The 68949-nt window shown below is 50.3% G+C and overlaps 3 protein-coding genes across 7 annotated transcripts; all 3 read left to right on the plus strand.

Annotated features, from left to right (window-relative positions):
* The first annotated feature begins 15602 nt into the window (after window positions 1–15602).
* Window positions 15603–41025, plus strand: Ccnf (cyclin F). Of its 2 annotated transcripts, none has more exons than XM_075941664.1 (17): window positions 15603–15692; window positions 17363–17517; window positions 20377–20483; window positions 21891–21958; window positions 23164–23357; window positions 23777–23830; window positions 24512–24616; window positions 24882–24959; window positions 26798–26949; window positions 29280–29444; window positions 32220–32343; window positions 32579–32759; window positions 33317–33404; window positions 36855–36954; window positions 37045–37172; window positions 38496–38665; window positions 39163–41025. In XM_075941664.1, exons 1-17 carry the CDS (start codon window positions 15677–15679, stop codon window positions 39603–39605), a joined length of 2328 nt encoding a protein of 775 aa, XP_075797779.1. In that variant the 5' UTR covers window positions 15603–15676; the 3' UTR covers window positions 39606–41025. The 2 variants fall into 2 exon arrangements, with proteins under 2 accessions (XP_075797779.1, XP_075797780.1); XM_075941665.1 differs by having other exon boundaries at window positions 39169–39745.
* A 3596-nt stretch (window positions 41026–44621) lies between these two features.
* Tedc2 (tubulin epsilon and delta complex 2) lies at window positions 44622–51146 on the plus strand. Of its 4 annotated transcripts, none has more exons than XM_075941667.1 (11): window positions 44622–44724; window positions 44800–44898; window positions 45096–45154; window positions 45261–45669; window positions 46087–46140; window positions 46860–46953; window positions 47093–47204; window positions 47306–47407; window positions 47890–48080; window positions 48389–48491; window positions 50428–51146. In XM_075941667.1, exons 1-11 carry the CDS (start codon window positions 44675–44677, stop codon window positions 50481–50483), a joined length of 1329 nt encoding a protein of 442 aa, XP_075797782.1. In that variant the 5' UTR covers window positions 44622–44674; the 3' UTR covers window positions 50484–51146. The 4 variants fall into 4 exon arrangements, with proteins under 4 accessions (XP_075797782.1, XP_075797781.1, XP_075797783.1 ...); XM_075941666.1 differs by lacking the exon at window positions 50428–51146 and adding an exon at window positions 48888–50402; XM_075941668.1 differs by lacking the exon at window positions 50428–51146 and having other exon boundaries at window positions 48389–50402.
* A 5131-nt stretch (window positions 51147–56277) lies between these two features.
* Window positions 56278–59217, plus strand: Ntn3 (netrin 3). Its single transcript, XM_075941670.1, has 6 exons — window positions 56278–57731; window positions 57803–57991; window positions 58078–58227; window positions 58353–58403; window positions 58515–58589; window positions 58849–59217. Exons 1-6 carry the CDS (start codon window positions 56804–56806, stop codon window positions 59196–59198), a joined length of 1743 nt encoding a protein of 580 aa, XP_075797785.1. The 5' UTR covers window positions 56278–56803; the 3' UTR covers window positions 59199–59217.
* The last annotated feature ends 9732 nt before the right edge of the window (window positions 59218–68949 follow it).

Consider the following 68949-nt stretch of genomic DNA (forward strand, 5'->3'; position numbering starts at 1 on the left):
GCTTCAAGATAGGGTTTCTGTGTTGTAACAGTTGTGGCTGTCCTGGAACTAGCTCTATAGACCAGGCTGGCCTTGAATTAACGGAGATCCTCCTGCCTCTGCCTCCCAAGTACTGGGATTAAAGGTGTGTGCCACCACTACCCGACTCAAGGCAACCTCTTAACTGTTAAATTCTATAAAGCCCAAAACAAGTTATATAATTGCAGCATCCAATGGCACAGATTAGACATTCTCTTTCCAAACTGGGAAAATTGAGCTTAGCAAGGAACCACCAGGCTGAAGTGTAAACATGGAGATCACTGTGTAGACAAGGGTGGCCTCTAACTCAGAGATTTGCCTGCCTCTACTTTCAAAACTGAAAAGCCAGTACTATCAGCGGAATCCTGCTGTGGGCTCAAGCCTCAGCCACGCCCCCCTCAGACCACAGCTGTGATGGAGGAAGGTCATTGGTTAAAATAAAAGAAGCTGCTTGGCTCTATTGGTTAGGAGATAGGTGGGAGGAGTAAACAGAACAGAATGCCGGGAGGAAGAGGAAGTGAGGTCAGACTCCACAGCTCCGCTCTCCGGAGCAGACGCAGGAGAGACGCCATGCTACCTGCTCCAGGGAAGACGCACACCATGCCCCAGCTCCGACCCAGGATGGACTTAGGCTAGAATCTTCCCGGTAAGCGCACCTAGGGGCGCTACATAGATTATTAGAAATGGGCCAGAGCAGTGTTTAAAAGAATACAGTGTCCGTGTAATTATTTCGGGGCATAAGCTAGCCGGGCAGGGCAGGCGGCTGGGGTGTTTGGGGACGCAGCCCTGCCGCCGCTCCCATATTACTACAAATGGCGCCCAACGTGGGGCGCCAAAATGAAGGCGTAAGTCACAAACAATGCCACCCCAATTTGGGATTATGATTAATAGGGTGATATTTATTTAAAGGGGAAAAACTTACAGATCACTGTCCCAGGCAACAGCCCTCTACGCGACCAGGAGTCTAGTCGCCGACGGAGCAGGAAGTGAAGAGAGAGAGGAGAGGGAAGTGGCCGCTTTTTTAAAGGGAGAGAGACCACGCCCCAAGGGGCTGGTATCTCAGCGGCGATAGGTTGGAGGAGTGGGAGGACCTCCCGCAACACAGCTGGGTGAGCTTCCCGTGCTGGCCCTGGAGCACTTTCCTAGGCTTTCACTGTCGAGAAGCCAGGAACCCTTTCAATTCATTCACTTTCAAATAAATCTGGATCTTGACAAGATAGACGGGATTACCCAAAACAGCTCTGTTACTGCCTGCACAGTGCAGAGACTTCTTTTCAGCGGTGCTGACTTTACCAGTTACATTGCTTTCTCTGAACAGCCCAGATACTCGCCTGTCTTCCTAACAAATGTATTCATCACCCTTACATCCCTCACTCCAACTCTCAGGGTGTGGGAACCAGATTCCAGGTGAAACTATCACACAACCGGCCCCTGGTGGAGTCCATGTCCCCCTCTGAGACTCCGCGAACTGAGCTTCCACGGTCCAAAGATGCCATCCTTGCCCCCCAAGCTCCCACCGGAATGGCTCACTAAGCTCTACTCACAGCGTTCCGGAGCATCCCTGGCCCAAAGTTTCAAACTCTCCTACACTTCCCCACTTCCAAAGGTCAGGTTTATGACAGCAACGGCAGCGCCTCTTGTCTGTGAAAATGTTTTTAGTTGTTTACCTTGCACTGTAAAATATCTTGACAAAAGCATCTTCAGAGTTGACTCAGGTCACTGTCCACTACGGCGGAAAAGACTGGTCTCATGTCCACAATCAGGAAGCAGAGATCATGAGTATTTGGTTCCACGTTCTGCTCTTTTTAAACATCCCGAGACTTCCAAGGGAATGGTGCCTCCCACGTGGGTGGGTCTTCCCATCTCAGCCAAGATAAACAATGCTCCACAAGCTGACAAGTGAGATTAGCATCAACCTGCCAGGGTTGCAAGGCTAGCTCACAGCCCAGTAAACCAAAACCCCGGAACGTCCCAAGTTGCACTCACTGGGCGGAGTGGCACAAGTGCTCCAGAGCCCGGTGCATTTCAGAGGCAGTGGATGCCCCCGAGGTCCGTCTGATGGCCTGTGGGCTCATCGAGACCTGGCCATGGGAATGTAGGAAGCTGGCGGAGACCGCTGCGGGAAAGCAGGTGGGAGGGCCGAGAATCAGAGCCCCACATCTGAGTCCTCTGGACAAGTCACGCTGTCTGGAAGGAAGCGGTGGAAACTGTGGGAATGGTGCATGTATATTTATTTCCCAATTTCATCCCATCTCATAGTGATGTTAGAGTTACCTCTTCAGAGGGGAGGAATGTACAGTTACAGTGAAGGTCCATTAAGGGAATGCTATAACTTACTAGCCAAATGGTTGGAATCTCTTTCTGAGTGGAGACATGCCACTGCCTCCTCCCCTAAAAGTTCATTATAGCTAGCATGATGGCACATGCCTTTTTTTTTTTTTTTGAGACAGAGTTTTTCTATAACTTTGGAGCCTGTCCTGGAACTAGCTCTTGTAGACCAGGAGGGCTTGAACACACTGCGATCCACCTGCCTCTGCCTCCCGAGTGCTGGGATTTAAGGCCACCACTGCCTGGTGGCACATGCCAGCTCGTGAGAGGCGGAGACAAGCAAATCTCTGAGTTCGAAACCAACCTGATCTACAGAGTGAGTTCCAGGGTAGCCAGGGCTATGCAGAGAGACCTTGTCTCAATATAAAACAAAAGGAAAAGTTAATTCAGTTGAATAAGTTACCTGACCAAGGTGCAATCCTTCAGGAAGGCAGGTTCACCTAAAGCCATACCAAAGAGATGGGAGGTGTCTTCATTACTTTTCTATCGTCATGAAACACTATGACCAAGCCAACTTAGAAAAGGAAACATTTAACTGGGGCTTTGCTTCAAATTTCAGAGGGTAGCCGGGCGATGGTGGCGCACGCCTTTAATCCCAGCACTCGGGAGGCAGAGGTAGGCGGATCTCTGTGAGTTCGAGACCAGCCTGGTCTACAGAGCTAGTTCCAGGACAGGCTCCAAAGCCACAGAGAAACCCTGTCTCGAAAAACCAAAAAAAAAAAAAAAATTTCAGAGGGTAAACTGGGCGGTGGTGGCGCCTTTAATCCCAGCACTCAGGAGGCAGAGGCAGGCAGGTCTCAGTGAGTTTGAGCCCAGGTAGTGTGGTCTATAAAGTGAGTTCCAGGACAGCCAGGACTGATATACAGAAAAACCCTGTCTCAAAAAACAAAAGCAAAAAAAAAAACAAAAACAAAGAGAGTGAGCCCATGACCAAGATGATGAGGATCAAGTCAGTGAGCGGGTAGGCATGGGGCTGGAGCAGCAGCTGGAAGCCATGTCAGAACACAACCACAGGCAGAGAGAGAGAGAGCTGAGGAATGGTGTGGCTTTGAAACCTCTTCCAATAGAGCCACACCTCCTGAGACTTACCAGGTCTACCAGCTGGAGGCCAAGCTTCAACCATAGGAGACGATGGGGCCCTTTCCATTCAAACCCCCACAGGAGGAGTGATTCCTTTCATGAGATATTATACAGGAGTGATTCCTTTCATGAGATATTATACAGGAGTGATTCCTTTCATGAGATATTATACGTGTCTCTCTCAGAATCCCAGCCCTCTTGGAGGTGCTTACAGAACCACAGCTATGCAGCTTTGTTAGCTTGACCTTTCCTTTTCTCTCTCTCTTATAAGCATGCTCTCCCTAACACATTGAACCCCCTCACTTTGGCTCTAAAGCCCCACAACCCCACTCTTTGCCGCTTCCTGTGATGTGGCTTCCTGCTTGCCAAACTTCCATGAATAACTCTAAAGGCCATAGCTTTTTGTCTTCGTCTCCTCCATCTCCCTCCTCTGGGCAGCTTCTCATATGTATGGTTTGCCTGCTCTGCGGTTTTTCTTTTAAACTCTAATAAAATTGTGTGTGAGCTTCAAAAAGAAGAAGAAATGTTAAGGGTCAGGCTGCTGCTCCTCGCATACGCTGGACCTGCAGGAACAGAAGAGACCTCCGGAGGAGCGTGGCTCCCACGCGGCTCTCCCCAACACTACACTGAATGACCTCTGTAAGAACCAGAGGAATCCGAGAAGGCCATCTCTTGACCCCGTGCAGATATGCCAGAGATTCACTTCCTAAGTATACTTCTTATTTCTTACTTTCTATTATTTAATCTCCACTCTTGTATATATGTGTCATGATGGTTTTTCTTTACTGTGTATATTGCTCAGTTAGATTTTAAGATTGTTCAGTATGTTTCTCCACTCGGTATCTTCTAAGGCATTCTTTACTAAACATTTCCCCTCCCCTGACAGGGTCTCTTTACATAGCCCTGGCTGTTCTGGATCTTGTTATGTTGACCAGGCTGGCCTCCCACTCATGGGATCTGCCTGTCTCTGCCTCCTGAGTGTTTTACTGTGCTTTTCATCCCTATTTCATATACTTTCTTATTTCTATGTCTTTTCCTCTTCCAGCCTTTTCCTTTCATTGTTTTTACTTTTTAATTGTAATTTTCTATGGCTTTAACAGTCCCTAGAATCTGTGGATTCTAACAGCATCCCATACTCCCTATAACTTACTTCCTCGTTTTTTTGTTGTTGTTGTTTTTTGGTTTTGTTTTGGTTTTTTCCTTTTCAAAAATCAATCTAGCCTTTAATCAAAAGACTCAGGAGGCAATGGCAGGCAAATCTCTGTGAGTTCAAGGCCAGCCTAGTCTATAATAGCAAGTTCCAGGATAACACAGAGAAACTCTGTTTTGAAAAACAAAAATCAATCTAATATCTATCCCATCCTCACCCACCTAATATTATTAATTAAAATACCATTATACTCTGTACTATCCTTGGGTGTTTATCCTCCAGTCGTTATGGAAACCACATGGGCTATTGCTGTTAATTAGCTGGTGTACATGCACAGTGGGGGACTCCAGCTGTGATCGCTCTCAGACTCACCGTTCCACCCAGAGAATAATGTCCAGGCGATACAGGCACCCTGAGCTGCTGGACTGAGGAACTGATTGCTGAATTTCTACTCCTTCCAAGACCCTCTCAGCTGAAAGAATACAGCTGATTTTTTAAAAAAGCAACAAAATAACCCCTGATAAACACCAATGCAGTTGCATAATAAACATAAAAAAACAAAAACAAAAGCAACATGACTCATCCGAAACTGACTAATCCTACAGTAGCAGTGCCCAGTAAAGGGACTCTTTGAGCACACACTTCGAAAAGAAATGAAGGAAAATTAGACTCCCGTGGGTCCGGCGTGGTTCGGCACATAAAGGCATTTGTTGCGCAAGCCTGATGACCTGTGCTGAATCCATGGATCCCACATAGTAAAAAACACAGAACGGATTCTTGGAAGTTGCACTCTGGCTTCCACATGCTATGCTGCGCGCACACACACTTTAAGGAAAATAAGCTCCTGATTGGAAACACAAATTACTGAAATAAAGTGGAACAAGTTATCAAATGTGAATTCAATAAAAAGAAATACTGAAAAAAACTGAAATGCTGGAAGTAAAATAAAAAGCTCTGTGAAGAAAATTAAATAAATATTAGCTAGTCAGTTTTTTGTCAACTTTGTACAAGCTGGGGTCACCTGGGAAGAGGAACTTCAATTGAAAAACCATCAGATCTGCCTGGCATTTTCTGGATTAATGATTGTCGTGGTAGAGTCCAGCCTGCTGGGGGCCATGTCACTACCGGAGCAGGTAGCCGTGAATTGTGCAAGAAAGCTGGCTGAGCAGGGCAGTGGTGGGTGGCACACACCTTTAAGCCCAGCACTCAGGAAGCAGAGGCAGGTAGATTGCTGAATTTGACGCTGACCTGGTATACAGAGTGAGTTCTAGGACAGCCAATGCTACACAGAACCTTTTCTCAAAAAACAAAACAAAACAAAACATAAGGAACAGCAAAGAAAGAAAGCAGGCCAAGGAAGCTCTGGAGAACAAACCGAAAGGCAGCGTTCCACCACAGCCCCTGCTTCCGTTCCTCCCCTACTCCGTTCGTGCAGAACTGTAACCTGTAAGCCAAGCACACAACCCCTTCCCTTCACAAGCTGCTTTCGGTCACTGTCCTTATCACAGCAGCAGACAGCAAACTAAGACATGCTACCAGCCCCCAACAGCTCTGTGGGAAGTCTTAGATCCAACAAGGGCAAAGATTCAACTAAGACGGTATGAGTAGGAATTCCAAGACACACAAAACATTGTGAAAGGACTAGATAGAAGAAGGAGGAGAATCTTGTTCTCAGGGCACTGAAAACATGTTCAAAAGAATCATGACAAAATTTCTCAGAGTTAGAGGAAAGGACTCTAATACAGAAGAACTTCAGAACACCAAACAGTCAGGACTTCCCCCCCAAAAAAGAATCGCCATCATCATATTGAAACACTAAATATACCATACAAAGAAAGCTTATTGAAAGCAAGATAGAAATACCAAAACACATATAAAAGCAAGCCCATCGTGGATTCCATAGTTCACAGCAGACTCACTGCCATAGGTGCTGGAGTTGAGCCCCTGAAATAAGGCTCGGAGGAGGGTGGGGACCCAGAGAGCATGCACAGAGCTCCAGAGGGCCAGAGGGCCTCTTATAGTGAGTTCATGCAAAGATAATCATAATGCAAAAAAGAAAGGAAGTCATTAAACCATGTTTACTGAAGAGTCCAAGAATAAGAATGTAAAAATGTAGATTCCAGAAGTAAGAAAGTAGAAATAAAGAAATATAAAGTTGTAAGCCTAGGAGAATGAGAACAGGCTGTCAGCAGCTTTCTCAGCAGCTCAAGGATTAACTATTAACAGTGGGCTACTCTGCTTTACAACCCATAGCTATATTTGCGAGACTGAAGTGGCCCTCTGCAAATTTAGGGTGACACCACAATCTGAGGGTCAGCTTTTAGATAACATTCCGGCCATCCATGATTAACGATGGATATAAGCTGAGTTAACTTTAAGAAAATGGATATACATGACCTCTGGGTTATGCATTACCCCTGCTATGTGAAACTGGCAGCATCAAAGGGGAGAGCACAGGGCTTCAGTAAACATCACCTGGGAATACCAGGGAAGACAATAGATTAAGTACAAACCACTAGTTTAACTGAAAAACTCTTAATGGAAATTGCAAAGAAGAGCAGTTTGTATCTGTAAAAATTTGAGATTGTAAAAATTCCTTTGTTCAGACCTAATACTTGGTACTCCCTACTATAAAAAGGTGAGATTCGGTGGCCAAAATCAAAAACACTGATGACAACTTATGCTGGAGAGGTTGTGAGGAAAAGGGAACACATCTGCATTGCTGGTGGGAATGCAAGCTGGTACAACCCCTTTGGATGTCAGTGTGGTGATTTCTCAGAAAATTAGGAAACAACCTTCCTCAATACCCAGCAATATCACTTTTGGGTATATATTCAAAGGGTGCTCAATCGTGCCACAAGGACATGTGCTCAGCTATGTTCATAACAGCTTTGTTTGTCATAGCCAAAACCTGGAAACAACCTAAATGCTCCTTGAATGAAGAATGGATAAGGAAAATGTGGTACATTTGCACAATGGAGTACTACACAGCAGAAAAAATAACGACAGCTTGAATTTTGCAGGAAAATGGATGGAACTAAAAAACATCATTTTGAGTGAGGTAACCCAGACCCAGAAAGACAATTATCACATGTACTCACTCATAGGTGGTTTTTAAACATAAAGCAAAGAAAGCCAGCCTACAAACCACAATCCCAGAGAACTTAGACAACAATGCAGACACTAAGAGAGACTTACATAGATCTAATCTACATGGGAAGTAGAAAGTAGAAAAAGACAAGATCTCCTGAGTAAATTGGAAGCATGGGGACCTTGGGGAGGATTGAAGAGGGGAGGGGAGAGACAGGGAGGGGAACAGCGAAAAATGTAGAGCTCAATAAATACCAATAAAAAATGTAAAAAAAAAGAAAAAGAAATCCTAAGACAGCACTCATACATAAAATGTAAATAAATAAACTTTAAAAAAAAAAGGTGATATTCGGAAGCTGTGCTTTGCCACAACCTTACAAATCCATCTCTGGCTGTGGTCTCAGCTAGCTGATAAGCTTTTTGTGCCCCATGGAGTTTTGGTTTTTTTTTTTAACTTTTTCCTGGAATTGTTTGCTTCTGGTTTACTACACTTTGGTGGTCTGTCCCCATATTTGAGCAACCCCTGTGAACCCAACATACAAGGAACAGATGTTTTGCTTAGTAGATCACCAGAGAGAAGAAAGAAAAACGGACAAGGAAGTAGAGATAGAAAAACACAGGAACTTGCAAGCCCGTGCATCCCAAGAAGCCACACATTCCCATATCCCTGAGGCAGAAACGTGTGTCGTGCAGATCTTTCCCCCAGAGGCGTGGTCGAGGGTCAGAGTGCTCTTAGACACAGGATGTTTCCTTCTCAGACAAGGCTGTTGGCAATAACTTACAGCTAAAACAGTAAAACACAGGAATGCCTAGGAGGCTGAATTTCAAGTTCTGAAAGACAAGAACCAATAATCTAGAGCTGCCCACCTGTACTCGGCAAAGCGGTGAAACAAAAACTTTATTTGATTTAAAAAAAGGAAAAGAAAAAAAATAGGCTAAAGGGCTTGATGATTGCTAAGCCGTTACAAAGATAGCTGAAGGAATTCTTCAGTTTCAGAGGGGAAAAAATCATCCACAAGACTGCAAAAAGAATAGACTGGGGTTGGAGAGATGACAAGGCAAGAGCACTTGTTCCTGGGAAGGACCTGGTTTTGGCTCCCAGAACCCACCTGGCAGTTCATAACCATGCATACCTCCAGTTTCAGGAATCCAACTCTCTTCTGACCTCAGAGGGCACCAGGTACATATACATACATGTAGGCAAAGCACTCATACATGTGAAAATAAAACACTTTTTAAAGTAATTTTATGTGCATTGGTGCTTTGCCTGTGTGTATGTCTGTGTGAGGGTGTCGGATCCCCTGGAACAGGCAGTACAGACAGATGTGAGCTCCCATGTGGGTGTTGGGACTTGAACCTGGGTCCTCTAAAAAAGCAGCCAGTGCTCTTAAGCCCTGAGCCATCTCTCCAGCCCCCCAAAATAAAATAATTTAAAAGAAATAATAAACCATGATAGAGTAATAATTAAAAGCAAGAGGAGGGGGAAAACAAACATTACAAAACCATTAAAAGGACAGAAATCAACACACACCTTTCAATAAGAACTCTAAGTATCTGGACTTGAAAAAAGGAACCATCTATATGCTGCCCCTGAGAAACTTATCTCACCGCAGAGGACGGACGTTACCTTCCAGAGAGAGGACTGGGAGGCCGGCAGGGGCTGCTCCTTTAACACCCGACAAAACAGACTTCAAACCAAAGCTAGTGGGGAAAATAATAAAGACCACTTCTTACTGATTACAGGCCGCCAAAAGGACTTTACAGTTCTAAACGTATGCCCCACAGGCGCACCCAATTCCATAAACCAAACACTATTAAATGTAAAGCCACGGGTTAACCCCAGAATCATAGTAGTGGGTGAATTCCATGCTCTTCCCACAGCAGCTGGAAGGTCATCTTGACAGAAACGGAGAAGCCCTGAATGACATCACAGGTGACATGGACTTGACATTGGTAGAACACGGCGGAGTAGACCGTCTTCTCATCAGCCTATGCAACTGTCTCAAACAAATGTGGGAAAGGTGAGGTAATTCCTTGTGTTCTCTCTGATTACAACAGAACAAGAGAAAGCCTGGAATATACACAAACTGAGGGAGATTAAAGCTCGCAACTGAAGGGCTCCTTGAAGAAACCAGGAATTTAAGAATTCTTAGAACTGAATGAAAATGAAAACGTGGTATATCAAAACCATGCAATGCAATAAAAGTAGTCCTAAGAGGGAAGTTTTTAGCTCTAGGTGCCTACATTAAGAAACAAGAGAGCTGGGTGGTGGTGCCAGCATTCGGGAGGCAGAGGCAGGTGAATCTCTGTGAATTTGAGGCCAGCCTGGTCTACAGAGTGAGTTCCAGGACAGCCAAAGCTACACAGAGATCCTGTCTAGAAAAACCAAAAAAGGGGTGGGGTGAGGGGATGGAGAGGCAGCTTAGTGGTTAAGAACACTCATTTGTAGGTGTGTATTTATGTGTGTGGGGGGGGGCAGTGTATGAATACAGATGCCCAAAGAAGCCAGAAGAGGGCACTAGATGTGTGGAACTGGAATTGCAGATTGCTGAGAACTGCCCTGCTGGTTGGCTGAGTACTGAACTCTGCTCAAACTGCTGAGCCATCTCCCCAGTCCCATGATTACCTTTTGTCTAAGGATTTGGGATTTAGCTTGTTCTTTCTTCAGGGCTCTAAAATATATCATTAAGTTATTTGAAACCTTCTCCTCTTCTTTTTTCATCTTTCTCCTCCTCTTCTAAGACAGTATCACTTTATAGCCCTGGATAGCTTGGAACTCAGATGCAAAGACCCACCCTCCCAGTTAAAGGCATGCTCCACTCTGATCTCCTCTTTTTAAAAATACTATTCTATGCGTATGACCGCTCTGCCTGAGTGTGCGTCTGGACACCACTTGTGTGCCTGGTGCCCACAGAGGCCGGAAGACGGCCCTGGATCCAGTAGAGGTAGAGGACCGTGCGGGACATCATGTGGGTGCCTGGGAACTGGCCGGGGCTTCTAGGAGAGCAACATGATCTCTTAGCTGCCCAGCCACCTCTCCAGGTCCACACATGCACAATTTCAACAAATAAGATCGATTTTAAAAACTCAGGGTAGAAACTAATGGGAAGAAAACAGTTTAAAGACTCAATGAAAGAAAGACTTAGTTTTTTTTGGAAAATAAACAAGATTGACAAACTCATAGCTGAATTAACCAAAAAAACAGAAAGAAGGCCCAAATTAATTAGAGAGAAAAGGAACCACTGTAACAGACCAACGTAGTTCAGAAAACCATCAGCTCTGACGTTAGAAACATGTTCTGAGACTAGAGAGGTGGCTCAGGCACTAAGAATTTTGATCCAAACCCAGCAACCAAACTCTTTCCATGAGACCTTTAGCAGAGTGGGAGGGGCACACGAACCCTACCCCTAGCTGTTCCTGACTGCTGGGGGACGGGGCAGTTAGCTGGATATGAGAATAGCAGGCATCTACTGGGGAAAGACGCTCCAGAGGGTGTAGGAAGGGAATAAGAGGTGACACTGAATTCTTTTTTTTTTTTTTCGAGACAGGGTTTCTCTGTGGCTTTGGAGCCTGTCCTGGAACTAGCTCTGTAGACCAGGCTGGTCTCAAACTCACAGAGATCCGCCTGCCTCTGCCTCCCGAGTGCTGGGATTAAAGGCGCGCGCCACCATCGCCCGGCGTGACACTGAATTCTTAATTCAAATCTGGACCGATATATATATAGGGATGATACTCTTCTTCCAAAGGAAGGAAGAACATATTAACCCGTTTGCTACCCTGAGTCACAGATTTCAATGCTTAAATGTGGAAGCAGGTGGGCATTTATTTATTTCTCTTTCCTGCCCTCTTGCATGTTACATTTAAAATCAGGCAGAATTCTCAAAGTGGGATCCCCAACTAGTACCAGTAGTGGCTTCTAAAACCTTGATAGAAGTTTAGATTTCCTAGGGCTAAGGTCTTCGCTCAGTGACATAATGTATTTCGTATATGAAGATCTGGGTTAAATTTCTAATACCCTCCCTGCAAAGAAAGAAAAAGTAGTGTAGATTCTTGGGCCCTGTCTTGGTTATTTTCCCATTGTTGTGATAAGAGACCATCACTGAGACAACTTATAAAAGAAAGTGTTTAGTTTGGGGCTTGCAGTTTCGAGGATTAAAGTCCATGACCGTCATGGTGGAGAGTATGGTAATAGGCAGGCATGGCTTTGTAGCCAGACTTTTCTTCTGACTGTCAGCTCACAAATAACAACACGGAGACTTACTAATTATGAGAGATCGGCCTTAGCGTAGGCTCATCCCACTGGCTCTTATAACTTAAATTAACCCATTTCTATTCACCTGTGTGCTGCCATGTGACTCGTGGAGTTTACCTCTTCTCTCACACGCCTTGCTCCCTGTGTCTGCTGGCAACTCCACCTTTCTTCCCAGAGCTCTCTCTGTCCAGAAGCTCCTGCCTCGACCTCCTGCCTAGCTATTGGCCACTTATCTTTTTATAAACCAGTCACAGTGACACATCTTCACACAGTGTAAAGGAATATCCCACAACATGGCATGGCCCTGGAGCAGCAGCTGAGCTCTGGCATCTGAAGTCACCAGCATGAAACAGAGAGCGCAAACTGGGAATGAATGGCGCTTGCTTTTAAAACTTCAGAGGCCACCCCCAGTGACATACATTCTCCAACAAGACCTAGCCCTTCCCAAACAGTTCCACCAACCGGGAACGAAATATTCAAACATGAGACTTTGGTGGCCATTCTCACTTAAACCACTGCTGCCCACCCAGGGCCCACTGAGTTGGCAGCTAGCCAGTGGCCTCTGGACTGGGCTCAATCCAGCCGTGGTGTTATTAGCGCTGTTTCGGGTGCTCAGGCACAGCTAACTGCAGTGGCCATGCTCGTGGATAGGCACATCTGAGCGCGTTTGTCATGTGGAGGATGGCTTCTTTCTGAGAAGAGTTCTCCAAAGAGCCTGGCTGTGGAACTCACCCTGGCCCTTAGCTTCCCCACCCCTAAAGCAGATGGTCTTTCTCAGCTATGCTTCCCTTTCTCACAGCCCCTCCTCCCCCAAAGCGACAGCAGCCGCATACCTCTGGCTGCCATTCTGGGTGGTTTCTTGATGCTTTCTCGGGTGGCTGTTCTGTAGAATGGCACAGTTCTTTGATCCCCATGGTGGAAACCTCCTTAGGCAGTACCACATCTCCTGCTCCCCACAGCCACTGCTCAAGGGCTCCTCTCCCCCTTTCTAATTGGTGACGTCCCTCAGGATCCCATAATTCTGAACTTTTGCTTCTGTAGCCCGCCATCCTTGAGTCTTTCCTCATCCCCTGCCCTCCCTCCCACCAGGTCCTCAACTACTGTTTTACTAAGCCCAGAGTGATCCTTGCAGGCTCTAGCAGGCCTGAGCGTGGCAAAGGTGACTCTGCCAGGTCTAGCCCTCCCCCATTTCCTCTCCCTTGCTAAGCCATCGGATCACATCCCTAAAGCTGGCCCCCAAGGTCCATTCCCTTATTTGGCCACTGACTCATTCCTGAGACTAATCACTAAGGCCAAACTATCAAAACATCAAGGTCCAGCAATCAAAATTCATTATTTTGACTAACCTAATTCAAATACCCAATCAGAACTTCCCAAACGTGTCTTGGCTCATTCTAACACAGACCTCCTCCTTTTCCCTCTTAAAGTGCACAGCAATTTATAGCAGTTTCTGCCCAATTCAGATTCAGCCAACATATATATTTTTTTTGCTTTGCTTACTTAATAAACGATCTCTTTGTTCGGTTTGTGATTGGAAGTTGGTGTTTGGGTGTGGTCTGTGCCTACTCCAGGGTCCAGAGGGGAGCACCCTGCACTACATGGGCCTTTCAATGAGCTCTCTCATCCCTCAAAGTCTTGCCCTAGGGTTCCCTAATATTCTGTGCTGTGAACAGCCATTCCCTACCACTGCTGCAGTGGGGAACAGGTTTACCTCACAGTCTGTAGGAGTAGCCCCTAGCCTACATTACCCCCAGGCTTCAACTGTGGGACCAGGAGGCAAGGCTGCAGCAGGATCAGGTCTACAGCCAAGAGAAAGCCTGGCCAGGTGAAGAGGCGCCAAACTGCAATCCAACCGTCAGGAAGCTGAAGACCTCAAGTTGTAGGTGGCATGGGCTATATGGCGGGTTCTACTTTGCTTCCTGTTGCTGTAACAAGCACCGTGACCAAAAGCAACTTATTTGTCTTACACTTCTAGGTCTCAATCCATCATTAAAAGAAGTCGGAGCAGGAAGTCAAGGCAGGATGGTGGACTGCTTGCTGGCTTCATGGCTTGCTTGTTCCCTGGCTTATGTTCGCTAACTTTCTTATATAGCCTAGGTCCACCTACCTTTCCATCATCCACCCAGAGAGGGCTGAATCCCCTCAACCATCAATTACACCAATCCCTCACAGATATGCCACAGACCAGTCAGATCTGGGCAATCCTGCCAGTGTGCCTCCCTCAGATGATTCTAAGCAGTGTCAAGTTGACAGCTGACGCTAATTAAGACACAGGGAGCTGGGCAGTGGTGGCGCACACCTTTAATCCCAGCACTCAGGAGGCAGAGGCAGGCGGATCTTTGTGAGTTCGAGGCCAGCCTGGTCTACAAGAGCTAGTTCTAGGACAGGCTCCAAAGCTACAGAGAAACCCTGTCTCGAAAAAAAAAAAAAAAAAGACACGGGGAGACCCTTTATCAAAACCAACAAAAAACGGCCTCTGAATAAATAAGAACAAATAAACTGAGTAGGTTACAAAGAACAAGGTAAATCTAAAAAGTTAATCGATGACTTGGTAACGTTGAGTCACCAGGGGACCAGAGATATTGTTAGGGATTCTGAGATGTGACTGACAGCTGACTTGCTAATTGTTAGATTTAGGGGGTCTTTTTTTTGCTGTTGTTTGTTTGTTTTTAATTCCTTCCAGTTACTACCAAAAACAAATTCAGAAAGCAGCGCTGCCGCACGGGGTACAGGAAACAAAGTAACAAAGTTCAAAGGGTGAAGACAAAAATGTAACAAAGTGGGAAACAGTAATCGCTCCCAGAAAAGGGACTGGCGTAAGTGAGAGGACTCTGCCTAGGAATCCGCAGCAATGGGAAGCAGACCCCAAGTCTTGCCCTAGCGTTCTCTAATGTTCTGTGCTGTGAACAGCCATTCTCTGTTTACTGCCTCAGACCGACAAGAAGTCTTGACATGCAGCGTCCAGCACAGGACAGGTACCCCAGGGGTCCAGTAAGCACGCAGGCTGCGGGAGGCGGGGGAGATGAAGGCTGGTACAAGCTGTGTGGAGAAGAGAAACCTGCCGCGACTCCTTGTTCTGGCCTCACCACCCTCAATAGACTTCATTTCTTTTCTCGGTAGATCATATCATGAAGAGGTGGACATGATGCTGCCCACTGCCCAATACACGAGTGACTACACCGTTTAGCATAATTTAACTATAGCTGCCAGGCACAATGCGAACCCCGATTCACAGGATTTTTGAGGGACTCGGAGCCCGGCCTCAGCAATCTCCACATCAGTGTTAGAGTCTCCAAACCCAGTCTCCTTGTCCGGAAGCTCGCGTGGAAGGGACAGGTAGTACAGCTGGGTGGACGCACCCGTGACCCTCTCCCAGAGGGTCGGACAAGTGAGCGAGGGAGAAAAATCCTCTCTGCGTCCGGGCGGGCTTTTTGGGCTAGCCCGCCGGCGCCAGCTGCGCTTCTCCCTGTCCCCCGCCCAGCGGAGAAGGCGGGTTAGACACGAGCGATAAGCCAATAGACAACCAGCGTTTGAATTTGCGTCCTGATGAAGCCAATCACAAGTGCCCAGAGCCTGCGGGGCGGGAGAGGCTGGCGATCTGGGGGGCGTAACTCCGTGCTCCTACCAGTAGGAGCTCCGGGCGCGTTTGAAAATGGGGCGGGGGTGGTGTCCGCGCCTGCGTGCGGCTCTCAGCGCACTTGCCCCAGGCGCGGGCGCGCTCGTGAGCGATCTCGGGCGGCAGTGTCCAGAGCTCGGCGATGGGGAGCGGCGGTGGTGAGTGCTGGCGGGAGCCTGGCAGGCGATGGGTCCTGACTTGGGCCCCTGTGATCCGGGAGGGCACGTCGCATACCCCCCCCACACAAAGCACGGGTAGACGCGGATCCCCCACTGTGAGCCCGCCCGCGCGGTTTAAATGCCCGCCCGGCACCTACGCCTCCTGTTACCCGGGGCGATTTAGGGAAGTCGAGGGCGATTTCCACGATATAGCTCTATTTCACGTCCTGTCCGGGCTCTTAATGGGGGCTCGATCTCCCGAGTGTCGCGTCCGCAGCTACGATCGGCGGAGCCAACAGGATCTGTCCCTGTGAAAACGTCGTACGACTTGGGGTTGCGATTTCACTTGTTACAGTGGTTAAACACTTCAGATGTGTATTCTAGAGCAGGTGAATCAGGAAACTATTATGATAATATTCGTAGATATGCTCTGGGTATGCATTTGGCTTTTGCAGTACATTTAGTTTCCGATAAAACAGGTCAAGAGTTTGGGAGTGGGCAGTCTCTAGAGACCTCCTGGTAGAGAGCTTTGCCAAGGCCCAGGGAAGAGCCACTTGGCCTCAGTGTGAGGAGGAAAAATGGGTAGAAAGACAGCCCTTAAGATTCCTGAAGGGGTCGGGGTGGAGGGGCTTATGAAGCAAAGGGAGAAAGCCTTCAGCGTTGAGTGGATTGCTGAAGCAAACATTGGAATTACCCACTGTGAGGAACTGGGAAGAGAGCTCCTCTAAAGGGACCCAGTGTCATGAACATCTAGATATGTGGGTCGCGACCCCTTCGGGAGGGGCAAACCATCCTTTCACAGGGGTTACATAGCAGATATTTACATTACAATTCCTAACAGTGGCAAAATTACAGTTAGGAAGTTAGCAGCGAAATGATTTTCTGTTTGGGGGTCGCCACAGCATAAGGAAGGGTCTCATCTTTTAGGAAGGTTGAGAACCACCGAGCTAGATCTTACATTGCAATTTCACTATATGCTGAGTTTAGCAGACCACTGGGTTCCGGGACTGGGCAGCACTGACATCTGCCAAGCTGAGACCTGGTCTAGCTGTCCTATTGAGTTGCCTGTCTGTGCCACGGAAGTTTCTAGGTCCATATTGAACCTTATGCTTTTTAGTCACATGTGCAAATATGAACAAAGTGATCATGGTGGCTGACACTTGTAAGTCAGTACTTGGGAAGTAGAGGCAGGGAGGATCAGGGGTTCGAGGGCAGCCTCAGCTATATGAGTGAAATTGAGGTCAGCCTGGGCTACAGAGGACCCCATCTTAAGAAACAAAACAAGAAACAAAAATATACAGCCCAAGTCCCAGGGACCTTGCTGACTGGTTTGAGCCTCGGGTTAACTGCTGAGCCATTTTTCAGGTCCCCAGAGTATTTTCCTGAGTGAAGTTGAAGGAAAACATTCATCAGTATTGGCTGCGCCCCACAGCCCCTTTCTGGTGTGTCATATGGATCTGGAATCAGAAAGTTTCCAATACTCGATTACATGTTATCTGATATTCACCATGAATATTTATGGGATATTGAAGGAACGGTGGTATCTTAAGTAATTCATATAGTATACTTTATTTAGTTTTAGGACTTGTGTGAACAGAGAACAGTAACTATTAAATTATCTTCACATACAACCTTCCATCTCACCAAGGCTTGTGGTTTTTTTCCTTAAGTAATCCATTGTAGGTGTGCCAAGTGTTTCTGTTATCCTACCAAGCGAAGACTCAAAAGAAGACCCCGAAACTTAACCATCTTGAGTCTCCCAGAAGATGTACTCTTCCATATCCTGAAATGGCTTTCTGTCGGGGACATCCTTGCTGTCCGAGCTGTAAGTCACCATATGGAAACAATACCAGTCCTAGTATTGTTGGTTAAACTGTAAAAGTCTCATGTTCTTAAGTGTTCGTATAAAACTTTGATTCAAAAAGAAAGCAAAGGAAATGGTGGTTTTATTTTTTAAATGATTTTTTTTATTTTATCTTACGTATATGAGTGTTTTGCCTGCCCGTCTGTCTGCACCATGAGCATGCAGTGCCTGAAGAGGCCAGGAGAGGGCGTCTGATCCCTGGAACTGGAGTTTGATCAGCTGTCTATGGGTGCTAGGAATTGAATCTTGGGTCCTCTTGATGAACAGCCAGTGCTTTTAACTGCTGAGCTATTTCTCCAGTCCCAAGAATAGTTTTTATTACTTGGTTAGTTGGTTGGTTGAAGCAGAATCTCAAGTAGTGAAGACTGCTCTTGAAATCTCCCAATCCTCCAACTTAGATCAGGGTTCGAGAAGTACCTGTGTGGCCAAGGATGACCTTGAACTCCTGATCCTCCTGCTTCTACCTCTCCTGTGGTTGAATTACAGGCCTGTCAAACAAGGTGATATTGTTAATTGGTGCTTGGAGGTGTTTCAGTTATAGGGGCTACTCATTTCAATGTTTATTTCAAGAGAATAAAAGACCCTTTTGTGGCAGTAAAAATTGCATCTCAAGAAAAGAAGGCAGTGGGCTGGAGAGATGGTTAGGCAGTTAAGAGCACTGACTATTTCAGAAGACCAGGGTTCAGTTTTCTGGACCCACATAGAGGCTAATAACTATCTATGACTCTAGTTCCAGGGGATTTAATATCTCTTCTGATCTCCTCAGGCACTAGACATACATGTGATACACACATACATGCAGGTAAAATATCCATATACATAAAGTAAAAACAAAAACTTTAAAAAGACCATGAATTGGACATAGTAATTCATGCCTGTAACCCCAGCAACATAAAAACCAACTCCTGAAAGTTGTCCTGGGATTGCCACACGATTGCCATGTGTGTGTATGTCCGTAATACATATGTACATGTACCATGTACATAGCAAATTAGAGCTGGGCATGGTGGTGCATGCTTTAATCCAGCACGTGGGAGACAGAAGCAGAAAGACCTCTGTTGGTTTGAGGCTAGCCTGGTCTACACAGCAAGTTCTGGGGCAGACAGTACTATGTAGAGAGACCTGTCTCAAATTGGGGGCAAATATGTTTAGGGCCCTTTCAGGGGTTAGTTTTGTTTAGAAATCCTGTCTTAAGACAAAATTCAGCAATTTAGATGTCTTAATGTATCCTTTGCTTGCATGTCCATTTGTCCACATGCCTGCGTCCAGCCTTGGGTCTTCTGGAACCTGAGTTAGGAATGACTTTGACCCACCATGTGGGTGCCGAGAATTGAACCCAGGTCTTCAGCAAGTGCTCTAACCACTCATCTCTCCTGTCCCTTCATTTAGGGTTTTTTGTTTTGTAAAACTGAAGTCAGCAACATCAAGAGCATTTTTTGTTGTTTTGTTTTTCAAAGACAGGGTTTCTCTCTGTAGCCCTGCCTGTCCTGGAATTCATTTTATAGACCAGGCTGGCCTTGAAGGCGTGCACCACCACAGCCCAGCTTCAAGAGCAATTTTAAAAACCAAATATTCCAAGATTGCGATCCAGAGAGAGTCCAGTGTGATAATTAGGTGCTGAGGAAATGGTAGTAGGAAGGAAAGGTCCTCGTGTCTCAGAATCCCAGACTACGTTTCGGTTAGAGCAGAAAGCTTTGCACAGGGGTGTCAGGCAGCATGGATCGGCAACAGTATACATGGTACTCACATATGTGTTGTGTGTTCAGAACCAAGTCTGCAGTGAAGTCACGTGATACAACGTGTCACACACCTCACTTCAATTAAATTTTGGTTTTTGCCTATTCAGAAGGCTTTTACTACAAGTTTTTTGTAGCCCTCTGTTCAGTTATGTGACCCACAATTTAAGTTGTGCTGTAGGCAGCAGAGTGAGACTATTTTTTAAAAAAATGCAGAATAAAACAAAAGCCGTTTTAAGATAAATCCCATCTAACTTATAATGCCACCGGATTGGGCTTGAGTTAAATGATTGACCGTAGAGCATACCGTAAACCAGCTGTAAACGCCGGCCCGGATCCACTGTGTGACGCCTGTGTATGCTCACCGGTGTCACCTGCAGAAGCATAGGCTGCTACATTCCCCACTACGATGGAAACCCTAGGGTTTACGGTGCTCGCCTGTGTTCTTGACTTGGGTTTTATCTGCCTGGGATAGAGGCTCCTGGGTCTTAAGATTGCTCAGTCTTTTTCCTTTGAGTGCCTCTAAATTTCCATCCTCCTGACTGCTCTACCAGGGTACCAGGCAAAGAAATCAAAATTATTTGTTTGTTTGTTTGTTTAGGGTTTTTTGAGGCAGTTTCTCTGTGCAGCCCTGGCTCTCCTAGAACCAGATCAGGTTGGCCTTGAACTCAGAACTAAAGGAGTGCACAAGACAGATTTCTGTCCTGCCTGACCCCAACCCATTTCTCTAGTTCCCTGCAAAGGTGTCTTCTTTCTTTCCCTCTCTCTCTCCTTCCTTCTTTTCCTCCATCCCTCTGACAGTCACTACACTGTGTCTCACAAAGATGTGCCTGTGTCTGCCTCCTCTGAGTGCTGAGATGAATGTCCCTTTATTAACCGAGGTGCTTGTTCTTTCATCTGGTGCCATTATTCCTCCCCGCGACCCCCAGAACATCAGAGAAACTCATTTCTGGCTTCTGTTTCCCATATAAAACAGGGTTGTTTAGAACCTGGGTCCTTTACTGTTCTGAGACTGGTATATCTACGTATGCCCCATCTTCAGGAGTCCCTTGGTAATTCACTCACGGCTCTCATTGCTCTGCAGGTACACTCCCACCTGAAGTACCTGGTAGACAACCATGCCAGCGTGTGGGCATCTGCCAGCTTCCAAGAGCTGTGGCCTTCTCCGAAGAACCTGAAGCTCTTTGAAAGGTACCCGTGCTCTGAGAACAGTGCCCTGATTTCCTTCTGCCATTGGTGTCCTTGCTGTGGGGCTAATGCCCCAGTCCTGACGCGGGTCCTGTTTTCCTGTTGCCCTCATCCCCGGAAAGAGACTCAAACCTGAAGAAACTCACCTGTTGAGTCACCTTGCTCCCAGCAAGCCCTGCATTGCACGTCCTCTAGGCCTGCCCTACTTCCAGAGGGTCCCACTTGGGTGTGACCGTTCCTGATTGGCTCCGTGTGAGTCACCTGCTCATGGAAGCTTTATTCAGCTTTCTTTTCCTTTGTTCAAAACTGAGTAATTTCAGTCTGTTATATTTCAGTCTCTGGATGACTCACTCCCTTACTGGAGTTGTGACAGGGAGAGGGCTGTGTGTGTGTGTGTGTGTGTGTGTGTGTGTGTGGCGGGGAGGGGGCACACAGCAGACCTATAATCTATGATCCTGGATGCCAGTGACCAGGCCCACTGTCTAAGACCGCTAATTGTGGTTAAAGACAGAGTATGTCCATGGAACGGGGACTGAGTTTGACCCTTTCCGTTGCTGAGAAACGAACTCAGGACAGAATTTTCCTCACAGGCATTCTACTTCCCAGACTTGAACTGCTGAAGAAGCACAGGGAGATACTCTAGCTGCAGCGTGCCTTGCTTGGGTTGCTTCTGGATAAAAATCTGTTTATTTCTTTTTCTTTTTTCTTTTAAAGATTTATTTATTTGGGAACTGGAAAGATGGCTCAGCAATTAAGAGTAAAGAAGAGTAAAGACTGTTCTTACAGAGAACCCAGGTTCAATTCCCAGCATCCACATGGCAGCTCACAACTCTGTAACTCCAGTTCCAGGGTACCGGGCACCCTCACACAGATACACATACAGGAAAAATACTGACGCACAAAAAAAAGTTTTTTAAAGATTTAATTTTATGCATGTGTGTGAGTGCTTGCATGTGTATTTGCACTACCTGTGTGTGGTGCCCAGGTGCCAGAGGAGGGAGTTAAATCCCCTGGAACAGGTGGGACTTCCTGGGTTTAGTATAGTCACAGTTCTACACGCTTAGCGCTATTCAACTTAGATCATTTTTATTGTCCTAAAGAGAAATTATGTACTCTTTAGCAGGCATTGCCCACCCCCAACCCCAAGCACAGAAGCCCTTCACAATCCCTTATCTATTTTCTGTCTCTGGGTTTGCCAGTTGTAGATGCCTCATATAGACAGAATCATGAGATTCTTAACTCAATTTGGATGGGTTCATCTCCATCGTAGCATGCAATCAATAAACAGTATTTGATTATATTTCATGAAAAAATATTCAGTCCGGAAATGAGTATTTCAGTGTCCAGTGCTGTGTGGCACATGACCTTCGTGACCTAAGTAATGTGGTGTCTATGCTCGTACTTCTTTAGGGCTGCTGAAAAGGGAAACTTCGAAGCTGCTGTGAAGTTGGGAATCGCCTACCTCTACAATGAAGGCTGTAAGTCCCGGGGCCCCGATGTGTGGTGGCATCTGAGATAAGCATGAGCCTCAGCCCTTTGGAGATTTAGCAGCATAGTTCTGCTGATATTGGCCCTGTGTCTCCCCTTGACAGTTTGACGTAGGTGCTAACAAGGTCACCTCTTTCCCTCACTTGGGTCAGCAAGGAATGACTGAGCAGAGCCTCAGAATGGGGACTGCTCAGGCAAATCCCCCTGTCTCCAGATGCCCTCCCTTCAGTCCGGGCAACACCAAGACCTATTCACGGACGTAGATAGCTTCTTCCCTTGGCCATCCTCTAGAGTTTGGAAAGAAATCAGCTTGCCTCATTCTGCAGGGGACCAGTGACACAGGCATGGGTCTGTGTGGCTAACAGCAGAGCTGTCTACAGCCTGAATCCTTTTGCTCAAGGCGAGCTGCTCCTTAACAGGCCTTTTCCCTGCTCCTCTGCTCGGCACTGGAGGAGTGAGCCTCAGCTGTGATGCCCAGTCTCCAAAGTGTAACATTTAGAGTGTAGACTACCGCTGTCCTACATCTTCAAGGTCTGGTGTCTGGCTGATAGTCCCTGACCTTGGCCAGCTAACAGGACTGTTAGGGCCAAGAGCCTGTGAGCAGCCTGCGCTTCCACACCGAGGTCCTGCCCCTCCCTCTTGTCAGTTAGCCATTCCCAGAGGTCATTCACGTACCTACAGTGTGTAAGTTCATAGTTGTTGGTGGGTTTTTTCCTTATTTTGTTTTTGTATTTTCCTAGGGTTGTTCTCATTTTAGAACAGGCTCATCCTTAGGAGACCCTTTCCCCAGCCTGGTCCCCTAGGTCAGTTCTAAGGACAGTTCTACACAAAGAAACCAGAAAGAGAGAGAGAGGGAGGGAGGGAGGGAGGGAGAGAGAGAGAGAGAGAGAGAGAGAGAGAGAGAGAGAGAGAGAGAAAACCCTTCCTTCCTGCCATATGCAGGGTCATTTCCCTCGAGGAAGAAGGTTAAAGCTGTGGGAGAACCATCCCCTGAGGGTCACAATCCAGGCTTCCTGAATGACTCCAGTGGGGGCCTGTGTCAGAAATTACCTGAACAAAATGGGAGCATTTGGAGCCCCATCCCTCAGAGCTCTTCTGTCTGAAGCTTTGCACCATGTCAGGTTTTGCCAAAAGACTGGCGATCTTTGTTCGTTCCATGTCCCAGAGACATGGGTTTGTCCTGTTTCTCCCACAGTATCTGTGTCGGATGAGGCCTGTGCGGAAGTGAATGGCCTGAAGGCCTCTCGCTTCTTTAGTATGGCTGAGAAGTTGAATATGGGTTCTGAGCCCTTTATCTGGCTCTTCATCCGCCCACCATGGTCAGCATCTGGAAGCTGCTGCAAGGCCGTGGTCCACGACAGCCTCAGGACAGAGTGCCAGTTACAGAAAGTAAGTCCTTGGAGAGGCCACAGGGCACAGCGGCCATGAGCCCAGCTAATGTCCCAGGACGAAGGGAAACCTGGAGTCGGTTCCATGGGTCAAGAAGTGGGGGTGCACAAAACTGAGTCCAGGGCCAGGGCTCTAGCTCAGTGGTAGTGCTTTCGCCAGCATGCTGGGATTACTCCCGAAAAGCAAAGAGGGTGCGGATGATGTAGGAGAAACATCTTGAACAAGTGTGGTGGAGGTCTTAGGGTCTGGGGTGAGGACAGAGATCTTGGTGAACATGTCGGTGCATGGAAACTAAAGATTTAGGCTGAGTAAAACAACCGCAGCTGAAAACTGAAATCGAGGATTGGCGGGGTGGGGGTCTGGACAGCAGGACTGGGGGAGTTCTGTCTGCCCAGAATCATACTTACCGTTCTCTTTAGGCTCATAAAGCTTCCATACTACACTGCCTGGGAAGAGTGCTAAATCTTTTTGAGGTAAGTCAAGTTTTTCTCTGTATTTATTAGACTTTGCCTTGCTTGGCCTTTCAGGGGCCTAGATCCACAAAGTCCTTGAAAACTGACAAAGGAGAGTGTCTAAGGCCAATACAAATGCCAGGCCCTGCTCTGAGCTGCTCCGCCCACTCTGCTTTTGAGGGAGGTAAATGGGACGACGTAACTAAGAGCCCAGCAGAGCGGATGTGCTGGGAACAGCCCAGGCAGTGCTGCTGTGATCCTCACAGGGCGCTCCTGCTGGTGGGCCATGCAGGATCCCCGCCTCCCGGGCATTTTAACAGGCTCTGATCTGTGGATCCCTTTCGCGGGTTTAGAACTGGTAGTAACTTTTAGGGAACACGGCAAAAGGATGTGGAAGACAAGTGAGGCAGAAGAACACTTCTCAGTACCACCGTTCCTGGTGCTGAAGGGGTTTCCTGTGACAGCAAGGGTGGTTGCAGGCTTTGTGTGTCTGAAAGCTGCCCCACACTAATGGGAGGCAGAGCCCGACACCCTATACCCTGTCGGTTACTTGTTGAGCACTGTGTGTTCAGTGGCATCCTTTCTTGCTCTGATGTAGTTAATTCATCCGTTACCACTCTGCGTGTGATTGTTTAGAGGAAATGGAAGAGGGGCTTGGCATTGCACAGAAGGTGAGAAAGAACCCTCTGCTTGGTCTTCTAGGACGAAGAGAAAAGGAAGCAGGCTCACAGCCTCTTTGAGGAGTCTGCTCATCAGGGATGCTTGGCCAGCTCGTACCTCCTTTGGGAAAGTGACAGAAGGCTAGATGTAAGTGGAACCTTGTCTGGTGGTGGGTAGACCACACGGAGCAGTTTCCTGTGGTCCTGGATGAAATTTACCAAAGGGAGGATGCTTTCTCAGCTCCTGGGCTCCTGGATCTTTGGGCTCATCTGACATCTCCCAAAAGACTCCCGTGACTTGGGGGTAAATGTTGGAGAAGCCAATGAAGTTGAAGCATGAGGGAGAGATATTTAGAACCCTGTGGTCCCTCTCAGGACACAGTCATGTAAGGCTTCCTCTCTCTTGTTGGCAGATGTCTGATCCTGGACGATGCCTCCACAACTTCCGGAAACTCAGGGACTATGCTGCCAAAGGCTGCTGGGAAGCACAGGTGACGTGGAGATCTGGATTCTTTGCTTTCAGTTTTGGGGCAGGCCTGTCTAGTCTGTCAGCAGGAGACTTAGGGAAGCAATAAGTAAGACTGGCCCAGGACGAGAGCTGAGTCTTTTGTTCAGTTTTAATTTTTCGTTTATGTACGTGTATGTGCTTACCTATGTGTGACCCATGAGTGTGCAGTGCCTGTGGAGACCAGAAAAGGATATTGGGTCTCCTGGAATTAGAGTTACAGGCCACCTGAATTGAATCTGGGTCCCCTTGAAGAGCAGCGAGTGCTCTTACCTCCTGAGCCATCTCTGTAACCTAAGGTATTTTTAGTGATGGTGGTTTCTGCCAATGAAGGCAAAATAAATGAGCTGTTTGCTATGAATGATATAAAGTCAGCACTCAGCGTGGACCTTTGAGAGGGTTCTTGAGTGGGTGCAGGCAACCCCACAGCCGTCCTGTAGACTCGGCAGGTAGGGAATCGGATGGAATTCTAAATGGAAGAGTAGGTAAGGATACCTACGTCAGATAGCTGGAGAAACTAATAGAATTGCTAGGTGGGGAAAAAGATGCAAGTACACTGTGGTCATAAATCCATATACACCAGGCTGTATGTGTCCTGGGAAATCAGACGGAAGTGTGTGGCGGGTGTCGACAGTGACCGCCTGAAGTCTCTGTGGGCAGTAGATCCTGGGTTCTGACACATCTCCGTCCATCCTCATCTGTTGACTCCAGTGCCATAAGTACTGTCTCAGAAGAGAGGAAACTATTGGGGCTGCAGAGATGCTCGGTAGCACTTGGGAGGCAGAGGCAGGCAGATCTCTGTGAGTTCGAGGCCAGACGGGTATACAGAGAGAATTCTATCTAGGGAGATACGCAAAGAAACTCTGTCTCAGGAAAGAAAAGACTACCAACTATTCTCCAAGAGGACCTTGGTTCATTTCTCAGAAGCCACTCAAAATCACCTGTAATTCCAGTTCCAGGGGACCTGATACCTTCTTCTGTCCTCTCGGGCACCAGGCATGCACATGGTGCAGACATACATGTAGGCAAAACACCCATACACACACACACACACACATACACACACGTATATATTTTTTTTTAAATTATGTATTTATTAGTTTAGTTAAAAAAAAAAAAAGGACTCATAGATTGAGTCATCAGAGAGGATTCATCCAGTATGTGATATAAACAGACACAAAGACCTGTAGCCAAACATTAGGCTGAGCTCGGGGAATCCTGCTAAAGAAAGGCAGGAAGGATTGTGAGCCAGAGGGTAAAGGACACAACAAGAAAACCCACAGAATCAGCTAACCTGGGCTCATAGGAGTTCACAGAGTCTGAACCGACAACAGGGAGCCTGTGTGGGGCTGACGTAAGCCCTCTACATGTGTGACAGTTGTGTAACTTGTTCTACTTGTGGGACTCCTAACAGTGGGAGCAGGGGCTGTCCCCAATGCTTTGGCTGGCTTTGGGGACCCTGTTCCTCATACTGGGTTGCTTTTCTCAGCCTTAATACAAGGGGAGGTGTTTAGTCTTACTGCAACTTGATAAGCCCTGTTTGTTGATATCCATGAAAGGCCTGCTCCTTTCTGAACAGAAACAGAAACAGAGGGGCGTGAAGAGGGGGGTTAATGGAAGTAGAAGAGGGAAGGGAAACTGCTATCAAGATGCATAAATTAAAATCAATTTAATTAGTAAAATAAAAAGGGAAACTGGTGCAGAGAGGTCCCCATCCTAGAGAGATCGACTTGGGCAGGCAGATGTGTGTCCCGTGCTGTCCGCCTGCTGAGCCCTTCTGAGTGGAGAAGCTGGGAGTTCATGCCGCCCTTCTCTCTCCCACAGCTGGCCTTGGCCAAAGCCTGTGCAAGTGGAAGCCAGCTTGGACTAGAGGGGAAAGCCTGCAATGAAACGGTCTGCCAGCTGTTCCAGGCCTCCCGGGCTGTCAACAAGCAGCAGGTCTTCTCTGTGCAGAAGGGGCTCAGTGACACGATGAGGTGAGGCCTTGCAGAGCCTGTGTTTGATCTGACTGCGGAGCAGTATCTTTTTCCTTTTCGCGTGCGTGCGTGCGTGTGTGCGTGTAGGAGTGCGTGTGGGCACATGCACATGAGACCCAAAGCTGATGCTGTAAATCTTCCATTGCTCTTCTCCCTCATTCAACAAGGCAGGGTCTCTCAGGCCTACCGGAGCTCACCAGTCGCTCTCGCTAACTGTATTATTCTGAGGACCCCATCCCAGCTTCCAAAGCTGTAATTAGCAGCTGGTCACCACACACACCTGGCCTTTTCGTGGGTTCTGGGGATCCAAACACTAATGCTCACACTTGCTCGGCAAGCCGTTAACCATCTCCCCAGCCCTGCTGTAGCCTAGGCTAACCCTGAACTTGTGGTATCCTTCTTTGGCCTCCTGAGTTCTGGGAGTGTAGGCGTGAGTCACTGAAGTCTTTAAAGCTGACGACCATGTTAAACTGTCCTAAACATGTAAAATGCTGAGGCTCATTCATACCTCCAGTCTCTGAGGCCCAAATACAACCCCCCTTTTTTTTGGATACAAGAGGGCCTATATTTTGAACTCACACCTTATGATGAATTACCACTAACCCACAACCCCAGCCTACAACCTTTTCTTTACAGCTCTTTATAATGAGGGTATTTTGTGCCATTGAGTGACTAGAGTCAGACCCAAACCAGTTGCTTCCCTGGCACAGCTCCTGTGACACCCAGCACGGTTGCCTTTCTTCCAGGCTGCAGACCCTAGTGCTGACACAAAGCTACAGAGTGTTAGAGGGTGAAATAGAAAATGCATGTGTTTTTTTTTTTTTAAGCTGTCATCTGAAATTTCAAATAAAGTTTGGAGTTGTGATGGGAAGCTCCTTATACGTACTGCTTGGAACAAGATAATGTGATCAGTAAATGTCTTTTAAGAAATGTTTGTCCTGGGGCTAGGGTGATGGCCTCCTTGAGGAATTTGCTCGCTGTACAAGAATGAGGACTTGAGTTTGGTACCTAGTGCTTGGAGGGAGTGGAGAATGGAGTAGTGCCATGCGCTTATGGTCCTGGCACTGAGGAAGTGGAGACGTCTTGGTCCTTGGGGTTCTGTGCCCAGCCAGGCTGGTCTAATTTGGAAGCCCTGGGTCCCAGTGAAAGATCCTGTCTCCTGTTGATGCATGCTTTTTTTTTTTTTGACAAAGTCTCTTGTTTTTTTTTGTTTTTTTTTTTAATATTTGTTTATTATGTATACAATATTCTGTCTGTATGTATGCCTGCAGGCCAGAAGAGGGCACCAGACCCCATTACAGATGGTTGTGGGCCACCATGTGGTTGCTGGGAATTGAACTCAGGACCTTTGGAAGAACAGGCAATGCTCTTAACCTCTGAGCCATCTCTCCAGCCCCCGATGCATGCCTTTTTCATCTCAGCACTCTTTTTGGTTTTTTTCAAGACAGGATTTCTCTGTGTAGCCTTAGCTGTCCTGGAACTTGCCCTTTATGTAGACCAGGCTGGCCTCGAACTCACAGAGACCTGCCTGCCTCTGCCTCCCAAGCTCTGGGATTAAAGGCTTTTGTCACCTCTGCCTGGCCCCAGCGCTCTTGATAGCCCAGTAGTCTGATTTCTAAAATCAGATCACTGGGGCCAGCTAGATGGCTCATCAGGTAGAGGTGCTTGCTGCCAAACCTGAAAACCCAAGTTCAGTTCCTAGGACCCACTCAGTGGGAGCGAACCAATTCCCAAAAGGCGTCCTCTGTCTTCCAAATACCTCCTGGAATTATTTATGGTCTTGGTTCCCAGGTTTTACCTCCCTGGTAGAGAGGGACACTTCTGCCAGCCTTCTGTGCATCCATCTAAGGTGCTGGATGAGGGAACCAGAAGATTTTAGTGTGGAGACTGAGTGGCTTTTGCTTTTAAGTGGCATTTCTGGCTCTGATCCTCGGCAGAGCATTGTTATAAGGGTCCAAACAGAAGAGCCCGATGGTGCACAGTGACCCAAACCCGATTTCTAGTCCCCAGCCCTGCTGTGTATCCCATTTTGTACCCACTGCCTCCGTTTGCACCGAGGATTGAGCTCAGCCAGTGCTTTGGTGACTGAGGGCTGACATTTTGCGACTTAAATTTCTGAACACCGGGAGGCAGGGTACAGAGATTTGTGGACCCACCAGCCTCACAGTCATAGCTGTGGGCCTCCCCAACTCCCTGGGACATGGAGTCTCTAGGTTGGTAGACCAGTGATTCCAAAGTGATCAGCTCATTTGCTTAGACTGGAAAAACATGGGCAGAAATCGCAGGTATGGCACTTGGCCTGGTTTTTACAGGTGGCCCTCTCTCCACAGGTACATCCTCATCGACTGGTTGGTAGAAGTTGCCACAATGAAGGACTTCACGAGCCTATGTCTTCACCTGACAGTGGAGTGTGTAGACCGGTACTTGCGGAGGAGGCTGGTACCCCGGTACAAGCTCCAGCTTCTCGGCATTGCCTGCATGGTCATCTGTACCCGGTGAGAACCCCTTATTCAAATGGGACTGTGTGCATATGTGCTGGTCCCTTCGGGGTGTGGGGCCCTTATCCTCCCCATTCTGGTAGCCGATTTTTAAGAGAAATGAGTCTTAAGGGTCCTACCTGCTCAATTGTCTAAGGGAGAGATAGCAGAGTTGACCCTTTGTAGGTTGACTGTACCTCTTCTGGAGTCCTATATCCCCACACAGTCTCAGGACCCAGACATGGACTTGGGAGGGCCTAAGCTAGACCACACTTTCCCAGGAACCAAAGGGTGACAGTTGCCAAGACAGATGATAGCGGTCCGCCCTTACCCTCCTCCTCAGTCCTCAGAGTTCACAGGACTCTATCACTGATGTCTTTACCATCTGCTTCCCATAGTCCTGGGCAGGAGAGCCTCAGTTCCACCACTGAAGCCGCATCAGAGCTATTCCTGCACAAGGATGTCACTCGGAGGAGGATGCTCTGTCTCTCAGGCTTTGTATTTTATCACAAACTGCCTGTCCTCAGCCAGTGCTTCCTTTACCATGGCTTTGGCCTCTGAAAGTGCTGTGGAATGCAGATTTCAAAATATGGCTTACATTTTCTTATTCTCCTAAACTCAACATGGTCTACCATTTCCCCTAGGACACACATTCCAGACCCTCTCCTTGTCTCTTGGGCCTGCTGAGTAAGGGATAGCATTGCTGCTAACTACTTCCTATGCTCTTGTGAGAACTCCCTTCCCTAGGGTTTCTATTGCTGTGATAAAACACATGACCAAAAGCAACTTGATGAGGAAAGGGTTATGTTGGCTTACACTTCAGGTAACAGTTAATCTCTAAGGGAAGTCAGGGCGGGAACCTGGAGGTAAGAACTGATGCAGAGACTGGACATCGTGATGCACGTCTTTAATCCTAGTCCTCAGGAGGCAGAACCAGGTGGATCTCTGTGAGTCCAAGGCCAGCCTGATCTATAAAGCAAGTTCCAGGACAACCAGGGCTACACAAAGAAACCCTGTCTGGAAAAACCAAAAGAAAAGAAAAAGGCCTGTTATAGAGGCCATGGAAGAGTGCTGCCTACTGGCTTGCTCCTCATCATTTGCTCGGCCTGCTTTCTTATAGCACCCAGAACCATCAGCCCAGGGGCCTCACCACTACAGTGAGCTGGGGCCCTCTCATATCAATCATCAACCAAGAAAATGCCCTAGTGACTTGCCTATAAAGCAGTCTCCAGAAAGATTCCTCTGTCCCAGGTGACCCTATCTTGTGTCAGGTTGACACTTACCTGGACATGCAGGCAGAGCGTCTAAGGCTACTGGGTTGGGTTTTTATTCTGTGTAGACATGAAGGAGCCCTACCTAGTTCACATCTTGCTCTCTTCCAAGCTCTCTGGGTTATCATTGTTCCTGTAGCCACCAAAGCTTCCCACGCTCACCTTTCATAGCGGGTTAGTCATGGACATGCCCACTCACTGTGGACACTATAGTACCTTTGGGTGTCCGTACGCCAGCTGGAAGAAGCATGGCTTTTTACCACCAAAGGAGGCCTCATGACTTCAGGGATAGCAAAGTGAACCTGCCATACCCCAAGCCTTTTTCAAATAGGCTCTTTGACCTAAATCTTGCACCCCAGGTCTTTAAACTGCAGACTGGGCACGGCAGTACACATGGCAGGCGGATCTGGAATATGTGAAGCCTGCTTCCCCCCCTCAGCAGACTGAGGTGCCCTAGCTTTGCTCTCAGAGTATGTTGCCTCTTCTCCCCACCGTCACCTCAGGGCTCAGTGCAGGGCTCGCTCATGAGTGACCTTCTCCTTCCTGCCCACTCTGGTGGGCCGAATGGCAGTCATTCATGCTGCAGAGTGCCAGGACTGAGAAACAGTCCACATTTGCTGGGGAGGGTGCCAGTGGGACCACTGGAGCAGAGTGTTCCTGGGATCAGCTCCTGTGGCGGGTAGAGAACAGGGTGCCAGTTGCCTCAGGGACAGTCAGGGTTCCTGTGGCCAAACGCTAGGCTGTGTGTAGACCTTCAAGCAACCTCCAGGCCCTTTGCTGCCAGTGTTTGCTCCCAGTAGCTCACCTGCTCGAGTTTGTACTGCTTATACTCAGATCCTGTCCAAAGATAAGGCAGGAGCTGAAGAGGTCCGTTAAGGTTCCAGCATTGGATTAGTGTCTGGGTTTGAACCACAGCACAACCAAACAAAACCAACAAAGCTCTCATCCGTAAGGTTGTAAAGAGAATTAGAGAATTGTCCCTCATAGGTCCTTTTCGAATGAAAATGGGGATATGACCACTCCTGAGTATGGTTGCGGAGAGGGGCTTCATTGTAGATATGAGGGTGAGAACAGCCAGAGGCATCTGGAAGAGTCCAGACTGAAAATGGCCAACAGAATAGACCAGGCCACGAAAGGAGAGAGAGAAAGAGAGAGTAAGAGTGGTCCAGGAGCAGAAGAGAGAGAGAGAGAGAGAGAACGAACACCAAAAGGCTGTATGTATAGCTGAAGTGGCTGAGTTATGTAAGGATAAGAAGCTGGGGAGGGAGGGAATCAAAGCCTTGAGGGGAGGGGCAAGGAGCTGGGAGGGGCCACAGGTACTCAGAGAGACTTGTCCAGGTTTCTTTGGGAGCTGACACTTCTGCAGTCATCTTTCCTATTTGGTCTGCGTGTCTTGTTTGGCCTCCCTTTTTGTGGCACCTCTAATCTGCTGTGCCTTTTGTCGCTTGAGGCCTCCCAGAGGCTTCCTGAGCTGTATGTAGCCCCCCCAGCTCAGAACTGAGACCTCGTCTCTGCATTCCAGGTTCATCAGCAAAGAGATTTTGACAATTAGAGAAGCCGTGTGGCTCACAGACAACACGTACAAGTACGAGGACCTGGTCCGGATGATGGGAGAGATCATCTCTGCTCTGGAAGGGAAGATTCGAGTAAGTGGGGTTTGGGCTTTCCTTTGAACAAAATTACCTTCTTGTTTGAGGTTGCGGGGGTGAGGTGGCAGGTGCTGTGGAGACAGCACCTAGAAGCCATGCGTGCAGTGTGCCATGTGCACAGAAAGCCCGAGCTTGGGCATCAGCAGGGACACTTGGCCAGACCCCTGCCAGGCTGGGCCGCGGTGTGACGTTGCCGGATGAGACATGATATTTACTTCCTTCTCCTGTTTAGGTCCCTACTGTGGTTGACTACAAAGAGGTCTTGCTGACACTGGTCCCTGTTGCACCCAGAACCCAGCACCTGTGCAGCTTTCTCTGCGAGCTCTCCCTGCTGCACACCAGCCTGTCCATTTACGCCCCAGCTCGCCTCGCCTCTGCAGCCCTGCTCCTGGCCAGGCTGATGCATGGGGAGAGTAAGAGAAGCCCTGCGGTGGGGGAGGGGGGTGTCCTGGTGTCTGGGATAGCTCTCAGGTAGGAGAGGTTGGAAGGGCAGAAAATAACACTTCCTCATCCTTCCTGGAGAAGAAAGCGCAGCAGAATGACCCCAAAACAGTTGGGGCAGGGGGAGTGAGGTGGTTCCAGCTGAAGCAGTGTATAGTTTCAACAGTGCACACCTTATGTGGAGCTATTCAAGGATGTTTTAGTTTGGTTTGGTTGTTTTGTTCCTCACATTTATATTTAACTTACATGTGCACATGTGTGCACAGACAATGCCATGGTATGAGTGTGGCGGCTGGAGGATGAATGGCTTGTGGGAGTTGGTTCTCTCCTTCTGCCATGTGGCTGGCTTCTAGGAATCTATCCCGGGTCATCAGGCTTGGTGACGAGTGCCTTTGCCCACTCGCCGTCTTGCTGACCCTGACGGGTATTTTGAAGGAACTAAAGCCCGAGTCTGGGAAATGTCATCAAACTAGTGGAGCTGTGGGGATTGTGGGACTCTGTCACATTTCCCGCCTGCTTTCCTCCCCAGTACAGCCCTGGACCACTTACCTGTGGGACCTCACTGGGTTCTCTTACAACGACCTCACGCCCTGCGTCTTGAGCCTTCATAAAAAGTGGTGAGTCTCTCTCAGCGCTGGAGAGAACGGAGTGGGGGGGTCGTGAGTCATGGTCAACCTGAGCTGCTTGTCAGTCCCGACTAGAGTTGTTCTAGGTTGTGTGAACTCGTGTACCACCGTGTGTGTGTGAGGTCAAAGAACAGCCTTGCACAGTGAATCCTCTTTGCACCCTTTCATGGGTTCTGGAAATTGAACTCAGCTCATCAGCCCTGTGCAGCGAGCATCTTTAGCCACAGAAGCTGTCTTGCCAGCCCCAGGTTGGCGTTTTAAAATTCCAGGCCTGGGCTTACCTCTGTGTTCTTGAGGAAGAGGAGCCAGCAGACAGTCCTTGCCTGTGCCCGTCTGCCGCACCCACACACCTCAGCTCGCCCTCACTGCTCTGCCGCCTCCCTCCTGCATCTTCACCCTGTGTGGCTGTTTCCTCACCTCACCTTCTGGGTCCTTAGAAGAAGGCCAGATAGGAAAAAAAGTTTTCGTTTATGGAATCTCACAGTATATACAAACCACACTTAAACTTAGGCCCCATGCCCAGCAGTAGATGGCAACACAAAAGGAACTTCATAATTTTGTTTGTTTATTTGTTTGTTTTTGTCTTGTATTGCTTGGGGAAGTTTTTTTGTCTTACTGCTCTTTTTGCTTGTATATTATGGTTCTCAATTTTGTGTTTTTATGGGTTTTGTGTGTGTGTGTTTAAGGTTTTTAAAGTTGTTTTATTTTGTTAATTCTGGTTTGCTTGCTTTTTTAACGTGCCTATTTGTTTTCTGAGGAGAGAGAGAAAGAAGGCTTGGAGTTGGGTGGGGAGAAGATGGGGGAAGGGAAACCATGATCAGAATATATTATATGACTTTAAAAAAGAAAGAAGGAAAGAGGACATCCACAGTCTGTACAGGGTGTCGGGTCGTGACGGTTTATAGGAAAAGGGGAGTGGGCGGTGGGTGGAGCTAGAAAGATGGTTCAGTGATTAAGAGCATTTGATGTTCTTCCAAAGGACCTGGTTCCGTTCAGTTCCTAGCACCCACCTGGAGACTCATAACCATCTATAACTCCATTTCTATGGGTTCCCCATGCTATCTTCTGGCCTCCACGGGTACCACTTGTGCATGTGGTGCATAGGCATACATGCAGATGGAACACCTATACATAAAAGAAGAAATAAATGAAATAAATTCTTTTTTTTTTTTTTGAGACAAGGTTTCTCTGTGGCTTTGGATTCTGTCCTGGAACTAGCTCTGTAGACCAGGCTGGCCTCAAACTCAGAGAGATCCGTCTGCTTGTCTCCCCAGTGCTGGGATTAAAGGCGTGCGCCACCACCGCCCAGTGAAATAAATCATTTTTAAGAAAGAAACGGGGTGGGGAGAATGAATGGGGTTGTGGAACTGGTACCTGGGTAAGGCCAGGGTGCCCACATCCATGTTCCAGGTTGGGGACATCTGTGCAAGGGTAGGTACAGACAGACATTGGGCTGCAGACTGTAAGTAGAATATCTTGGGACACTAAGCTGGGTTTGCATCTGCCTGTGGCTGCTTCTCTTTCTTTTCTCAGCTTGGCTTGCAGACTTGCTCCTCCCACTTCCTGCTGGCTTATTGCTTCCTTCCTGGGGTCCTTTCTCTGGGCGGCACTGCTCTCTGGTTCTCTATTCTTATTACCTCCACCCTGAGGAGCCAGGGAATCCTGGTTTTCTTTTATTGCTCACAATCGCTCTGTCAGAAAATTAACCAAGGACGCCTAATCCCAGCCCAGACTGCCTCGCTTGCAGTCTGAGCTGCTGCCTTGCTCTGAGTGTCCCTCCTCACTGGCCTTCACGTGACCTTTGTCATGCCTTGGGCCTTACAGCACATTCCTTCTGTTTACCTCAGCCCAGAACATCACTGTTGGCTTCTGGGGTAAGGTCAGAGCCCTCTAGAAAAATCCACAGTGCCCCTCTAACCAACACATTCTTTGCCTTCCTGTCTCTCCACTGGGCTCCTCTGAGTGGGACCTGTCAGTATTATGCCTTTGCCTACTCTGTTGTTTCCTGTGGCACCCAGAACAGGTAGCTGGTGGCTGAGGAAGCGGGGTGACTGTTACAAGCAGGATCAGTGTCTTGGCCCTCCCACCTTTTCTTGTTCTGGTTGTTTGTCATCTGATGCTGGCAACCAGAAGCTGTTGCTAAGGATTGTTTATTTGCCCCCTCCCCCGAAAAAAAACAAAAATGTGTTTGTGTATGCTAAATATATTAAATATATCTCCAGTTATTTTTATTGTTTTTCTAGAATAAGTTTTTTATATTTATTTTATTTTTATGTGCATTGGTGTTTTGCCTGTATTGATGTCAGATCTTAGAGTTACAGACAGTTGTGAGCGGCCACTTAAGTGCTAGGAATTGAACCAAGATCCTAAAAGAGCAACCAGTGCTCTTAACCGCTGAGCCATCTCTCTAGTCCCTGTTGTTTTTTTAAACCGGTTAAATTGAACCAGACGGTGGTGGTACACACCTTTAATCCCAGCACTGGGAGGCAGAAGCAGGTGGATCTCTGTGAGTTCGAGGCCAGCCTAGTCTACAAGAACTAGTTCCAGGACAGGCTCCAAAGCTACAGAGAAACCCTGTCTCAAAAAACCCAAGAAAAAAATAAAATAAACCAGTTAAGTTGGAAGCATTTATTTATAAACTAAATGTTTTGGTTGGTTGATGTTTTGAGACAGGGTTTCTCTATGCAGCCCTGGCTGTCCTGGAACTCACGCTGTAGACCAGGTTGGCCTTGAACTCACAAAAGATCTACCTACCTCTACCTCCCAAATACTGGGGCAAGTTTTCTAAAAGTCATATAACTTAAAAGGCTTTTAGTATATTCAGAATTGTACAACCCGTTTTAGAACATTTTCACTAACTCTCAAAAGGAACCCCACTCAGCTGGGTGGTAGTCTTTAATCCCAGCACTGGGGAGGCAGAAGCGGGCGGATCTCTGATTCAAGGCCAGCCTGGTCTACAGAGTGAGTTCCAGGACAGCCAGGACTGCATAGAGAAACCCCACTATTTAGATGTCACCGTTTCCCAGCTTCCGTTCATGCTTCTCAGCTGTGACTTTGCCCGTTCTAGACATTGTGTATGAAGTAGTCACATTAATACGTCACTTTGTGAGTCTGGCTCCTGCTGAGCTTCCTATTTCAGGTTCATATTGTGATGTGTGTCGGTGCTTGAGTGAGTTTCAGTTTGAATGGACCGTTGTCTGTCTGACCATTGTTGGATATGTGGGTTGTTTCTACCTCCGACTGCAATAAACATTCTAGTGCAAGTTCCTTGGGTGTTTGTGTCTCTCTGTCTTGGGAAACCAACCACTGAGGAGCTGCCAGTCTTCACTGTCATGTGTCCCCATCAGTGGGGCTGGTTCTGAACGCTTGCTGCCCTCTCTGGTGGTGGAGTTAGTCTAGATTTGGTGAGGTTCATATGTCAGCCTCTCTGTCTGTTTCCAGTTTCCATGACGATGCCCCCAAGGACTACAGACAAGTCTCTCTGATTGCTGTGAAGCAGCGCTTTGAGGATAAGTGCTACGATGAAATCAGCCAGGAAGCGGTATGCCCTCCTTCACCACTTGGGCTCCCGGGGAGGGGGGGGGGGCGTGCCCGTGGGGGTGTGGGGTTCTTCACTCTGGCCTCCCCACAGGTACTGAGCTATGCAGAGCTGTGCACTGCACTGGGAGTGAAGCAGGAGAGCCCAGAGCCCCTGTCTTTCCCCAGCACAGGAGAGATCCACACCTTCTTCAGCTCACCCTCCGGGAGGAGGAGCAAACGGTAAGTCTGCCCTGGCCGTCTGCAACCATGCCGTGGCCTGCGGTCTAGGGTGTCAAGTTTGAGTTTCCTCCTTGACACTGCAGCCATTTGTAGAAGCATCCTAAGGCTTGTGCCAAGGAGCAACAGGTCCCAAGTTTAACCCAGGGGGTTCTGGCCTGGGCCTGTTCCTGAATATCTCTACTCCAGCCTGCCTCTCCTTTCTCAGAAGTCACTGTCTGGCTTTGTCCCCGCTGCTTGGGAGGGAAGATGGTCCTGAACACAGTAGATCCTGTCCAGTTCTCTCCCAGCCTGCGCCATCGTTCACCTGGTCCCCCTGCTCCACACTGGGTGTAGCCTGTGTAATGTCTTTGTTGCCCACCCCTTGTCTCCTTCCTTTGCTCCCCATCGCACATGTCAGCACTGTGGCTGTACCCCCTAGGTTAACTCCACCTTACCCTCTGAACTATTAAACCTGAAAATCTCAGGGGGCAGGCTCCCCTCTGCGCCAGCCCTGCCTTTGTGACTTCTTGGTCCCCTGTGTGTTCCTGAGCATCTTAGGCCAGGTACTGGGTGACTGGATAGGACCTGTCACATGAGCCTGGGTGTCCCATGGGGTGGGGGCTAAAGAGGCAGCTGTGTCAGGGGTTACCTCCTCTCGTACCTGCTGTGAAAGAAACACCATGGCATCTTCCCCACCTGGAATCGGGGGGACTCGGATCCTGCTGAGGGGCCACTATGTCACTATGTACATTTCACTCTGCATTAGTCATTCTTGACCGTCTGGGGACAGGGTTATCCTAGACAGACACCTGTAGCTACCAGCGGTGGGTTACGGGCTCCTCTAAAGGCCTGCTCCCCAGAAAACCCTTCATCGCCCCTTCAGACTTCTAGAAGAGATCTCCAGGGTGACACGAGTCAGCAGCAGAAAGGCCTGGTGGGCGTGGCAGCTTCGCACAGAGACTGGCCTTCCTGTAGTTCTCTACACCTGACCCCAGGTGGACAGATTTGCTGGCCTTGCCCAAAGACAGACTGCACTGGGCACTCAGGCCTAGCACTGTCTCTCTGGTGCATCTAGTATCCTGTGGAGTGGTGGTCTTCCTGCCAGTTCCCAGAGGGGCCCCAGGCCCCAAGCAGACCAGAATAAGGCAGGACTCACTCCTAGACCCGAGGCCTGGTCTTTCCCAGTTCTTCCTCCAATTAATCCCCTGTTCTTGAGGTCTTAGACTATTCCAGTCTTGTGGGTATTTTCCAGAACACACGGTGAAAGCCAGGGGCATATACAGGTTGGCTCCCCGGGTGCTGTCACCTGAGACCAGGGTTTTCTGGACTCTCCCCACCCTGCAGGAAGCGAGAGAACAGCCTTCAGGAGGACAGGGGCAGCTTTGTCACCACGCCCACCGCAGAACTGTCGAGCCAGGAGGAGACATTGCTGGGGAGCCTTCTGGACTGGAGCCTGGACTGCTGCTCTGGCTATGAGGGAGACCAGGAGAGCGAAGGAGAGAAGGAGGGTGACGGTGAGTGGTGTGGAGGCCTGGGCGTGCAGGTGGCCACCTCGCCCTGTGCTGAGGAGAAAAGCATATGAGCCTGACACCCTGGCTGGGGTCAAGGCTTTTCCCCATCCCACAGACAGAGAGGATGGAGTCTAAACCTGTATCCCTCTCTGCCTGGGTCATTGTTGGCTGAAGGGCCTGGAGTTCGGGTGTGTAGAACACTGTGTCACACCTGTGTATGTAAACCGCAGGCGGTCCTGTCCCTCATCTTCTGGTCAGGAAGACTGGACAACTTTCAACTGCTTTTCCAATTGCTTGCTTTTGTGTCCATTCAGATTAAAGGAATTGAGTGGCCTTCTGCTGCCCTCAGAGTTGTTGGGGTAATTCTCCCAGCTTGAGAGAAACAAGGTCACTCATGGCTCTCACCTGGCAGTAGCCTGTGCCACCCAGTCCTGAGCAGGTATACGGTCACTTCTGATAACTTGGGTTGTACCATAAAGACTCTCCCCTGAATTTTCCAGTTACAGCTCCCAGTGGACTCCTTGACGTCACTGTGGTCTACATGAACCCGGAACAGCATTGCTGTCAGGAGTCCAGCGATGAGGAGGCCTGGCCAGAGGACAAGAGCCATCAGGCACCTCCAACTCCAGCTCCTGGGCCCCTTCTCAGCAACAGGGGAGATCTGGGCAAGGACATCACAACCTCTGGATACTCTTCCGTCAGCAGCGCGAGTCCCATCAGCTCCCTGGATGGTGGCATGGGGGGCTCTCCCCAATCTACCTCAGTGCTGTCTGTGGGCAGCTACTCAAACACAAAGCCTTGCCACCATCAGGCCAAGAAGTCATGTTTACAGTGTCGCCCCCCAAACTCCCCAGAGAATGGTGTTCACCAGCAGCGGGTAAAGCGCCAAAACCTGTCAGTGCACAGTGATGAAGACACGAACTTAGGCTTCCTGAAGCTCTGAGAATGCCAGTGTTTGCCATGATGAATGTTTACTGTTTACTGGGGAGGGCCGCTGTTTCTCTGGGACACTGCAGACAGGTGCTGTATAGACCCCAGAAAGGGGAGTGCAGTGTGAACCCTCAGAACGTCACACAGTGAAAAGCCCAGCCTCACAGCAATCAGGCCACACCTGTGGAATCTGTCTCTCCGCTCTCTCTGGGAGCATGGCTCTCTGTATTGGTGCGCACAATCCCAGGCCAGGAGCAGACAGCTAGCTTCCTTGCAATACTAGTGGCCCAGGTACCCTAATACAGTTCCAACCCCCCACTGCTGTCTTATTTTAGGCCAGTGGGGAGCTCTCATCTGAACACCTCACTGCCCATTTCATCCCAGGGAGCCTGTGACCCTGCATCTCAGTGTTGACTGCAGTCTGGTGGTCAGGCGTGAGAACCTTGAAGCTGGGGCTAAAGGCTCCTCTCTCTCCCTCTGGCACTTAGAACTCAGTTTCCAAATCTGTCCCCTCAGAGCGCTTTGTCTGTTCCCCGTTGTGTCCAAGTGACCTTTCTGCACTGAATTTCTAGGCCAATCTTTCCCCACCTTTATTTCTAGATTTCTTCTAATGAAATGAAAAGAGGGGGAGGCATTCGAAATAGAAGGTGTCAAATAAAAAGATAACAGATAAAAGGTAATTCCCAATATTGCTGAGCTTCAACTGAAAAAGAAAATCTAGTTGTGCATGGTGGCAGTCTCAGCAGCCAGAAGTACGTGGCGAGAGGACCAGAAGCCCCAGGTCAGGCTGCGCTGGGTCGTCTGACCTCAGAAAAAGGAAACTGGTAACGGCCTCTTGCTTCTATCTTTGCATTCTTTCCTTATGGAAAATGGATTTTTCTAGAGGCTAGCCATAAACAGTCACTTGTAATATCCAAATTAACAAAAGACAGCTGGATTCTACAGGAAGAAAGCAGGCCACTGGACTCGCTGTTTGAGGCTGGATTCCACTGGAAGAAAACAGGTCGCCAGTCCTTTTGGGCTGGCCAGAGACTGCCAGAGTGTCTGCTTCATTTGGAAGGCCTTGGAACTATGAGGCAGCTGGCCTCAACACTTGGGGAGTCTGCTGAAGGCTGAGCAGATATGCTGACCCTAAATGTATGCTGTTTCCTCTTACGAAAAATCCCAGGAGTGCCCCAAAAATATCCTTGAGCCAAAAGTACAGGTGGAGCAGGGTTACTCGGTTTTCATTATCTGTGCTGTCCCCATTGGCAGCTCTGCTACTGTTAACAGAATGCTGACCACTCTGGCTGGGACACACTGGTGTAAGGAGAGCTCAGGCATTTGGATTGTATTCAGCTGGGCATGTGTGCGCCTGTTTCCTCAGCTGTAAGAGGGGACAGTGATACCTACCTCACAGGAAGGTTGTGAGGATTAAATGTGAAGAGACTTGACCATCTGCATTCGTAACTGCCTCCCTCCTTGTCCATGGTGTCCCTGGTCATGGCATGACCATCTCATAACTGCCTCCCTCCTCGTCCATGGTGTCCCTGGTTGTGACATGACCATCCTATAACGGCCTCCCTCCTCGTCCATGGTGTCCCTGGTCGTGACATGTCCATCTGCACCCATAACTGCCTCCCTCCTTGTCCATGGTGTCCCTGGTCGTGACATGTCCATCTGCATCCCATAACTGCCTCCCTCCTTGTCCATGGTGCCATAACGGCCTCCCTCCTTGTCCATGGTGCCATAACGGCCTCCCTCCTCGTCCATGGTGTCCCTGGTCGTGACATGTCCATCTGCACCCATAACTGCCTCCCTCCTCGTCCATGGTGTCCCTGGTCGTGACATGTCCATCTGCATCCCATAACGGCCTCCCTCCTTGTCCATGGTGTCCCTGGTCATGGCATGACCATCCCATAACTGCCTCCCTCCTCTTCCATGGTATCCCATGCCATGACTGCCCCCACCTTGTCCATGGTGTCCCTGGTCAAAATCGCAACTCACGCAAGAGTGCCTGTGACCCATGGAGAGGACCTGGTTTTAGTTCCTAGCACCCACAGTGTGGCTTACAACCACCCTAAATTTCCAGTTCCAGTGTATCTGACCTCTGCGACACTGTGTATACATGTGGTACACATATGTACTGGCCACACACAAAACCAATCTAAGAACTTTTAAAATCTACACTCATTACCAGCCTGACCCTGTAGAAGCTACTCCAGGCACACTCCTGACCCCTCTGATTTCTATGAGCTCTTAAATCTCCACAAGTCTTCAGTATCCCCCTCTTGCTGGAGTCTGTTGGAAGTAGTAGTGCCTTATCTAGTCCCTTAACCCTTCTTTGCTTGACACACAGGGCTCACAAGTTTGTTGTGTTCCCTGTACCTTCAGACCTAGACAGCTAGGGTTACCTTACCTCTTGGGCTCTCGGATTAATAATTCACTAACTCCAATTCTACTGGGCACAGTTCCTGTCCTCACTTCCTCCAGTAGAAACAAATCTAAAAGCTACATCTGGTGGCATGCTTCTAAAATTCTATCACTCAAGACATGGAACAAGCAGCAAATGCTCCTAATCAATGATCCATCACTCCACTTCTTCCATGTTCTCTGGGATTGTGGTTTGTAGGCTGGCTTTCATTGCTTTATGTTTAAAAACCACCTATGAGTGAGTACATGTGATAATTGTCTTTCTGAGTCTGGGTTACCTCACTCAAAATAATGTTTTCTAGCTCCATCCATTTTTCTGCAAAATTCAAGATATTATTTTTTTCCTGCTGTGTAGTACTCCATTGTGTAAGTACCACATTTTCCTTATCCATTCTTCGGTTGAGGGGCATTTAGGTTGTTTCCAGGTTCTGGCTATGATAAACAAAGCTGCTATGAACATAGTTGAGCACATGTCCTTGTGGCACGATTGAGCATCCTTTGGATATATACCCAAAAGTGGTATTACTGGGTCTTGAGGAAGGTTATTTCCTAATTTTCTGAGAAATCACCACACTGACATCCAAAGGGGTTGTACCAGCTTGCATTCCCACCAGCAATGCAGAAGTGTTCCCTTTTCCCCACAACCTCTCCAGCATAAGTTGTCATCAGTGTTTTTGATCTTGGCCATTCTTACAGGTATAATATGAAATCTCAGAGTTGTTTTGATTTTCATTTCTCTGATGACTAAGGATGTTGAACATTTCCTTAAGTGTCTTTAGCCATTTTTGATTCCTCTGTTGAGAGTTCTCTGATTAGGTCTGTACTCCATTTTTTTAAATTAGGTTATGTGATCTTTTGGTGTCCAATTTCTTGAGTTCTTTGTATATTTTGGAGATCAGACCTCTGTCTGATGTGGGGTTAGTGTAGATATTTTCCCATTCTGTAGGCTGTCATTTTGTCTTGTTGACCGTGTCCTTTGCATTACAGAAACTTCAGTTTCAGGAGGTCCCATTTATTGTTTCTCTCAGTGTCTGGCTGCTGGGGTTATATTTAGGAAGTGGTTTCCTTTGCCAATGTGTTCAAGGGTACTTCCCACTTTTTCTTCTATAAGGTTCAGTGTGGTTGGCTTTATGTTGAGGTCTTTGATCCATTTGGACTTGAGTTTTGTGCATGGCGATAGATATGGGTCTATTTTCATTCTCCTACATGTTGATATCTAGTTATGCCAGCACCACTTGTTAAATATGCTTTCTTTTTCCCACTTGATATTTTTTTGCTTCTTTATCAAAGATCAAGTGTTCGAAGATGTGTAGATTGATATCCGGGTCTTCTATTCGGTTCCATTGGCCCTCCTGTCTGTTCTTATGCCAATACCAGGTGTTTTCAGTACTGTAGCTCTGTAGTAGAGTTTGAAGTCAGGGATTGTGATGCTTCCAGAAGTTTTTATTGTACAGAATTGTTTTGACTATCCTGGATTTTTTTACTTTTCCATATGAAGTTGAGTACTATTCTTTCGAAGTATTTGAAGAATTTTGCTGGGATTTTGATAGGCATTGCGTTGAGTCTGTGGTTGTTTTTGTTTTGTTTCCGAGACAGGGTTTCTCTGTAGCTTTGGGACCTGTCCTGGAACTAGCTCTTGTAGTCCAGGCTGGCCTCAAACTCACAGATCTGCCTGCTTCTGCCTCGCAAGTGCTGGGATTAAAGGTGTGCGCCACCACCGACCGGCTTGTTTTTGCTTTTTAAAAAAAGAGGTGGCGGCAGGAAGATGATGAGTTCAGATCCTCAGGTACATAGTGAAGTCAAGGCCAGTTTAAGCTACATGAGATCCTGCTTCACATTCTGACTCAATTGAGAATACAGAATAATGTACTGATATGTGTGTGTGTGAAATAAGCAACCTTTGAGTAGCAGATGTCTGTAAGTTCAAGGCCAGCCTAGTCTACATAGTGAGTTTTAAAATGAAATGTAGGTGGTATAGAAATAGCTTTGGATAGGAAGCATAAAGTGATAGTTGATTTGGCAAATCTTTGCAGACAAAGACCATTGCTAGGCCTTACTGCAGTGTGTGTACTGGTCTACTGCCCACTGTTCCTAACCACTGATGGTCATTCTCTAGGCTGAAGCCTCCCCTCCTGCTATCCATCACATCTCTGTACCTTTCACAGCCTGGCATAACTTAGGCAGATGGCTCCACTGTCAGGCGGCAAACCCATCTAGGTGCCATATGTTCCAGATTTCCTGGGCTTCGTTGCTCTCTCTCTTGGTACCTGATATTTGTTCCCATGCTTTCTGTCCTTTGACCCAGTTCTAAAACATCATCTTTCAACCCTATGCTAGACTGTTAAGTGGTCCCGGAGTCAGCAAGACAGTTTATCTCTGCTTTCAAAGGAGGTTAGACAGAAACTGGTGAAGACGGACGCCCTACCAGATGAGCATAATCTGGTTACCCAAACCGGAAGCGAGCCACTCTTATCTACCCTGGCGTCCTTATCGAGATTCCTACGAAGGGGGGGAGGGGAGGGCGGCCGGCTGGATTAGGGCGGAGCCTGGATGATGACGTGATTCGCACACTACGGAGCAGGTCTTGGTCGCTGTGCTCGATTGGGTAGCCTAACCGGAAGTGGACGGCCGTCTGTCCGGAAGGTGTGGGACTCCGAAGCGGCGGCAAAAATGTTTGGAGCGAAAGCAGACTACCGGCTACCTACGGACTGCGCGCGCCGGTGGGTCTCGTGCGAAACGAGGGACTGGTGCGGGCGGGCGCGGGGTTCCGAGGCTCACATGGTACTTGTCCTCAGGATAGTGGCAGAGGTGCAGGGCGCCCTGGACTCCTGCGCCGAGCGGCAGCGACAGTTGGAGCAGAGCCTGCGCGTTTCCAGGCGGCTGCTGCAAGTCTGGTACGCGGACCTTGGGACCTATCTAGGCCCTCCTCGGAATCATGCAGAGCCCCAGGAACTGGAAGGCCAAGTGCATCTGCACACGTTAGAAGCCGGCTACCATTACTATCCCTCTTTATTCTGCAGAGTCAGAAGCTGGGTATCTGTTGAGGGGTAGGGTCTGGTTGGATCATGCCATAGCTTCCCTGTCTTTGCAGGGAACCAGCCAGGGCCCTAGCTCCGGAGCCAGAAACCAAGGAAGAGGCCCCAACTCCAGGTAAACCTCAGCTGCTTTTTCCACGTGCTGCCCCTGGCCTTTCTCTCGCAAGTTGTCATGGGGGCTCCGTCCAGGGACAGTGAAGCCTGGTTCTTGACTTTCGCAGCATGCACACCGAGTGCTCAAGACCTCAGGGAACTGGAGCTTCTGACCCAGGCACTGGAGAAGGCTGTACGAGTGAGGAAAGGCCCGTCTAAGGCTGGACAAAGAGACAGAACCCCCAGCCTGACTTCTGCATCTAATGCAGCCGCTTCTGGTGCCACTGCCCCTACCCATTCCCATCCCTCCAGCCAGGTTGGCGGCCGTGCATCAGGTGCCAGATCCACCAAGGGTGCACAGCGGGCCACAATCCCTGCCAAGGACTACCCCAAGGGCAGACCTCTGTCAAGGGGAGATAGGACCCATATGAGAACAGGATCCCAAGCTGCCGGGTCTGGACCAGGCCTCAAGGACCAACAAATGGCCCCATCAGCTGTTCCTCGTGCCACAGAACCCTTCACACTGAAAGACAAGGGGTAAGCTTCCCAGACCCTAACTGGAGAAACTGCGTTCTGTCTGTTCAGATCTTAGCAGAGCGTTGAGCTGAATGGGGAAGCTCTGGGTACACGCTCCGTGTCACGCAATGAAGCAGGCAGGGTAGAACAACTGGTTGAGATGGCATCAGGTTTGTCATTCTGGAGCCTGACCAGCCAAGGGGCTTTAGAGGGGCTCTGCATGGCTTGGGTGTGTTCTTGGTGCTTGATGCCCTTTCTTCTCTCTGGACTGGGCCAGCACCCATACTACTCCAGAAGCCCTTTTCAAGATGCTTGTCAGACAGTTAGTTAACGGAGAGGGGTGGAGGAGGTTCGCACTGGTGGGTTCTGAGCCAGGAGTAAGAATGACAGCCCTAGAATGAGAAGAGGCTGCTCCAAGCATTGGCTTCTTTCTGACAGGACTCTCCTACAATTACCTGCCGCATTCAGGAAGGCGGCTTCCCAGAATTCCCGGTAAGGCTGAGTGGGGACTGAGAGACGGAAACATCACTAACATTAGGACTTGCAAACAGAACCCTGCAGCAGGCCTCTCTGCTTTTGCTCTCTCGGGGTCGAAACAGCTTCTCTGTGTAGCCCTAGATGTCCTGGAACATACTCTGTATACCATGCTGGGTTCAAACTCTCAGAGATCCGCCTGCCTCTGCCTCCCAAGTGCTGGGATTAAAAGTTTGTGTCCCTGCCACTTGACTTATTTTTTGTTTCGGTGTGTGTCTGTGTTCCTGTGGGCACCCCACCAGGAGAGGGTGTCAGATCCACCCCTGGATCTGAAGTTACGGGTTGTTGTGAGCTGCCTAAGGTGAGTGCTGGGAGCCGAACTCATGTCCTCCTCTCTGAGAGTAGCAAGTGTTCTTAACCACTGAGCTGTCTTTCCACCCCTCAACCATTCAATTCCAGGCTGTCTTCCTTCTGGAATGACAGGAACAGGCCCTGTTCCATAGCGGTGCTGTAAGGGTCAGACAAGATGGCGCCTCTCAGGCGTTTGCACCGTGCCTGGCACAGCTCTACCCTGCCCACTTGTCTTTGTCAGTATCTCTAGGTTCCCTGAGGCTTCTGCAAAGCCATGCACCCAGGGATATGTGCCCCTGTCCATCTTCCCCTACCTCTTAAGGTCCCTTGTTGTTAGTTAAAATAACCTTGCTCCTCCTCTGGGGCCACCTCTGTACCTGTTCCAGTCTGTGGGCCCAGCTTGGTGCTGTACAAGCCAGTGACTCCACAGATGCCACCAGAGCCGCCAAAGCGCAGTTCCTCCAAAAACTCCAGCTGGCTGTATCCTTACTGGCAAGGAAGAACCGGGGGTTTGTGGCTCTGAACTTGGCAGGTTTGGGAAAGGGCCACTGTGGCGTGGCAGTGGTATCTCTCCCAACCCACCTGTGGCCACAGGACAGTTTCCCTGACTAGTGTGCAGTCAGGCTGCTCCAGCCACAGGCCTGGTGCTGCTGAAGTAGAGGCTCATGCCCAGAGCCTGAGGAAGGCCTGTACACTGCTGAGACTTCATATGCAGAAGGCACTGTCAGCAGGTCAGTGGGCCTGACGGGAATGGTGGAGGGTGGCAGGCAAGGGTGGCAGGGAGGCTTTGGGGACCATCACGGACTCCCCTTGCCCTCCTTAACTCGTGTAGCCCCCACTGACTGGACGCAGGAGTACCGATGCTTGCTGGTGCTGGAAGGACTGCAGGCCGTTGTGGGACAGTGTCTCCACAGGATCCAGGCGCTCCAGACAGGTGAGGTGCTACTGCATGTACTGAACTCTGGACTGGATCAGGCATTTTAACCTGCCCTGCCTGTGACTGAGTAGGCACCAGCCAGGCCCAGGGGCAGGCAAACCCATCACACCAAATACACCACAGCCTGCCACACACTAGGCTGGTTTTTTGTTTTGTGTTTTTGTTTTGTTCGCTTGTTTATTTTTTGATACAGGGATTGTCTGTGTAGCCCAGGCAGTAATGGAACCTACTCTCTAGACCAGGCTGGCCTCCAACTCAGAGATCTTATTGCTCTGCCTCTCGAGTGCTGAGATTAAAGGTGTGTGCTACCATTGCCCAGCTTACAGGTTGTTTTAAAAGCTTGACTTTGTATCCCTTAAAGCCAAGGCCAATTGAGAGTAGGAAAGAGATACCTGGAAAACTAAGTACTAGCCTGTAAGGAAAGAGAAATTTTAGTGACGACTGCTGCCCCATGAAACTATAAATGGCTGTTCTCGTAGCTGTGACAGGAGGACTGTCAGGACCACGTCTTGTGGAGAAGCCCAGCCAGGCCTCGTCACTCTGTGGAGGAAAGATGGACCCTTCCTGGAGCCCTGAGCTCCTTCTCTACTCTAGCACCAAGGAGCTGCAGACCGTGGCTACCTTGAAGCTTCGCGTGGCCATGTTAGACCAGCAGATCCATCTAGAAAAGGTACTGCCAGCAGGAGGTGGTGATGTGTACCTTGGTTCCCGGGAGCCAGTGACCTTACTAGGCTGGCACTTGAGCCCCCTGTGAGTCAGTCTCAAGAGAAAGACCTGGGAGAAGTTGTGACTGTGAGCCTCTGGGTCTCCGTGTGAACTGGAACATTCTCCAAGTACATTGTGTGCCCGGGATGCTTAGTATCTCAGAAAGAAAGAACGGAGAATGGAAGCTTGTCCCAGGATTTCCCACTGGGGGTCCCTGGGCTAGCGCCCCAGGATAGAGTCCCACTGAGGCTTTGGCCCTGTACTGTTCCCCAGGTTCTGATGGCTGAACTCCTCCCTCTGATAAACACCCAGGAGCCAGGAGGGCCACCTTGGCTGGCGCTGTGCCGGGCTGCATACAGTCTGCTCTGTGAAGGAGGTGAGCACTTCCTCACGGTTCTTCGAGACGACCCTGCCGACTAAGCGGGCTGGGCAGAAGTCCCTCTGGGAGAGTGCCCTCCTCTCAGCTCGAGTGTAGTGAGCAGGGATTGAAGGATTTTCCTGTTTGGAGGAGCTAAGAGCACAGAGAGAGCTGTGACTTCCCCTGGGAAAGCTGGGTGCTCAGGGAGGCTGTCGGGGTGCTCCCTCAATGCCACATAACCACCAGATTTTCTGGTCAAGGCTCAGCTTTCTGCCTTCCTGGGAAAGCCCTTCTTGACTGCCATTACTGCCTCACTGTAGGCCCACAAGCTACTTGTATGATACTGGAGCTGCATATTTATATGGCTTCAGAGTAGGGCTTAATTTCGCATTCTTCTTTCTTTGTGGTTTTAAGGATTTTATCAATTAAGGGGCTTGGATACACCTATAGTCAGTCTCACCACTGGGGAGGCTGAGGCAAGGCGGTCCTAAGTTCAAGGCCAGCCTGAAACCCTGTCTAAGATTAAATAAATAAAGAAAAAAATATATCAAGTAGAATTTTCAAAAATATGACTGTCCTTCTGCATAAGGGAGGGGAAAAACCATTAACGCTTGCTCCCTGGGACCCTGACGTCTCTTCCCCGTGTGCACACTGCTGCACTGAGCCTGTTAAAGACAACACCACCATTAGCCGCCTCAGAACAGACTTGGCTCTGCCCACAGCCATCCCAGGGTCCACCCTCACTCATCAGGTATTAGTTTTGTCGCAGTATTAGTGGGGTCTCTACGTCCTGCTCAGTGCCCACTCGTGGCATTGTCACCTCATTTGCCCACTATTGTAAGAATTGTCAGTTCCCTGGGAAGACGAGAATGGGCAGGGGGCAGAATGTGGGTTTCAGCGTGGATTTCTTGCTTGGGATTTTCTCAAAGATTCTTTTTATTTTCTTGGTTTTTCAAGACAAGGTTTCTCTGTGTAACAGCCCTCCCCTCACTGTCCTGGAACTTGCTCTGCAGGCCAGGCTGGCCCGTAATTCACAGAGATGCTCCTCTGCCTCCCAAGTGCTGGAATTAAAGGCGTGCACCACTAACACCCAGCTCCTGCAAGATTCTTAAGGACTCCCAGCCTCAGTTCCCCAGAGTTTTAAAAACCATTTTATTTTGGGTGCTGCAGAGGTAGCTCAGTAGTTAAGAGCATCCACATTATGGCTACGGCTGCCTGTAACTCCAGTTCTCGGAGATCTGGTGGGTTCTCTTGGCCTCAGTAAGCACTGGGCATTGTGGTACACATACATACATGCAGGCACAGCACCCCCATATGATAAAATAATATATTTTGGGGAGGGGGGTTGAGACAGGGTTTCTCTGTAGCTTTGGAGCCTATCCTGGAACTAGCTCTTGTAGACCAGGCTGTCCTCGAATTCAGAGAGACCCACCTGCCTCTGCCTCCTGAGTGCTGGGATTAAAGGTGTGCGTGACCACCACCCAGCTTTAATAAATAAATTTTTATGTGTATGTGGGTTCCTGTATGTGTGAATGTGCACCTTGTGTTTATCTGATGCCTGCAGAGGTCAGAAGGCCTCAGATTCCCTGGACTGAAGTTGCAATTGATTGTAAGTTGCCATGTGGGTGTTGGGGACAAAATCTGGGTACAAGAGTACGAAGTGCTTTTAATTCCTAAGTCATCTTTCCATCCCCTAGACTTTTTTGTAAATGACCTTTTTTCTTTTTTTATTTAACATAGTTTCTTTATTGAATCTTTAGGAATTTCACATCATGCACCCCAATTCTGCTCACTTCCCAGTCTCTCCATATTCTCCCCTCCTCCCTATAATGGCCCCCAAAAGAAAATTTTAAGAATCAAAACAAGTAAGCAAACAAACAAATCAACCCAACAAAACAATGGCAACAAATCAAAAAGAAAGCTCTTTGCTCCTCCATCTTTCCCGCCTCGCCAGCGCCATCCTGGTGGATTGAGAGCCGCAGTTTGTCCAGTCAGCTCTACTTGAAGTGAGTCACTGGTCCGGTTCAAGGCCTCTGGTTTCTGTTGCACCATCATTGCTGGGTCCTCACCAAAACTCTCGGATATCCTGCAGTTACTGCTCCCTGGGACCAGACCCTTCACTAGCTCCAGCAGGACTTAGATGGGGTAGGTGCTAGTGTGGCCTAACCCAGGTCCAGATGTCGGCCTGGCTGGGAGTTCACTGGGGCTGCCCCCACGGAGCCAGCTCCCCTAAGCCCATGCTGTCAGGGTCAACTCCTCTCCTGAGTGGGTGGGAGGGGGCAGGTCTCGGCAGCATCCGGTGAAGGGCAAGGTTGGTTCTGCATGGCTTGATTCCATCATGTATTGTTCCCGTGGCCCCCTGAGGTGACACAGGCCACAGACATCAACACAGACACCATCTGCAGTGGGAAATTGGACCCAGACATGACCCTTGTATCTTGGCTCCAGGTAGAGGCACATCCTCGGATAGGATGGTGCTGGAATTAAAGGTGTGCGCCATCGCCCAGCAAGACCCCATCCAAAAAAGGAAAAACAGATTTTTTTATTTTTGTTTGTTTTGTTTTTGTTTGAAGCAGGGTTTCTCTGTGTAGCTTTGGAGCCTGTCCTGGCACTAGCTGTACAGACCAGGCTGACCTTGAACTCAGATCTGCCGGCTTCTGCCCCCGCCCCCCTTGCTGGGATTAAAGGCGTGTGCTACCACCATCCAGCTAGTTTATTTTTTTTTTTACTTTTTTTTTGTTTGTTTGTTTGTTTTGTTTGTTTTTTCGAGACAAGGTTTCTCTGTGGTTTTGGAGTCTGTCCTGGAACTAACTCTTGTAGACCAGGCTGGTCTCGAACTCACAGAGATCCGCCTGCCTCTGCCTCTCGAATGCTGGGATTAAAGGCATGCACCACCACCGCCCAGCCAGCTAGTTTATTTTTAATTGTGTGTGTATGACAGGGCTGGAGAGGTGGCTCAGCAGTTAAAAACACACTGGCTGCTCTTCCAGAGGATCCAGGTTAAATTCCCAGCACCCACATGGCAGCTTACAATTGTCTGTAACTTCAGTTGCAGGGGATCAGACTCTATCACACAGACATAAAAATAAGTATCTGTATGACCTGTGTGTGGGTTCCCTCAGAGACAAAAAAGAGGACATCAGATCCCCTGGAGCTAGAGTTGAAGGCTGTTGTGAGCTGCCAGATGTGTGTGCTGGGCGCTGGTCCTCTGGAAGATCAGCATGTGCTCTTTATGTTTTCTTAGACAGGGTCTTTATGTAGCCTTCACTGGCCTGGAACTCAGTGTGTAGACCAAGTTGAACTGAGACAGAGAGCCACTTGTCTCTCCCTTTGGAGCACTGTGATTAAAGGCGTGCGCCACCTGCCTGAAATCAAGTATGTGTTCTTAACCACTAAGCTATCTCTTCAGCCCCTGTTCCTCAGACTCTTCTTATCAAGGCAGGATATCACTGTGTGGCTCAGACTGGTCTCCAACTCCTCGGCCACTTGCCTCTGCTCACGGGTATTGGGATTTTAAGTATATATGAAGAGTCCTTAACACATCCCAGGCATTAGTTTGAGCTGCCCACTAGCATTGTGTAGACGGGGTCTGGAGCCTCACTAAACTAGAGAGAGAACAGGGACCTTCCACAAGGGACAACAGCCTCTGTCACGGGAGTTACTGCTCTCAGGGGCCCCCCACAGGTCGTGTGCCAAGAAGTAAAACCATGTCTATGGAGAGCCAGGTAAAGTGTATGGGTGAGGGGGTGGAGTGGGTGATGGTGATGGTTAAGCAGCTGGCTCTGGTTACCAGCAGGTGGCCCTCCTTAGAAAAGAAAGTTTTTACAAAGGTCAGTCTGGCCTGCCAAAATCAGTCAAGACACAGTCCTGGTCAAGGGCGTCAAGGGAACGAGAGACAGTAGAACATAAAAAACTATGGCCGTCCTTGGACTGAGACGTGTCTCCTGGACACCAGAAACCAGGAATCTGAGGAAAGAGAGGAGGCTGCCTCTCCCTGTCCAGCTAGCACCTAGCCCCTTATTGAATCACCCATTAAACTAGCCAAGCCCTTTTTGGTCACTCCACTGCTGCCTGGACGGTGTATGCCCAAGTGCTCTGATCCAGAGGAGGTCTTAACCCTGCCAACTAGTCATTTCCCTCCCTAGGATCCCTTTCCATAACAGTCTACTCAGAATCATTCTATCGACCGGTTCACTTGGTTTACTATCATTCCTGCTGTCTCAGTGTCCTGCCCCGGTGCTGGGTTATAAATCCTAGAAGGGAAAGGCACTGTCCTCTTCCTGGCCTGCCTCTGGGGAGCTGAGTACTCCTTGACCTTCTTACCTTCCTCCAATCTCGGCCCCAGTAGTATCCCACCGATTGTTCTAGGTGCTCAAAGCCTTAGAGGTGCCCTGGATGGAGTTAGGGTATTTGTGAAGGGTTCATGAAGACGGAGGAAGCACTTTAGATATTACACACACGCACCCACGCCCACCCAATTCCTTGCCAGAACCAGGAGGAGGCAGTGGAACTCTCAGGCATCAGGGACTAATTGTTTCTGACGTGGCAGAGCAGGGTGTAACCTGTGGTGGGCATTCTTACCATCGCCACCCTCATTCCCGCCCCGGATCACGGCCACCTAGTGGGAAACATGGGAACATCAGAGCCCTTGCCCAAGCCCACCCTGCCAGACCTGGCATCCACAGAGTCCCCTGGAGCCCTGCACACCCTTTTCTTGGCCACCGGCGGTGCAGGGGGCTCCTGGCCACGCTGCGTCCTGCCCTTCGGCGCACTGGTCGTGCTGGCCGGTGCAGCTGGCATGGGCATCACCTTCTCGCTGTGCGGGCCCTGCCTGGATCTGGTCCAGAGCATGTTGTCTGTCTGCTCTTGGCGCGGGCCTCGGACTCCTGTCCGCCACCTTTCTGTGCTGGTGCACTCGGCAGCGGAGGGCTGGGCTTGCGGAGCAGCAGCGAGAGACCGGGGCACCCTAGGCCTGTGTGCGGGGCCACCTCCCAGTGAGGTCTAGGCAAGGAAGGTGCTGTATTTCAGTGTAGTCGGGGCACAGAAGACCCTTCCTAAACTTTATTTTCGAACCCTCAAGAGGTAGGGAGGGCTACAGAGAGCCTTTACCCTCTCTCCTCCCTCTCTGCCCTTCCCCCTCACACCCTCCCTCCACCCACCGATGCTTTTGAGCTGGGAGAGCTGATTGTTGCGGCAGAGCTGGCCCGACTATGGAAGGGGAGGAGGTTCGCAAAAGTCGACGCAAAGGTGCAAGGAGAGTGTGGAGCTGCCTGCCTTCTTCACCAAGTCTGGGTCCCTGGAGACATAATAGGCACTCAGTAAATGTTTGTTCAAGGCAAGAACAAGTGGGGGCCAGTGTCTGAAGTGGACAGTGGGTCTTGGGCTGGGTAGGGGGTTATTTGAGAGGTCAGCAGCTCCCTGCGGCCTGAAACTGTCACTCTCTATCATTCCTTGCCCCCTCAAAGCCAGCTGCTGAGACTGGATGGGGGTGAGAGTGCAGAGCTGGAGCTCTTGCAGGTGTGAAGCGGGGACCTGGAGCCTCTTTGTTGCAGAAAGTGCCTGGAGGGGGTAGGAACCCTGAGATGGAAGGACTAAGAGGCCTCAGTCAGGGGCCGGGACAGGTGGCTGGGTCCACAGAGAGTTCTAAGCCTCTCTTGGAGACTGGAGAGAGCCCAGGACACCATCTGCAAGAGTAGCCCTGGGGCCAGAGTCTGTGCAGAAGGCAATTCAATGGCCATTTGAGCCCCTGTCCTGTGCCCTCCCCGTCCCCTAGGATTTGATCAAAGCTGAGCCCAACACTAGCTTCCACCCACATCAGAATCCAGCACATGTTTTGCAGACCCCAGAAGCCACAGCTCACAGGGAGGCTGGGCTGGGGACAAAGCAAAAGGCTGTTCCCCTCCACAGTTGGCTGACAGTCTGGGGACTCTAGTAGGGGGCTTGAAGTTCAGAGGCCAGCCTGGGTTTCCCCCGAGGCTTTTCTCCCATCCTCCACCAGAGCTCCTCCCATGCCTATGAGGAGGGTGTGTAGAAGGACCTAGAACAGCAGTTCGCAAGCCACAGATCATCACCCATTTCAAGGGCTCACCTAAGCCCATGGGAAAACAGACATTTGCATTGAAATCTGTAACAGTAGCGAAATTACAGTTATGAAGTCATAATGAAAATAATTTTATGGTGTGTGGGGGTCACCACAACATGAGGTACTGTATTAAAGTCACAGCGTTAGGAAGGCTGAGAACCAGTGGTCAGAGAGAAGGTGGTGGGAAAGGGTTAATTCTGAACTTGACCTACGGAAGAGCACAGCTTCAGCCCATAACTGCCTGTAAAGGACACATTCTGGTTCCCTTTAGGAAGCTGAAAGGCGGGGCTCTGTGCCTGTGCAGGTGAAGAGAGGAGCCACTAGCCCCTCTCCGATGTCTGTTCCGCCATTGCCCATTCCTGCCTGTAAGCACAGCAGGCCTGGGAAAGTGCCTAGGGTCAGAGTCAGCTGTTCTACAGGCCAAACCAAGTATCCACCAGCCTGTCACCCTGCTTCTTCAAAGGTCTGCCTCAGCCACACCCTTGGTCTGTCCTGGGAGGGTCCCAGCGTCCTCGCTCCACTATTGCTTCTCTGAAAAGCAGGGCGCTTCTGTTTCTTTCCTTTTTTATTGTCAGGAACACTCATGCACCATGGTAGCTCTGAGTGCACAGGCATACCCATATGGCCTCTTTTACCAGCTGCAGGGACTGACTGGCCTGTGGTCAGCCTCCCTTCTGAAACTAGGTCTTTGGGCCTCAGGACTGCCCCCAAGATGGGACAATATTTCTGCCCACTCTTCATGGAGTCAACCCCAGCTCTGCCTGGCCTGTCAAGGACAAAGGCAGTAAGAAAAGCATCTTTGGTTCCTCTTGGCAAGGATCTCAGTTACAGCTGCTCATCTCCAGCTTGTGCCCTGGCAAATCATCTGGGGCGTAGGCTTGTTTCTCTGTTCAGATTTACTAGGATGGATACTGTCAGGTTCAAGGATTCTGAATCTGATTCATTTGTGACCAGCCCTTTTCCGTGTGTCAAACCCTTACCTTTCCATGCCCTCAACAGGTGGCCAGACCCTGAACCTCAAGGAGGGGCCAGCAAATAGACTGTACTCCCGGCCCACTTTCCAAATTTGCAAGTCCTTCTGGACAATGGGACCATCATATGACGATTATTCACCGAGACCCAGGAATGCTTTAGGCTGAGAGTGGCCTGATCCCATTGAGGAACAGTGATCACAGCACTCAGCAGAACCCAGGTGCTCCCTAGTGGAACTCCTAGCTTAGGATGATAGCTCTGTTGGTGCATCAAGTCTTCCCAGCAACTCCGCAAAGCATGGCAAGCAATAGGCATTTTGGTTGATAAGGAAACTGAGAAACTCAGGCCACACAGCCAGAAATCCAAACAGCTTGGATTTGAAATCAGACCTGCGTTCTTTCTGCTAGAACAGACTACTGCCTTGGGGATACCCTACAAGAACGCCAGCCCCAACTGTGTTCCCCTATTCTGGGTAGCATCCAAGACTTCAAGCTTCAGACCTAAGGTTGTGCCTGCATGATGTGCTTCTGGGAGGAGTGGCCCAGACCCCAGCCCAGCACGTGGCACCACCCCAGGAGCAGCCAAAGCCTGGCTTCAGGCCGAGGACCCTGCTGGGTGGTCCCTCACGAACTGCAAGGCTGCGCTGCCCCCCCCTCCCGTCAGCGCATTCCTGGCTCTCCAGCCCCTCCCCCGGCTCTCGGGCCTCCCAGCCCCCTCCCGCGCTGGCCCAGCCTGTGTCTGAATCTGCTTCTGATTCTGGCTGTCGGGACCAGGCCCCCTCCCCTTCTTCCTTCCCGGGCCGAGCAGCTCCGCCCCCGGCTAGGACCAGGCTCGCGCCTGCTGAGCCCCCCACCCACTTCTGGCACAGCTCCTCCGCCCTTGCAGCAGCCAGGAGGAGGCGGCAGCCCCGGCGCCCCAGGCCCCGCCCGCCCAGGGCCCTTCCCGGGAGGCCGGGAGACCTGCTCCTCCTGGCCCTCCGTGGGTGAGTGCTGGCGGCCGGCGGCGGGTGGGGCCTCCGCTGGCGGAGGCACCGGGAGCGGGGGCGACGCCTGTCAACGCTCCAGGCCTAGCAGAAGGACTCGCCAACATCCCTGCTGCTGTGCTTGGCCCCGGGCGTGCCCGTGGCTGCTCCCACTTCTGGGCCTGTGCTGGGGCCGCCCGGGGGCTCTGCTATTTTGGCACTGCAGATCCAGCAGGCAGAGTCTCGGACTAGACTCTCTCCTCGAGGGCAGAATCGTTGGGCGGAAGCTGGCTGGTCACCACAGCGGCCACGGCCATGCCCACCTGGCCCTGGGGGCTGCTGCTGACCGCAGGCACGCTCTCCGCCGCATTGAGCCCAGGGATGCCGGCCACCGCCGACCCCTGCTATGATGAGGCGGGTGAACCCCGCTGTTGTATTCCGGGCCTAGTGAACGCTGCTCTGGGCCGAGAGGTGCTGGCGTCCAGCACGTGCGGGAGGCCGGCCAATCGCGTCTGCGATTCCTCGGACCCGCAGCGGGCACACTCTGCAGACCTCCTGACCTCTGCTCCGGGCACTGCAAGTCCTCTCTGTTGGCGCTCCGATTTGCTGCAACGGTCACCCTTCAACGTAACCCTCACGGTGCCCCTGGGGAAGGCTTTTGAGCTGGTCTTCGTGAGCCTACGCTTCTGCTCGGCTCCCCCAACCTCCGTGGCCCTGCTTAAGTCGCAGGACCATGGCCGCAGCTGGGTCCCCCTGGGCTTCTTCTCCTCCAGCTGTAGCCTGGACTATGGCCGTCCGCCTGCTCCTGTTGATGGCCCTGCTGGTCCAGGGCCAGAAGCCCTCTGCTTCCCAGCCCCCCAGGCCCAGCCTGATGGTGGAGGCCTTCTGGCCTTCAGTGTGCAGGATGGCAGCCCGCAGGGCCTGGATCTGGACAACAGTCCCGTGCTCCAAGACTGGGTGACTGCCACAGATATTCGCATATTACTCACAAGGCCTGCCACACTGGGGGACATGAGGGACCGGGAGGTCACAGTCCCTTATTCCTACTCAGCCACTGAGCTCCAGGTGGGAGGTCGATGCAAGTGCAATGGCCATGCCTCACGGTGTCTGTTGGACAGCCATGGCCACCTGATCTGCGACTGCCAGCATGGTACAGAGGGCCCTGATTGCAGCCGCTGCAAGCCCTTCTACTGTGACAGGCCATGGCAGCGGGCTACAGGGCAGGAAGCCCACGCTTGCCTTGGTGAGGCCTTGGAGGGTAGCCTGGGGACTTCTGACCAGGCAGGGCTGCTCCTGACTGATCCCTCCCTGCAGCTTGCTCCTGCAATGGCCATGCCCGGAGATGCCGCTTCAACATGGAGCTGTACCGACTGTCTGGGCGCCGCAGTGGGGGTGTGTGCCTCAATTGCCGGCACAATACTGCTGGTCGCCACTGCCACTACTGCCGGGAGGGCTTCTACCGTGACCCAGGCCGTGTCCTAAGTGACCGCCGTGCCTGCAGAGGTGAGCCTGCCACCCGCATGCCTTCTTGCCTTACTTCCCCAGTACCCCGGCGCACTCCTGAACCAGTCCCTCATTTCTGTCCTCAGCTTGTGACTGCCATCCAGTTGGTGCTGCTGGTAAAACCTGTAACCAGACCACAGGCCAGTGTCCCTGTAAGGATGGTGTTACTGGCCTCACCTGTAACCGCTGTGCCCCAGGCTTTCAGCAGAGCCGGTCTCCTGTGGCGCCCTGTGTTAGTGAGTGACCCTGCCCTGTCTCAGTCACCTCAGCCAAAGCAATCAACTACTGCTGTCTATCTGTCCCCTGAGCCCTTCAGATGCCCCTGCCACCCCATCACAGACTATTCTCCCACACTCCTTAGAGACCCCCGTCCCTGGACCCACTGAAGAAAGCAGTCCTGTGGAGCCACAGGGTGAGTGGACGCCGGAGTCCCAGACCGGTATGACCTTGGAGAAGGGGGCTATAGGAGACCAGTATGGGGGAGAGGCATGGAACTCCGCTAGCCTCCACCCTTTCCCCCTAGACTGTGAGTCACATTGCAGACCTGCGCGTGGCAGTTATCGAATCAGCCTGAAGAAGTTCTGCCGAAAGGACTATGGTAGGCTGCCTCACCTCAGCCCTTCTATCTCGCCCCCCAACTCCTCGACCCTGGCTGTACTTCAAGCCTCATCCTCTCCTCGGGTCTCCCACTGATGCTGGCTCCGCCCATTCAGCAGCTATATCTTCAATGTACCTCCCTCTAGTGGGTGACCTCTTTATGTCCTTCCTAAGCCGGGTGGGTATTCTGTGCTTCTGCACACAGTCCCTTCCCGCCCTACCCCGCCTGACTCGCTTTCTCACGCCCTCTCCCCTCCCAGCGGTGCAGGTGTCAGTGGGTGCGCGCGGCGAGGCCCGCGGCGCGTGGACACGCTTTCCGGTAGCAGTGCTTGCTGTGTTCCGCAGCGGGGAGGAGCGCGCTCGGCGCGGGAGCAACGCGCTGTGGGTACCAACCCTAGACGCCGCCTGCGGTTGCCCGCGCCTCCTACCCGGCCGGCGTTACTTGCTGCTGGGGGGCGGGCCCGGGGCTGCAGCTGGAAGCACAGCGGGCCGGGGACCCGGGCTCAGCGCAGCCCGTGGAAGCCTCGTGCTGCCTTGGAGAGACGCCTGGACTCGGCGCCTCCGGAGGATGCAGAGGCGCGAGCGGCGGGGGCGCTGCGGGACCGCGTGAACCTGCGAGCTGGGCGTGGACAGGGCGGGCACTGCTCTTATCTCTGGGTGTGTTTATCAGTGCGTCCTGCTGGAAGTGTCACGTGCGTCGCCCTCTAATTTCCCCCTTCCTCCCCAGCACATCTTTTAACTTCTTTGGTGACGCCCCATCCCTAACACAAAGGTATGTGAAGGCCCCTAAGAGCTACCAGGAGGCACCCAGAGCAGTCGTCACCCTCAAAGGACCGTGATCTCATCACCCTGGCTGCCTACTACAAGGCTTATCCTGATACCCGACTTCTCTTAAAGGTTGTGAACAGCCCCGCTCCCAGGGAATGCTAGGATCCTTCTAGGGTTTGAGCGCATCACACGAGTGTGATTCATCAACTCTCCGATGCTGTGATACACTAGAGTCCTCCGACCTTCCCATAGACGCCTGTACGCCGCTGTGGGGGTCGTGGCACAACCACACAGTCAGGATAGCGACTTTTCGGCCTCCAACCGAGATCTGCAAAGAGTCCTGCGAGCTCCTCTCGTATAAGGATGACTGTCCAACACCGTGGATCTTGTCCCCGTGTCCTTTCTGGCCTGCCTCTGCCGGTCGCGTATTTGTGTCCCCATCCGCAGCTGCATCTCTGCCTGCTTCCCACCTCTTTCTTGTCCCATTGTCCCCATATCTGGGGTCCACCCAGTTGTCATTCTTTGCAGCATCTTCCTAGTCTTGGCCTCCAAGCTCCTTGGCACAGGTCCCGCCCCTAGCTAGAAGCCCTACACTCTACCGGCTGGATGTCACGAACGGGCAGTTCGGATCCACACGTAACCGGGCCAGGAGGCGACTTCCACGGGCAGCCATCGGGCTCCAGATGCCCATGACTTTGCCTTATTCCAGGCGCTAGAGCCCCCACCTCTTTAGGCAAACCCCCGCCCCGGAGCGCGGGAACCGCTGTTTGACTAGCGCATGCTCCCGACTTGGCCGCCGCCGGGCGCGAGCGCGCATGCCCAGAGCCGGCAGCGCTGAGACGCGGGGCGATCGGGGTGGGCAGCCCGCAAGCGCGTGCTTGTGGGGCGGGGCCGCCTACGCGCGTGCGCAGAAAGGCCAGCGCGGTCCAGCGGAGAGCTGGAGGGAGCGGTGCGGTGCGGGCGCCGAGGTGGGTGCGCGGCGGGGGCGTGGCGGCTGGACGCGGGGTGTGGGGGTGTCACTGTCATCACGCGCTGACCGGCGGCACGGACAGACAGAGAGGGGACACGGGCGGTGCTTGGTGCCTTGGTCGCAGCGTGTTAGGGGGCTCCGGAGGCTGGTGCTCCCGAGCTTGGTGCGTGAGGCGGGCCCGGGTGTCAGATCCTTTTGGGCAGGCCGGGCCTTCTTAGGTCGTCGCTGCCTGCTCTCAGCTCTGTGCTGTGGGAAAGAACTGCCTCCGTGTCAGCCTTCCCTTGGGGCACTTTCCGTCCCTGCGGAATAGGAAATTCTCTTTCTGTATTTGTTTGAAATTGCATTAGTGTTCATATACCTTTGCCCTTCTCGAAGACCTGCAACAATTCAGGCCCTTTCCTTGCCAAAGCTGACACAGCTGCCCACCTGACGCTTAGGTGCTTTCCCAGCCTAAGAGCCCCTTCCAGCGAGTGTCCCTGACCTGCTTGGGTCGCCTGTGTCACCTGTGCCTTAGCTCGTCCCTGTGCTTCTGGAGTCTTGAATAACATAGCTGGAGGGCAGAGTTGGCACCGTGCGGGGTGGGCTTCCCATGACAGGAGTCAGTCTGCGCGGATGCTGGCTGCCTGGCCACAGTTCAGAAACAGTTGTGGTCTTCTTGTGTTAAGGCTCACTGAGCCAACTTTAGGGGCCAAAGGTTGTCTAAACCAACTGGGTCATATGCAGTTGACTTTTATGGCAGTACGGTTGTGTCTGTCCAAAGCGGGTAGAGGCTCAAAATGATTTTCCTCACGTCAGGTGACTTCCAGGCAGTTTGTACAACTGTCCCATAATTTGGCGCCTGTTGCCGTTTCGTCTACTTGGGGTCAAGGACTCTCCTTCCACAGGTATTTGTAAATGTTCCCAGAGTTGTTGTGGAGCTGAGTGTGCTCATGCTCTCTCAAGCTCTTGCTCCAGGTGGTGTCCAGACCAACCCAGATGACAAATAACCAAGACATTTCAAATGTTTGATAGTGATCATTCATATTGAGTGGTATGAGCCCTTTGCGTGCGTCCTTTACTCTGAGGATTAATCCTCACCTAATCTCCTCAGCACTCAGATAAAGACGTTGTGGGATGGACTGGGTAGGTAGAATCTGGTCTTTGTGTGAATAGGCCTGGCGCCCCATTGGCTCTGGTCGTGGCTCTGCCACAGGCTGGCATTCAGTGGGCCAAGCACTCTCTTAAGTGGTTGTTGGAGGGAATAAAGATGCCGTTTTCTGAGTGATAGGCGTCACCTGATGACTGCAACTGGATCAAGGGTGACCTTTTGGGTTGCAGAAGTAATCTAGTAATCTAGGCAAGGTTTTCATAACAACAGTAGAATTCACCTCCCTGCGACTGCAAGTCCACCGGCATGTGTGCCTTACTAGCTCTGACTAACCACACCTGCCAGGACTGTCCAGCAAGTCTCAGTGACCTTGGGCACACAGCCCTGCTCCTAATCCTTATTAGAGACGGAGCCAACCTCAGAAGGCCAGAAGGCGTAGTAAAGTGTTTGCCTTTGCGTGGTTTCTCATTTAAAGTACACAGCACAGAGAGTGGGTTGTAAAGACAGTTAACATTTGCCCTGTTCAGTGTTCTCCCTGTCTGAGCATACCTTTTCTGTTTTGACAACTCTAAGTAGAAGAAAAAACCACTTGCAACAGCTGTTTCAGTGGCTGTTGCGGCCATCACCTTTTAAACGGAGATCATATTTTTTTAAAAGCCCTCAGGCCTTCTACTGAGAAAAAACCTGAATTTCATTATCTGGGAAATTTTTACTCTCCTTCCAATATGTGTTTATTGAATTCATACTTCAACAGTGCTTACCTAGTGTATGCGAGGCCCTGTGTTCAATGCCCTGGACCTGAGGTGGAGGGAATGAGCTTGGTGTGGTGGAATGTAATTATAATCTCAGTAGGGAAGTTGAGGCAGGAGGACCAAATTTTAGGCTGGCCTGGGCTTCAGAACAAGACTCTGTTTCAAAACAACAGAAAGGGGTGGGGAAAGCAGCTCAGTAATAGAATTCTTATCTAGCATGCCCAAGGCCCTAGGCACAATCCCCAGTACTACAGGGAAAAAAGAAAGAAAATGAATTTGTATGAGTAGATGCCATGTGTGTGCTGTGGACACAGCATTGAGTGACATTTGGAAGCTTCTGGAAGAGTGTGGCTTGTGAGGGACTTGATTGGATGAATGTGTTCTAAAACCACAAGGGCCGCTGTGCTGAGTGTGGGGACAGTTGAGGTTACCTCCAGGGTAACAGAAGGGTAAAATTGAGACAAGCAGCTACCAGGATGGCAAGAGCCAGGGCAGAAGGAGGATATTGGGTGTCTGGCAACCCAAGGCTGCAATGCATAGAATACAGAAAGAGACAAGCTAGGGAGGAATAAGGCATTGGGTTTGGAGAGTAGAGGAGCCATTCAGACACTGGGTAAGTGTCTCCTGGGCTGGAACCAAAGAGTGTACATGGAAGAGTGAGGAATGTTCCCGAGTGGATTTAAGCTGAGAGGTAAGTTGGGCTGTACATACAGACTCCTGATACTATGTCCTTAAGACACTAACTTAAGGAAGGAAGCTGGTTTGTAGCCTGCCGCTTTCCAGGTAGAGTAGAGTGAGTTGATGGACTTTGTGTTCCTGTCAGACCCAGTTTCTCATGAGTAAAAGGGGAGCTTCTGAGTGCTGGACGTACAACCTTCCCTGGCCCCATTGCCTTCCAGGGGCTTTTCCTGGCTACCTTTTGTGGAACCTCTAGATTGGGTGCTGCTTAGCTCAGAAGAGCCCATTGTCCTCTAAACCATGGGTTGGCATTCTCACGGTTAGAACTTGGAGCTTGCCTTGCCTTCCTTGAAGGCCTCCAGCTTCTGTGTAGCCAGCCTTAGAGACAGCCATGAGGCCAAGCCTGTGGCGTCCACTCCAGTCTTCTATATTGTGGGGCCGCATGGGTAAGGGGAAACTGGTCCTGCCACAGGAGCCTCTGTCCGCCCACAGCCTCAGAGAGAGCACTTTTCTGTACTGCTCCCTCCAGCCTGGCACATTTCCTTTGCAAGTGACAGACCACCAAACTTCCTGGAACTCTGCCCTGCCTGATGTTTCAGCTGTCTGTCTTGTGGTGCTAGGAATTGAACCTAGGACCTCCTGCCTAGTGCTAGGAAAGTATTCTAGCCACTGAACTCTATCTCCAAGCTTGGTTTTGTTATATTAAAACGGGCTCTCACTACGTAGCCTAGGCTGACCTCAAACTCCTGATTCTCCCGAGTCGGTCTCCTGAGCACTGGGATTACAGGTATGTGACTGTTTAATTGGGTTCCGCACGCTCAGACTCTGGTTGTTTACTGATAGGTGAGTCCATTATGAATAAAATCTGGTTTACTGTTCTAAGTGTAACTCATTGTCTGGGTCTCACCAAAGGCCTTCCCTTCATCCCATCAGCCTCACCTTGAATCACTTTGTCCCTGTTCTCTAGTTACCTTCCATCTTCCCCAGCAAGGCCCTCACAGCATTCCTATCTTGGAAGCCTGTGGACCCTTAGAAGAATTGAGTTGTGGGATATACTCCTGCCTGGAGTCCTTTTCTGTCTTTCTGGGCTCCTTCAGCACACAGGAACACGGTCCTTTGTGAACAGCTCGGTGAATCCCAGGCCTTTAGGCTCCTTGGAGCCTGTGAACTGGACTGTAAATGTCTTTGTCTCCCTTTTGTGGGTGTGTGTATAGGTGCATGTGAATTCCTGTGTGTGGAGGCCAGAGGTTGACATTTGACGTCTCACTCAATTGCTCTCCACCTTATCTCCTGAGATAGTCTCTCTCATGGGGACCTGGGGCTTGCCAGTGAGCCCCACTGAGCCTCCCCGGTGTTGGCATTAGAGGTATGTACTGCCACATTCAGCCTTTAATGTGGATTCTGGCGGGTTGGACACTTACATCCTCATGCTTCCATAACAATACATTACCAACTGAGTCATCTCTCCACCTGAGACTGGCTTTCGATCTGAACCGTAAAGATACTCACTGGCCTGTGCCCTCATTGCAAGCAGTACCTAGACTCAGAAGGATCTCTGTGCCTTTGTTCGTGTTTTCTGTGCCACTGCCTGGGGCTAAGGCTTCCTCACCCTTCAAGACCCAGCTGAGGCAGACACAGACTCTAGGAAACCTTTTCTGAGCCCTGTTTCCTTGTGGACAGAGAGCTCTGATGCCCTGTGCTTCCCAGTCGTACCTGTGCCTTCAAGTGCTTGGTCAGTGTTCAGTCCTGATCATGGCTTCCTGGGAGCTGAGGCAATGCCTCACGTCTTTATCCTCCAGCACTTGGCACCTTGGCATGCAGGAAGCATGTCTTGAATGCCTATTAAAATGATTAAGCCTTTGTGACTCCCAGGCAGCTGTCTTACTTGGTCTGAAGATGTTTGCTGAGAACCTGCCAGTGCCTAGCCTTGCAAGGCACACCTCCCTCAGACACCTAACTCGGAGCTCAGGTCTGTTGAAATTCTGGTGCTGCTGACATTTTGGCTGAATTCTTTTCCTGACTTGCTGTGGGAAGAAAAGAACCCCATGGAGCTCCAGCCCCTGCCTGTGTCGAGAATGGCTAGCCAAGCGTGGTTCTCAGAATCCCATGTGTGACCTTAGGCACCTCTAGGAAGACCTGCATTTGACTTCCAGCCAGCAAGCAGTCCAGCTGGCCCACGGTGCTGTGACTCAAGCCTCATTACTGGTTACATCCCTTTTGTACCTGGCACGTGCCTGCCATTGTGTGCCCCCAGCAAAAGGCCCACTATCAAGTTCCCTGTAACCAGGGAGTCAACTGTGAGCGCCAGTCACCACTAACACTTGAGAAGTTCTTACGCTGTGCTTCAGGGCTGAGACAACATACAGCCTGCCTTCTGGGGTCACTGCATAGGACAAGTTTGTTAAGGCTGCCTACTGTTATTCAGACTTCAAAATTAACCTGCTTCCTTCTCTGGTTTCTTCCTTCCCAGGCACACAAGAGTGTAATGTGACATTTGGGTATGGAAGCTACAATCTAGTAGTCTTCTAGTGGGACATAGAAACAGGTCACTACAATACCTCAGTGTGCTGACGGGGGTGGGAACAGACCTGGTTAAGGGGGCACTGGCCTGGGAGGTCACTGGAGGGACCCTGAAGAAGATTGATTAGAATGAGCTAAGAAAGGAAGAGGGGACAAATATGCCCTACCTCTCCTCCTTCATGTATCTTTAGAGGGGACATACCTTTTTTTCTTTTTTTTTTTTTTTTTTTTTTTTTTTGGTTTTTCGAGACAGGGTTTCTCTGTGGCTTTGGAGCCTGTCCTGGAACTAGCTCTTGTAGACCAGGCTGGTCTCGAACTCACAGAGATCTGCCTACCTCTGCCTCCCGAGTGCTGGGATTAAAGACGTGCGCCACCATCGCCCGGCGAGGGGACATACCTTTTGATTATACCACAGGAACTGTAGCTTGCACTGAGTGACCAGTGCTCCTGAAGCTGCTGTGGGAGGGGCAGGGGGGTGGGGGACAGGAAGGATCTCAGGTTAGAGGTTGTGACAAGCCAAGCCCTGGCCACAGCAGCGTGAGTTGCAGTGGTGGAGCCGCGGAGCATGAAGGTCATGAGATGTGCAGGATGCCTTGGAAGCAGCTGGAGGTAAGGGACTAGAGCTCACGTGCAGAGGCTAAGAGGAAGCTGGCTATGTACAGCGGGGACATGGAGGAGCCAGGGTAGGGGAGAGCCGGAGCAGTGAGCCGGCATCCAGAGGAGAACAGCCCAGGGAGTGACATCAGCCAGGAGTGCTTTGGGGAGATAAGGGCCCGAGGTGCTGTTATGGATAAGCAGCAGTGGTGTTCTAAAGGCCAGAGTCGGATGCCACCTGCTGTTGTCAGCGGCAGCAGTTCTACTCTGATGGAACTTAAAGGAAGAGGCAGGACTAGAGAAGGGCCTCAGTGAGGGCTCAGGGAAATGAGATCAGAGCCCTGGAGGGGGCTGCAGTTAAAGGAAGCTCCTGCCTGGCAGCCTGCCCTTCTCAAAGGGGGCAGGGTGAGGCTATGAGCCAATGCCTGGGAACAGGAGAGGCGCTGGAGGAGAGCCGAGAAGGCCTGCCAGGCAGCACCCAGAGCCCAGTGTGCTCAAGGCCCATGAGCAGATGGTCTGGTTGTCTCCCCCTCCTCAGTGCTGATGAAGGTGTAGAGAAGCGTGCTTCAGCTCGGCCTCCTGCCTAGCCGCTGAGGCAAGGGGACAAGTGGGAGCGGAGAGTTGTCATGGCTGTCTAGGCTTAGCTGCAGAGGAACAGAGTGAAGGGGCTGGCAGATGGGGACCAGTGCTCCAGAGCAGGAGCGTTGTGTGTGCTGAGGCACTGCAAGATAGGGGTTAGGCCTGGCATGGTGCCAAACACCTTTAGTTCCAGAACTCAAGAGACAGTGACAGGCAAACCTCTGTACATTCAGGCTATCTGGTCTGTATGTGAGTTGCAGCCCTACATGGTGAGAACCTTTTTGGGGATAGACAGACAGACACTGTTTATAAACATTTGGCCTTGGGGTGGAGTGGCATTGAATGACCTAGGTCTATATAATGAAATAGAAATGTAAAGGTCTTTCATGTGTGGGAAGATAGTGGGGAGGAACCTGAGGCTGCTCGACTCACCCTTCTAGTGATAGCACAGAGAACAAGGTTGGGGACTGGAGGCAGGTGACCAGAGACCTAGTGAAGGGAGGCGACAGGGATTCCTCCAGAGAGGTGGTGGTGATGGGGGTGCCATCGGCTGGTTCAGAAACAAGAAGAGAGAGAAAGGGAGGGTCCTGGGGGAGGAGAGTAAGGAGGAGTAGGGGCTGAACAGCCTGAAGACCAGAGTGGCTCTCATCACCCTGGCTATTGGCACCATCCTGCCCTCCAGATTCTCTTAGGCAGTGGAGCTCAGAGGGAATATTCGGGAAGTATGTCCATGTGGGACCTCTCCCACCATGACATTCCGCATGTGAAGGCCCAGGGTGGCTTGTACCCCAAGTGCAACACACCCCGGGTGGTCAGCCTGCCTTCAGTCACTTCTTTTTTTTTTTTTTTTTTTTGGGTTTTTCGAGACAGGGTTTCTCTGTGGTTTTGGAGCCTGTCCTGGAACTAGCACTTGTAGACCAGGCTGGTCTCGAACTCACAGAGATCCGCCTGCCTCTGCCTCCCGAGTGCTGGGATTAAAGGCGTGCGCCACCACCGCCCGGCCCTTCAGTCACTTCTAACAGTGATTCTGATGGCTGCTGCTTCTGCATCTGCTTTCCTGTCAACAGATCTCTCAGAAAGAAATCCCGTACCTCCTCGTCTCGGTGTTCTGGTGGCATCTGTTCCGACAGGATGGGGATGGACCCTCAATAGACAGGGGCCTTAGTCTTTAATTCTCCTTCCCTTCTGCTATGTGTTCTGGTCCTTTCTGTGGATGCCATCATACCTCATCTGCCCTCCCATGGAACCTTCCTCCAGGAAGGCTTCTGCCGCCCTCTCTAAGTATGTCCTAATTATCAGTGTGTCCACAAATCTGCGCTCTGACAGTGCTGTCGGGTGTCTTGTATCTGCTAGGCCCAGCTAGTTAGAAGAGACCTGGGAGGCATTTGAAAGAAAGTTCTGGAAAGGCTGGATATGGAGGGGATGGGTTACTTGGAGTGGACAGGTTACTTCCAAGGTTTCTTCTGTGCTGTCCTGTGCCAGGGCTGAAGTCTAAGGAGAAGATGGGCATTCAGTCCATCCCTCACCCTGTGTCCAGGACTACTGACAATATCCTGAGGTCATGTCTCTGAAATGTCCAGCAGCTTCTTAGAGAATGGGCACACCCTTGGAGATGTCCCTGGTGGGTATGAGGAAAGTCCATGAGGAAGAGGGCTTGATTGTCACTTGCTCTTGATTGCTGGTTGTGACCTCTGTCCTTGCCTCTGCTGTTCATGCCCCGGCCCCTCCGGCTGTCTAATGTGTTCCTCTGGCCCTCACCTCCTCCCTGTCTCAGTACTGCGGGCACCCTGCTGCCATCTCAGGTGCCTTTTCAGGGTCTCTACTTGCTGGCATCTCTATCCTCGGCCACACATTTGTCAGTGGGCCAGCTGCTCAGGACGTGTTGGCACTCCGAGCATCTTATCAGACAGCAAACCATCACTGCCTCAGCAGTCATAGCTGTGCCTTCCCCGCCCCAGACAGCATATCCCAGGGTCTCCCCTGACCCTGTAGGGGTCTCTGCCACGTAGATGCCGAGGTTTGCTGTCGTCTCTAGTGGTCTGTATATGCACCTCCCCTGAACTGGTGGGATCTTTTCCCTTTTTTCCATGTCCTTGTTAAGCAAGATTGAAGGGCAAGCATGAGCATGCCCTGAAATATACTAGGGTGAACTGCATTCGAGGATCGTGTGCTTGTCTGTCACATGGAGATGCCCATAGCGTCTCACCGCCCCCTTCCGTTGTCCACTGTTACCTGTGATGCCTGCTAGTCATCAGGTTTCCCGTAGGCTCAGCCTAGAGGTCCAACTTGAGTTCCTCTCCGGTCTTTATTCCTGCTCCCGGTCTCCAGGAAAGCATGTGGGGATTGCTAAGACTGGAGAGGAAAAGCTGAGCCCTGCCTAGCATGTGGCATGGTGACTAAGGTTTAGTCAGGC

This window comes from Microtus pennsylvanicus, chromosome 11 (genome assembly GCF_037038515.1).
Source record: "Microtus pennsylvanicus isolate mMicPen1 chromosome 11, mMicPen1.hap1, whole genome shotgun sequence".
NCBI classification, from domain to species: Eukaryota; Metazoa; Chordata; class Mammalia; order Rodentia; family Cricetidae; genus Microtus; species Microtus pennsylvanicus.

Coding starts and splice junctions, on each gene's coding strand:
- Ccnf (XM_075941664.1), top strand. Junction 20,484..21,890: donor AACCTGAAGCTCTTTGAAAG/GTACCCGTGCTC, acceptor GTACTTCTTTAG/GGCTGCTGAAAAGGGAAACT. Junction 32,760..33,316: donor CAGGCTGATGCATGGGGAGA/GTAAGAGAAGCC, acceptor TTTCCTCCCCAG/TACAGCCCTGGACCACTTAC.
- Tedc2 (XM_075941666.1), top strand. CDS start 44,675: ATGTTTGGAGCGAAAGCAGACTACCGGCTACCTACGGACTGCGCGCGC. Junction 44,899..45,095: donor AGGCGGCTGCTGCAAGTCTG/GTACGCGGACCT, acceptor CTGTCTTTGCAG/GGAACCAGCCAGGGCCCTAG. Junction 47,408..47,889: donor GATCCAGGCGCTCCAGACAG/GTGAGGTGCTAC, acceptor CTGTTCTCGTAG/CTGTGACAGGAGGACTGTCA.
- Ntn3 (XM_075941670.1), top strand. CDS start 56,804: ATGCCCACCTGGCCCTGGGGGCTGCTGCTGACCGCAGGCACGCTCTCC. Junction 57,732..57,802: donor GGAAGCCCACGCTTGCCTTG/GTGAGGCCTTGG, acceptor CCCTCCCTGCAG/CTTGCTCCTGCAATGGCCAT. Junction 58,404..58,514: donor CAGTCCTGTGGAGCCACAGG/GTGAGTGGACGC, acceptor CTTTCCCCCTAG/ACTGTGAGTCACATTGCAGA.